Raw genomic sequence first — 71,670 nt, 5'->3', positions numbered from 1 at the left:
CCCTTCTGGCAGTTGCGAGGTTGCGACTCGGCGGTGGAGCCCGGGCGGGGCCGCGAGGGGAGAGTGTGTGAGGAAGAGAGGAAGGACAAACGAAGCTCAGCCGCCGAGGTGAGTGTCTCGGCGCTGTGCGCGTCGCTTGTTGGATGTACAACGTTTCGACAAGAGACTCCGACTCTTCGGTAAGGACTCTAAAAAAAAAAAAAAAAAAAAAACGCACAGCTTGATGATTTTTGTGTTCTTTTAGTCTTTCTTCACCTTTTTTTTTTGTTCGTTCGCGGAGTGTAGAAGCAGTTGTACTTACTCTAGCTGTCGGAAGACATTGCTTTTGATTTGTGGCCGCTGATATGGCGATTCTGGTACGGAAGCGCGGCGTAGGAGGTCAAGCTTGGCGTGAAAGTGAGTTTAGTGGGGGAAAAGTAAACAGCAGACTCCAACGCAATTTTCGCACAATAGTGCATGTACTGCGCATTCGTTATGTTCTGTTGTTACTAGGAGAACGCTGTTTTATGTGTAATTTTCGGAGCCTGTATGTCCTATGCTTGACCCCTCTAGAAGTTAAAGAGTAGCCGGTGACTTAAAAGCCGACTGTGGATGATAGGCTCGACCTGTAGCTTTGAGCTTTTTGCGTGAAAAGGCTGAAAGCGACGCATGATGTTATCTTGAAGGTGAAATGTTGATGAGGAGGTGTGCGGACAGAAAAATACGGCACATACTGGTTGCGAGAGGCCTTTGCGAACACTGTGACGGCTTGGAAACTTAAGAGAGATACTTTGAACTGAGTGTCTACGGTCTGAAACTTTTGGGCCCGCTGCCAATAGGAGCCTGGCAGAAGTGCGCTTTAAAAGCTTTGAATTTTTTTCTCGCAGACAACGACATTATTGACCGTAACGCATTTAATATTTGTGTTGTTTTAACGTCATAGTGTATATATATGCGCGAATGTTGTCTATGTTGTCTTGACATTTATGTTATGTCTGTGCGCATGATGTATGTGCCAACTACATGATGTATGTACCAACAGTTTAGGGAGTGGCAAGCTGGGCTAGTTGGTATTTATTCATAATAATAAACAGCGCGGAAACTTGTTTTTCGCGCTGTTTATTATTATGACCTTTAAGGCTTCTCACTCATCGTGGCGTCCTCTTGCTGGAGTTAAGTCAACTGTCTGTATTGGCATCTGACTTCAGGCAGTGCTTGCCTACGTCCATTTAGTGTGATGATGGCTATAGACTGCCGTTGCATGAAATAGGAAATATTCTTATTGTATCTGGAAATAAATTCATGGTAGTTACGTTCGTCCATGTAACAAGGCAATAATTTTCTTATATATAAAAAAAGAGAGCAGCCTTAAAAACAACAAGTGAACAAAAAGACATTTTCACGAAATATGAATCGTGTCGTGCTTCATATAGTAAAACGAGGGGAGACCTTGTGTTTCGCAAATGATGAATGAATTTTTTTAATAATGTCGGTTCTGTGAATTTTATAAAATCAGATGACGAAGTACGACTCCACAGGAACACGTCACGAAAACAGGTTTTCTGAGAAGTTAAATTTTATCTAGGAGTGCGAGCTGGGCCTTAAAGGTGGTACTTTGCGATTGTATCATGATACGATAAAAGGTACACGGGTAACGAGTATTTGAAATGCACATACAAGCTACTACTGGCACAATGTATCCAATACGATGCATTCCATTTGTAGGCTAAGAAACTTCAGTGCATTCGCAAATTTCTCATTTTAGGCATATATAATGTAACAGTGAACGCGTACGCATCAAAATTCACACTTGTAAATTTTTAACTTCGGCCAACCTTGTTCGATTCGAGCAAAATTTTAGTTAGTACCCCAAGTGTTTGTATTTCTTGTGGAAAGTACAATATGTTCACTCTGAAACAATTCATTACGGTTGCTGCATCTGCCCAGCAGAGAAGCTTTTTATACGCTGCGCTGTCAGCAGTTTTTACTAGTTACCGTTCTAACTGATGTGCATTCCTGCTCTGCTTACCGACCAGCATGCGGGTCGGCAAGCAGAGACTGCGCGATGGAGAAAATACCTCTGAAAACAAATTACCGTTTTCGCAATATCACATCTTTCGACAGGCGTACAGCAGCAACAACACTGGTAGCAACATTCTTTGTGATGCATCGTGCACGCAGAGAATACATAAAGTTGCAGCAACCTTTCATATTCTACTTATTCGCTCGCCTAAAGCGTTCATCAGCAAAGTATTCAATGACGTTCAGTCCTTTAGCGATATTTTTTTCTTTTTGCGAGAAAACATGTAGAGTCTAAAAACATTATATACTACAAAGTGTCGCAGTACACCGCCCTATTCGCACGCGCCAATAGAGGACTCCGGTTTTCTGTTTTTTTTTTGTGACGGCGCAAAATTTATGGGTAAGAACGAAAGAAAAATGGAAAGACGGTTCCGTATCACACAATCACTGTAAAGACGTAGAAAGATAGCACAGACGGCACCACTAAAAGTTGGACATTTAAGCATGAAGTATTGTCAACTTGTCAAATTCAGGCAATTTAAAATTCAGTGCCTGTGGTAAGTAACTCAATACGTCTCGTATGGACGCTCATGACAAAGAGTGAGTATTTCGCATAATAATATTTCTCGCATCCCCTTCTTAACATTAATATGTTTCCTTATATGTTGTAATACAATATCAATTTTGCTATTTCACTAAGTCGTGAGTAGAAATTTTTCTGCTGTACGTTCCTGTACGCTCAGGCTATTTTGTATTTTTGCACAACACCATTATGACTTAGCTCAAGTGGAATGTATATAAATATGTAAACAGTAGGCATGACGGTAACAGTTTACAAAAGCAAGAATAAAGAAAAAGAATTATTTTGGCAGCTCGTTAAGAATGAAATATTGCAGTGAGCATACGGGAAAACGATGCAGATGCCTAGTTAATATATGGGATACAAAAAATACAGCTAATAGAGCAGTTGTGTTAGCAAATAAATTATGCTTTTATAAATATTGAATAAATATTGCAGCAAGAGAGATTCAGTAGGCCAAGTTATACTTTGTTAGGTAAATGCATTTTTTACTATATTTAGCGCGAGTACCGGTGATGCGGTATACTTGTTAAGATCACGTTTGAGCGATTTTAGAAGCAACAGCTCCTCGAACCGACGAAAGGTTTTGAAAACGCGAGCCCAGAATCCAACACGCAAAGCCGCCAGCTGCGTCAAGATTCTATGGATATGCAATACTCTAAGCCAGGGGTCTCAAACGTACCTAAGCTAGCGGGCCGCAATCACGAAATTTGATCCCACGATGGGCCGGAATAGGGAAGAAGGTAGGAGCGGGAGGGGGGGGGGGGGGAAGAGTTTGAATAAAATGTCGCCTGACGTTGCCATTTGAAGGAAGGCCTGTCCCATCGCTCATACATGGGTCATTTCTAAAGGAAATTTGATGTCAGCTTCTGAGAAATAGATCGACACTGATCAACAGAATGACTGAAACCTGGACGCCGATTCTAAAGTATACAGCTTTTGCTCCACGCGTATGCTTTTATACATCGTAACCGGCATGGGGTGCCTCATGAAAAAAAAAATGCTTGAGCCAGTCCCGCTTGGGCAGCTCATGAACATACTCCTTAAAAAATATATAGAAAACTATGGGACGAAGACAGTCATGTGCGAGCTAGCGAAAAGTTCGCGGACCGAATGCGGCCCGTGGGCCGCGAATTCGAGACTCGTGTTCTAACTTAAAGTTCTGTGTATACAGTTTTGCAAGTCATTCCTTTACACTAAGGTATGAGTGCTATGACGCTTGCAAGGCAACTTAAAAATAAGCTCCTCTTTTTCTTTGCTCTTATCCCTCTGAATGCTTCTTTCATTTTTGAGTTTTTGCGTTGCAAGGATCACGTTTCTAAAGCAATATCAGGGAAACAGCACTCTTCCTTGCCTTTCGTCACCGCAATAGCCGACATTCCGTCACAATATAATGTAGTGAACGTATGGCGCGGATGTTGTGGACAAGGATGGGCGTTGACGGCGCGCTTGTCCCGGACTAACTATACGATAAACAAGTAAAATGGCACCTACTCGTACATTGGGCCACGAGCGCCAGTGCATGCGTATGACCGACACGATAACACTGCAATCGGTTGACTACTTTTGCAACCGTCCCTCGTATTTTCACGGCGCACATTTGCACCCATATCTCTGCAGAGTCTGCAAAGAGGCGGGATATACAGCTTCTCCCGCGGGTTACAAGACTGCTGCAAGTGACTACGCACCTGACGAGCATGGAGTCAAGGTGCACGTTTGCTTTGAAAGAAACGGCGGTGATCACCGTGGCGGGCATTCTGATCGTCTCCTTGTCGACGGCTACAGGGCAATGTGAGTGATACGAATACAAGGCAAATTTGAACATGTAATGATATTTAATTTCAGGTTATTGGAAGTAGACTGCATAGAGGCATGGGCGTCGGCAGGATTTCGTCTTGGAGGTTGCGAAACCGCGTTGCATCGCCCTTGGGGGAGAAGGGTGAGCTGGTGTGGCTTGGGTGGGGTCAAGTACTAGCCTGACGCTGGGGTGAGGAGGGGGTGGTGGGGCAGGTGGCCTTCTTGCAACTACCTGCTGACGCCCATGCAAACAGATCCCCAACATGAACAAGTGTTGCGTTGAAGTTCCTGTCCGCCGAAAATGCGTACAGCTTAATTTGCACATAATACATACATACATACATACATACATACATACATACATACATACATACATACATACATACATACATACATACATACATACATACATACATACATTAATGCACTTATTTTACACACGTATATACGATTACACTAACCTACACACTCTAATATGCAAGCTGATCGCAGTATCCGTAGGCACCAGGCCCTTTTATTTCAAGGCGTTGCTGAAGCACAAATGTGCTTGAGCAATCAGATATTCTGGTTTGACTGCATAGTAGATATCCAGAAACAGGAGCCTCTATTTCTCGTTATTCTTTTTTCTTCTTTTTCAGCTGTTGACAGATGTGACCCGAACTCGGTAAAAGTGTGCTACGCAATGTATATGACCGTGTTATGGCGGGAGGAGTTTAAGCCTAGCCCAGAGGGCGAGTACGACGAAGAGGAGCTCAAGAGAGGTTGCAGGTATTGTGCGGCTGTTTTATATAGCCATTTCTTTCAGCATACGGCGGCAAGTCATCTTTTCGTCCACTTTAATTTTTTCACATATATGTCACAATTACTAAAAATAACATTCCCTATACTTTCCTCGGTTGATTGTCTGTCAGTTCTCGTTAATTTTGTGTCTAACAAATAATAGTGCATAAATATCCACTTGCAGGCCTAACAACGATCTTCCTTACGTCATGTGCGGTGACGTTTAATGCTGTAACTGACCAAAGTTCGCGTATCATATTTTCAATCAATCAATAAGTCGATCGCTTATATGAATTTGATGAGAGTAGGGCGAAAAATTTGAAACTTCACATAACGACAATGACCACCTTGCGAAAGCTCTGCAGGATGTTTATCTGTCGCTTTGCAATCAATTTTTACATTGCAGCATCATCAAAGCAAAGTCGCCATGTCACCAACGTCTGGCCAATTGCTCTGAAGCGGTGACTGGGGACCTCAGGATCCAGGAGAGAGGATACGAGGCGATGCGCAACATTATCTGCGATGTCAACTCACTGAAAGGTGGGTGCATACATATGCAGGGGAAGGAAAAAAAAAAGAAAACCCAGAAGATACGGTTGCGAACTTCACTTAAGTGAAGTGTTTTATCAACATAATCATACGCCTGATTACGCCCACTGCTGGGCGAAGGTCCCTGCCATGTTTTCTCAATTAACCCGGTGTTGTGCTTGCTGCGGCCGCGTTGTCACTGCAAAACTTCTCAGGCCCGTATTCTGAAACGCTGCTTACCTCAGACCATTTCCTTACCTTACGTGAGGAGTCCTTAATGCCTCCTTGTTTTAAGGAGCTGCTTGAGGGAGCCAGCGTATTCTAAAAGCTTCCTTCCACTTTCCATAGCTAGGGGCCGGCTCAGTAAGGCAAGGCGCGTGTTTCAAAAGTCTGGGTTCCAGAGTACCCCTGATATACTAATTAAACATTCGCTTTCAAGTAGGAAAAAGGAATATTTTTTTAGCATAATGATGAATAATAACGTGTACACTGCTTTTTCGCGTTATGGGTGCACAGCTTTTTCCGTTTCCTTAACTTTCGCCTGTTGCAGCAGACAATGACAGGATGGTCGAGCAACCGTGGAGCTCATTGCGTTCATTGATGCGTTTCAACGGCCTGTTATGTGGGAGCGAGTAATAAAGATCGTTTAAAAGATTTAGGATATGGGTGAAAACGATTTTCAAAACCAAACAGTGTTAAGCTTGTGAAATTTCTTCAATTTGGTGTAATTTTATCTCGAACGTACTTATGTACAGGTAAATTATTATGTTTACATTCAAAACAAGGGTGTGTCTTGGGACGTGCATCGCGCCTTTGTGGGCCGACCTGTTGCAAGCAAAACGAGACAGTCTTACAGCAGCGTTTACCAGGAACCCAAGTCCTGATAGTCTTCAGATATGTGTACGATTTCTTAGTAGCCTTACAGTGTAGGGCATCGGGGTTGTATTCTGAGTTGTCACAAATGGTCAGAATATTTGAAGAATATCTATCGTCCCTGGCCATAACACGTATTCCACACTATGATTACATCCGGTTCCACACTATGATTACGTGCGGTTTCTCGATTTCACCAGTGATCATGTTTGCTGGACATATGAAGCACGCTCGTACAAACAATCTTACAGTTCTAACTTGCCCACAGTAAACTTGGCAAAAGGATTATTGTTCAGGGTTGCTTCTCCGAAACATTAAAATAGTCCTGCTTCCACGGAGTAGGCGCCAGCCTTCAGGCGCGGGCCATTCACCTGTGAACTGACGAATTGCTAATCCCAGTGGCTGAGATAATCCACAGAAAAGGAAAGGAGGGATTCCTGGGTATACACTGTAGCGCATGCGGCTGCACCGCTGGGTTGCTAAGACCAAGGCGATTTTCTCCTACCCGGACGACCACACCTCCATCATTGTGGAATAAGCTCGCATGGCACGTGAAGAATATTCATGCATAAGAAGCGATCGTTAGCCTAATCCAATCAAGATCTGTCATTCCTGGAAGACTCCGGAACGAACGGTGGGCGATGAGGGGGCCTTTCTCTATGTACTGTTTCGCATTCCTTGTGTCCATAGGTTGACAAACTCACTTATGAGTCGACTCATTCAGACTCACTCAGACTCAGATCGAGCCGTGAGTCTGAGTGAGTCCGAGTGAGTAATACTTTGGTGACTACGAGTCCGAGTGACTCCGGTTGAGAAAAATTTTAGTGAGACTGAGTCCGAATGAGTCCGGTTGAGGAAAATTTTGGTAAGTCTGAGTCAGTGTGCCCTAAGCGTCAGGGCGGGCGTTGTAGCGGTGCAAGATGTCGTTGTGAAGGACGAACATCTGTATGGAGCGGTCAGGCTGTGGAGATTGCAGACCATCTATAATAGGCCGCAAAGACAAGTCGCGGCGTTGCTCAGCAGCCATGTTGACGAAGTCTGCAATGGAGAGAACGAGTGCTTCATGGTCATCTTCCGTCGTTTCAGGGGGATCGACTGGGTGCCGAGACAAGCAGTCGGCATCCTTGTGAAGTTGTCCAGATTTATAGGATACAGAAAATGTGTACTCCTGTAAGCACAGCGCGGAGGCGTCCCGTGGGGTCCTTGAGCGAGGAGAGCCAACAAAGCGCATGATGGTCTGTAATAACCGTGAAGTGTCTGCCATACAGGTACGGTTGGAATTTCGTGATAGCCCAGACGAAAGCTGCACTCTCGTTCGGTGATCGAATAATTTTGTTCCGATGGCGACAAAAGGCGGCTTGCGTACGCGGCGACGCGGTGCATGCCCTGTAGATGTTGTGCAAGCACTGCGCCTATACCGTGGCCACTGGCATCCGTACGAAGGTCCGTAGTGGCAGAAGGGTCGAAGTGTGCCAGAACTGGCGGGTTGGTGAGGATGGAAACGAAGGATGAGAAAGCGTGCGCTTGTTGTTGGCCCCAAGTGAATGCGACGTCCTTTTTCAGTAGGCAGGTCAGAGGATGAGCTACGTCGGCGAAGTTCTGGACAAAACGACGGAAGTAGGAGCACAGTCCAAGAAAACTGCGGACGTCCTTGGCCGAGCGGAGAGTGGGGAAATCTTGAACTGCTCGGACTTTCCCGTGGTCTGGTTTCACGCCCGCAGCGTCAACAAGATGGCCGAGTACGCAGATTTGGCGTTGTCCAAAGGGACATTTCGACGAGTTAATTTGAAGGTTAGCACATCGGAAAACATCAAGCAGTCTGGACAGGCGAGTAAGATGGTTTTCGGAGGTGGTGGAAAAAACAATAACATCGTCCAGATAACAAAGACAGATGGACCACTTCATGCCTCGAAGGAGAGAGTCCATCATGCGCTCGAAAGTCGCGGGAGCATTACACAAGCCAAAAGGCATCACCTTAAACCGATAAAGTCTATCAGGGGTCACGAAGGCAGTCTCCTCTCTGTCTTGATCTGCCAGTACCCTGAGCGCAGGTCGATTGACGAGAAATATCTGGCGCCGCGCAAGCAATCGAGTGCGTCGTCGATACGCGGGAGAGGATACACATCTTTCTTGGTAATATGGTTGAGATGGCCGTAGCCAACACAGAATTTCCAGCTATTGTCCTTCTTTTTAACAAGGACAACAGGGGAGGACCAGGGACTGGAAGAGGGCTCTATTATGCCCTTATGAAGCATTTTATCCACCTCCCGTTGTATAATAACACGCTCCGGTGTTGACACACGGTATGGCCGTCTGTGAATGGGTCGAGCATCAACGGTATCAATGCGATGGGTGACCACGGATGTCTGGCCCAAATTACGGTCGTCGAAGTCAAAGATGTCCTGGTAGGAAACGAGGAGGCGGCGGAGAGCAGAGACTTGCTCTGAAGTGAGCTCTTCGGATATCATTGGCGTGAAGCGGTCGCAAGAGGAACGTGAAGCGAATGACGGCATTGAAAAATCTGGTGGCGCATCTGTGGTCAAAGCGGAAACTGTATGGTCGGCCAGTGGTGTCAGATGTGCAAGTGACATGCCGCGAGAAAGCACTTGCGTCGAGAAGCCAAAAGTGAGGACGGGAAAAGAAGTTCGATTGGCGGTAACTGTCACCAACGTGTTGGGGAGCGTGACATTGCGCGTCATGGCGACGTCGGGAACCGGGACAGCAACATAATGACCATGGGGTACTGGTGGGAATGGCGAGAGATGGACTTGGACTGCGGCTTGCAGGGGAAGTCGAAGGACCTCGATGGATCGTAGACGAGGCGGGCCGGCAGGAGCGGTATCTGAGAAGGAAGGGAGTTCTAGCCGAAGAAGTCCTGCAGAGCAGTCGATAAGCGCAGCGTGTGTGGTCAGAAGGTCAATGCCAAGGATGAGGTCATGAGGGCAATTTTCTAGTACAGCAAACAGAACTGACGTGTGATTATCATAAATTGTGATTCGCGCAGTGCACATTCCTAGCACAGCAGGAGTACTCCCATCGGCTATACGGACGGTGGGAGCAATCGCGGGCGTCAGAACTTTTTGGAGGCGGCGGCGGAGGTTTGAGCTCATGACAGATATTTGTTCACCATTATCAATGAGAGCAGTGACAGGTATACCATTAACGAGAACGTCAAGAAGATTGCATCGCTTGTCAGGACTAACGAGAGGACTTTCAGTCCAAATCGTGTATGCAGCGTCACCTCCGGGGGCTGCACCAGCTAGTTTCCCGAGTGGCGGTCAATCGAGACCGAGAATGGCGAGGTTGGGGCGAGCGGGACTGACGGCGCTGGGGCGATGCGAGCGGGACCTTAGGTGAGCGGCTGGCCCGATGTTCCGACAAACGCTCCGCACTTGTCTCAGCGCGGAAGGACGGAGCATATGGCGCACGTGCGGAGCGGGAACCCCAATTGTTGAAGCTTGGCCGAGGTGATGAGGTCCAACGGCTGCGGCAATGGCGGGCTATGTGTCCTATCCGATGGCACGTGAAACATATGGGCCGATCATCAGGTGTACGCCATTCGGCTGGGTTTCTTCGCGGCGTGGAGGGAAGGGTCGGAGTAGCAGCAGCAACGACTAGAGCAGCCGTGTATCATTATCAGCAACATCATTTCGCATCATTATCATCATCATCATTTCCAGCATCATCATTGTCATTTTGTTTCATCTACAGTTCTTTATTCACTCCCCCTCTGGTCACGTGACCTGCGTGATACTACTACTACTACTACTGCTGCTGCTACTACTACTACAGCGGCACAGGGTCGACTAAAAGAGCTCCGCTGTAAAAGAAGTTATGTATCATGTTGCGGCGCTTAGGAAGTACATTGTTGTCACCCTTGTTCTTGTCGCAGTTGCTGGTGCTGTTATCATTGTTGTCACCATCTCCGTGAAACCACGCGTAATTTTTTTTAAGTTCGTCTCTTCGCAATACAATCACTCGCAGAATCTCATAACGCCATCAAGTGCTTAAACTTGGAGAAGATGGAAGAGTGCGCAAGAACGCTGATGCCAACGTCCAATCCACAAGATGCCGGGAAGCCACCTCTCCCGACGCTTCGCTGCAAGTGAGTTTCGGCCCATCACAATCAATCTTTCACAGCCCCGGAATTGAACGCCATTTGAATATACATTCACTTTGAGCTAAGAAACACTTACATGGGTCGGAGAGAGAGAGAAGCGAAAGAAAAAAATAAAGGTAGTGAGGTTTCGTGGAAGTGGACTATTGGACAGATTGTAGTACTCCCGCTTCTCACCTTTCCTTTTTTTGTTTCCTTTCTGTTTGTTTTTGCGCACCTGCTCTTCTTTCCGCTCCTCTTTCCATCTTTATTTCCCCTGCTCCCTAGTGTAGGGTAGCAGAGCAAATGTTTCAATTCTGGTTTACCTCCCCGCCTTTCCCTAATTTCTCTCTCTCTCTCTGGTTCGCTGTTGTATTATACTGGGTCAAGAGCCAGCTAGAAAGGCAAGATGAAAATGAAATATAGCTGTACAAAGGGAACACGCATACGATAGTACGCGTTGCCACTCAGTGGGCATTGTAGGCAGCCCTCAACAGAGGTCCACATCGAAGCAAGCTTGAACAGAGAAAGCCGGCCCTGTTGGACACATCTTGGCAGGGATAATGTAAAAACGGGGAAAGAAGAGAACGTTTCATGACCAACTATCGGTGTATTTATTTGCACTTGTCCCTTCGAAAATGGCACCGTAAGCTCAGAAGCCCTATCAACTTCTATATAAACACAACAGGAATAAGCCCAGCGACTTGTTCGTATTGCGGTGGGACAGCGAGGAACCTCATCACTAGAGACCGGATTTTAGGCAAATGCCTACTTTGTTCCTTACGTTCGTAATAATAATATCTGGGGTTTAACATCCCAAAACCACAATATGATTATGAGGGACGCCGTAGTGGAGGGCTCCGGAAATTTCGACCACCTGGGGTTCTTTAGCGTGCACATAAATCTAAGTACATGGGCCTCAAACATTTTCGCCTCCATCGAAAATCTTTACGTTCCTATCGCCCCATTTTGATATATGAGCATGAATTAGAGGTTAACTATTCAACCTCAAATTTCGCTTTCGAGTGCGGTTTGAGACCGTTATTCATGTTACCAGGCAACGCTGACTGTTCGGAACTCTACGGGGTTCAGCCTAGTCCTCTAGTTCCACCAACTTCTGGAAAACAAGCGCTAGCAGCAGTGAAATGGGACGCGCCGGCCACCATAAGCCGCCGCGCTGACATGGCGCGGGAATTGGACGAATGCGAAATTGCGGAGCCGTCAGAGGAGAGGAGAGTGAAGAACAAAAGAAAGAAAAATGTGTTGTACACGCGGCTTTTGTGTTGTTTGTAATTTACGTCTTAAAGGGGTGGTGCCACCAAATTTGTGGCTTGCGCATTCTTTGCTGTAAGCGTTTCCTATAGCTCCAGGAAGCATGATGCACGCACCAAGATTCATGTATTCTCGCTAAATAACTTAATATCGCTTTTGATTTGGACAACTTTCGGTTTCGGTTTCTGAGCGCCGAGGTTGGGCAGTGACGTAGAAGTGTAGGAGGCGTGGTCACGTGACCACACAAGGCTGTGACGCACATAGCCAGGAAGCGATCGAAACTCGGGGAGTGATGTAGCAACCGATGCTTTGCCGGTACTACAGTGAACTAGAATGTATTCTAGTTCATTACAGCCGGTACGTACGTTGCGGAAGTGGCAAAGGTCCGGAGGTCACTCACGTTACTACAGCAGATTTGGTGTGACGTCACTACAACTTTCGTTGCCCATCCTACAGATCTACGTCACTGTTGGCGCGCTAGCGATGGGTTTCGATCGGGAGAATGAGCATTTAGGTACACTTTGGAAGTGAATTAAAATATATTCTAAGCGTTTGCTGTGTCCAACCCTTCGTGTGGAATGTCCTTGCATACAGAGGAAACCCACAACAGGCTTGTTATAGCCTCGAAATTTGATGGCACCACCCCTTTAAGGTGTTCACCGATATGGGAGAAATTGACCCTACGTGATTAGATCCGGCCAATACGAGGCATTCCTCCCTTCTGGTCTTTTAGCGGTCTGGCTACCTGCTCCCGTGCTGCCCTTCTTAGCCATGCCGAAAAGAAAGAGGCCCAGGAGTGTTTTGATTCGACAGTGGACAGTTGACTCACCATCCTACTGAATAAAAGGAGTGACCGAATTCTGCGAGCCGCGCGGAAAAAGGACAATTCCACGGCCATGTTCAACTGCTGGCGCCTTTGGGCCATGATAACGAATAATATTTTTTGCTTTCCTGTCGTAGATAGAGGTCGCGCACGTCTTTGTTTTGAAATTATTTGAATTGATGTGAAAATTTACTGTGCCTACATTAACGACGTTGGAGGCCTAAAACTTGGGTTGCCTGCCTATTTTCGGCGTCTAAAACGTTGTACTGCCTGCCTATTTTTGGTGCCTAAAACGGACTTTCTTAATGATTAAAAATTCGGCCTCTACTCATCACAGAACATGAAAAGCTTATTGACGAATTCGAGGAGCGAATTTAGCAAGTTTCTGCGAACTCCGAAGAATGTCTGCAGAAGTGTGTGGCAAACACCTCTAATCTTTTACAAAAAGATTAGTGAACAGCGGTGGTGCTTACGCGAAATTTTTGCTATACATAACAATTTTCCGACTGTAAGAAACAAAATGCTTTTTGTTTCATTAAAATTCGTTAAGTATAACAAGCGATATGAACAATGAATAGGGAGTTACTTTCCGCTGAGCCTCCCTCTATTAAATGCCTTACACATTGCGATAGTCCGCAAGAAGGAACCTCGCTACAAACTTTTCTCCGATGTTTGTTTCAGTGAAAATCCCGCGGAGATTGCCTGCTTCGACAAGGCGTTCAACTCGTCCTGCCCCCTGTCTATGGAGACGGCCAAGGCAGCGGTGACCAGAGTAGTGAATGCCGCAGCCCTACTCAAAGGCTGCGAGTCATCTTCAAACGCAGTCGTGGTTTCCGGAGGTTTTCTCGTTCTGCTGGTTGTTCCCGTTATTCTGAGTTGGTTGAGAACGTGACCAGCGGACTGAAAGGCAGAAGCTGGGCTAAATTCAGCGTTTGCCTTACCTATGCTTATGCCTATACTTATGGGCCTTGTCGTGCCGGTGTATTTCGATCCATCCCGTCTCGGCAACCATGCTGTTGCTACGATAGGGCAGCGTCGTACCCGGACTCCGTTTGGTAGCGTAGTCGAGTCTCCGGGTTGAGGAACTGATGCTAGCAAGATGGGAAAACAATAACAAGTTTACTGGCACTTTTGAACACTCAATTACATAGTGACAAGGTAAGAGTTCAGCGACGAGCGCATTGGATGAGCCTGTTACCGAGGGCTCAGAGCCCCATTTCTCACTCAGCACCGTCGTTTTAACCCCTCAGTTTGGCTCCTCCTTCTTGATGACCACCAATCACACACACGACACCTCCCACCATGGCACAGTCCATTTCACTGTCGCTGAGGGGTCGTTGCACACTTGAAGCAGCAAGGGTCCGGCGGTTGACGGCACGCAGGTGGGGGAAGCAGGACAACAGGTTCCTCGGGCTTTCTCCTGCAGTTCTTTCCCCGAAGGCAAAACGTGCTTGCTCCTGCAGTTCTTCCCCGAAGGCAGCAAAAGGTTTGCGGAGACTCCCGTCCAAACATACCCGTCAGGTGGCGTCGGCAGCGTGGTAGTGGTGCTGCTAGAGGACGGACGTGTTTTTCGTGGGCTCCGGAATGACAGCGTCAGATAAGTGCTTTTTTTTTTGCATGATTCGAGCTTGTTTCTTTAGTTAAGCCACTAGATTGCAGCTTAATAGAGCTTACAACTTTGTGCTGTTGGTACAAAGTGGTGTGACAGTCGCTTCGGGTGTTTTTTTTTTAATATTTGTTTTTTTTTTTGCCACCACGTGGCTGAAAGGTGCACAGGTGCTTTGAAGTGTAACATACTTGCGGAGTTTTGTGATATCATTTGGCTTTAAGTGTATCTAATCTGCCGCGTGAAGGCTCTATAGCCATGGTCAAAAAGACCGTAAAGTGTTCAGGATGCGGAATGGGGCGGAAAATAGAGGTTTGTGAGGATGAGACGACAGAGAGAGCTGACGCCAAGTGTAAGCAATGCGAGTTAGAGGCGAAGATGGAAATAATGATGGCCGCCCAGAATGAGCTCAAGGTGAGAATCTCCGAGCTGGAGAAAGCGGTAGCGACAGAGCGGGAAAAAACGATGGCTATGGCGGAAAGGCTTAAGTCAGCCGAGGAGGGATTGGCAAAGGTAGCCATGCCAGCAAATGTAGCCACGGGGAACAGGGAAGCAGGCGACAGCGGGAAAAATGGGGCATCGACCCCCACAGTGGTAGGCGCGAAGGGGGAAACAGGTTTGGAAAAGACAGGTGCAAGGGACACAGGACCCACCTTCCGCGAAGTAGTCTTGGGAACGGGAGGGGACAAAACAACAGCAGTAGCACGCGCTAGTAACAGGTGCAGTGGCCAGGTGCGGGAGAGTCCACCAGAAAAGTCGGATCACGTGATAATCGCCGGGGACTCGAATTTAGCTACATGCGCAGAAGCAGTCAAGGAAAGGGTGAGAGGCGACAAACGAGTTTTAATAGGAAAGTTCCCGGGCCATAGGCTGGGATCAGTGATGAGACAAGCTAACGCAAAAACTCGCAGCTAAGTCTAATGGACGTAACCTCGTGATAATCGCGGGAGGTCTAAACGACGTCTTGAGTAACGAATCAGCCGAACTAGCGACCACATTGGCGAAAGGGGTCGATGACATGCGCGCCATTTCCCCTCAGGTGCAGATAGTGGTATGCACAATACCGGAGGTACCGGTGCGTGACGGCAACCTGCAAAGAGCGGTTGTCGACGCAAACAAACAGATATGGCAGATGAGTAGAGAGAAAGGCATCGAGGTAGTGGAAATAAACAGAGAGGTGCACAGGTGGGGTGGTTTTCGAAGAGACGGAATACACTTCGATAGGAGGCTTGGCCATGAGGTGGGTTGGCGTCTTGCAGGACGCGCAGTAGCTTTTTTGGGGGGCACGCGGGCCCTTCGGTGCCCATGGTAGCTTGTAATGAGGAAAACAACCAGGGGGACTCTTTGACAGGTAGTATAGCGAAAAAACAGAGAAAAGGTAAAAGAAGGGAGAAGGCGCGTGTTGCAATTAGTTACATTAACATGCAGGGTGGCAGAAAAAAGGCAAAATGGTTAGAGATTGAGGGACAGTTAAACAAGGAACAGATAGGTGTTTATGCGGTTACAGAAACACACCTTAGAGACTTGGAAGAGCCACCACATATTGAAAATTATGTTTGGGAAGGATGTAACAGGATCACATCAGAAAGGAGCGGTGGGGGGGTTGGAATGCTAATTCATAGCAGAACAAAATGGGAGAGAGTGAAACAAACGTGTTCAGAGCACATGTGGGTTTCGGGCACAGTAGGTGGAAAGAAAACGTGGCTAGGTGTAGCTTACTTGTGGACAGGCAATAACTGCAGAGAAAAGAATCTGGAGATAGTGAAATGCATAAGCACCGATATTAAAGAATTTGGTCATGATGCCGAGATAATCCTTCTAGGGGACATGAACGCTCACATTCATGACCTTGACGGATTTTCAGACACCAATGGCAAGTTATTGCTAGATCTCTGCGAGCAACATAGTCTTGAGATAGTTAACGTGGGGCCTAAGTGTGAGGGGCAGATCACGTGGGAAGTCAGAAATAGGCAATCGAGCATTGATTACTGTCTCATGACAGAAGGAATATATGACAAACTTAGAGAGATGAGAATAGACGAAGAAGGCATTAACAGCTTAGGTAGTGATCATAAACGCATAATATTACAAATGGGATATAAAACTGAAAATAAGAACATAGAATCAAAGTTTGGCAGCTCGTATCTAAATGACAAACAAATAACAAATATAGCCGCAAGAGTCGAGGAAAAGTAGACGAACTACCAGGCAAAGACTGGAAGTATAGTGAGCTGCTACATGTAATCACGAAAGAAATGGAAATAGAGAAGAAAACTATTGTTGGAAAGGAAAGAAAAGCCAAAAAGTTGGTGGAACAAAGAAATCCGGGAAGCGATCGAGATGCGACGTCAGGCATCACGGGAGCACAGAAAGGCAAAAAAAGAGAAGCGGCCACAGGACGAAGTCAACCAAATATGGGAAATATATTTAGAGCAAAAATCCATTGTGCAGAAATTAGTCGAGGCAAAAATTAAAGGTGAAAGTGAACGCTGGATGACAGAGATTCGCGAAAAGAAGAAGGCCGCGCCTAGGATATTTTGGAGCCACCTAAAAGCGCTGGGTAGGAAGTCTGTCACAATGCAACAACATATAGTAGATGAAGGAGGAAATAAATTGGAAGGATATGAAGCGCTAGGTTACATCCGAAAGATAACAGCCGATTCGTTTAAAAAGGTCCCCCAGGGGATTCCCCCGGTGAGTAAAAGTACGCAAAGGAGTGCAACCGACGAAGATGTAGTACTAGAGAATTTCAATTGGAAGAAGGCCGAAGGAAAAATTCCTAAGCGCACTACTCCGGGCTTAGATGGGGTTCCCGTCAGCCTCATTAACGAACTCGGACATAACACTAAAGAAGCACTGCTGAAAGCCGTAGAAAAGTGCTTACAGGAGAGGGAAATACCAGACAGTTGGAGAAAAAGTAGAATGAACTTAATCTATAAAGGCAAGGGAGAAAAGGATAACATTCGCTCGTATAGACCGCTAACAATTACATCGGTGCTATACAGGTTGGCGATGCAGGCAGTAAAATTAAAAATAGAAGCGTGGGTAGAACAAAATGATATTTTGGGAGAACTTCAGAATGGATTTCGAATCGACAGGCGGTTAGACGATAATCTGTTTGTTCTTACCCAGTGTATAGAAATATCTAAAATAGAAAACAGGCCCTTATACGTAGCTTATCTAGATATCACCGGGGCGTATGACAACGTTAATCAGGAAATTTTGTGGGATATATTGAAGGAAGTGGGCATAGGTGACGACTGTGTACAGCTTTTGAGGGAAATATACCGAGGAAATACAGTTTGTATAGAATGGGAAGGAATAAGTAGCAAGGACAGCGTTGAAATTAGCAAGGGGCTGAGACAGGGATGCCCTTTGTCCCCGCTGTTATTCATGCTGTACATGGCGAGGATGGAAAAAGCGCTAGAAGGTAGCAACATTGGATTTAATTTGTCACACAAACAGGTCGGAGCGATGGTTGAGCAGAAGCTTCCAGGTCTATTTTATGCTGATGATATTGTCTTATTTGCGGACAGTCAAGATGATATACAGCGACTGGCAGATATATGCGGAAGGGAGTGTGAGGCTCTAGGACTAGGATTTAGTGCAACAAAATGTGGATTGATGGTATTCAATGATCACGGAGACCATACGGTATTAATACAGGGCCAAAAAATACCGAGGGTAAGCGAGTACAAGTACCTCGGAGTATGGGTAAATGAGGGGGATAGATATATGGAGGTACAAGAGAAAGCATCGGTAGCAAAGGGAAAGAGGAATGCTGCAATTATGAAGCACAGAGCTTTATGGGGATACAATAGGTACGAGGTGCTTCGAGGGCTGTGGAAGGGTGTGATGGTTCCGGGGCTTACATTTGGGAACTCAGTGGTGTGCATGAAGTCAGAGGTGCAATCAGGAATGGATGTAAATCAAAGGACGGTGGGCCGCCTCGCGTTGGGCGCTCACGGGAAGACGACAAATGAGGCGGTAAAGGGTGATATGGGATGGACAGGCTTTGAAGTGAGGGAAGCGCAGAGCAAAATGAGATTCGAAGAGAGGCTGAGGAAATGAAGGAGAGTAGATGGGCAGAGAAGGTTTTCAGGTATTTGTATAGAAAAAGCGTTGACACGCAGTGGAGAAAAAGAACTAGGAGGCTCACCAGTAAATATACGGCTGGCAGTGCGGGCGATATGGCAACAAGGAGCATTAAGCGGAAGGTCAGAGAGGCGGAGAGGACTTATTGGATGACAGCGATGGAAAAGAAGCCGGCTCTGAGTAACTACCGAAAAGGAAAAAACGAAATAAGGAGGGAAAGGTTTTATGATAATTCAAGGGGAAGCGCTTTACTGTTTGAAGCAAGGTCGGGCTGCCTTAGAACGCGTAGTTATAAAGCGAGATTTAGTAACGAAGAAGAACAATGTACATGCTGCGGGGGAACTAAGGAAACGATGGAACATGTACTGATTGAATGTGGCGATATTCACCCAGGTATACGTGTGGGCACGAGTCTACATGAAGCCTTGGGTTTTAGGGACAACAATGGAAAGCTGAACACGTCCGCGATAGAAATAAGTAAGAGACGGTTAGAGTATTGGTGGCAGAAAAGTAGAGATAAAGAACAAAAATAAATAATGGGGGAAAAATAAGGTCATTCTGCCTTAAGAGGCAGAGAGATGGACCGTGAATTTATATTTTTGGTATAATAACATAGATTTAATCAATGTAGATAAGGTATTAGGCCAACATGAAACAAGGAAGCTTTTTTTTTTTTTTTTTTTTTTTTTTTTTTTTTTTTCGAGCCTGGTGGCAGACATGTCACCGCCCCGTTTTAAAGGGGACGCTCATAGCATCCATCCATCCATCCAGCCAAGCCCAGGTGGCCCATTGTCTCCGGCTTTGCCGTCCCAGACTTTGAGGCCGAGATTCTGCCCATTGTCGGTCACTCGTCGTCCCAGAAATTCCGTTTCGTGGAAGGATGCAGGTGTTCTAGCAGTGTGAGAACGCCTCGCCCGCAGATTCTCATGGTCAGCGCCTCGCCACCGACTGCCAGTCATAACAGCCTCCTCCCTCGCCAGTGGAGAAACGGAGGGTAGCAGCCAACGCTGCTGCTCGAAGGGTCGACGTAATTCGCCACCGTTGAATGCCCAAAGCTCGTCTTCGCTTGAAGCATAGTCTGGTCAGTTGCAACCCAAATTCTTCGGCCTCTCTGAAACTCAACCACATGCAGAGCAAGCACTCGGCCGCCTCCGAGTACACCAGGCTAAAAGAGGGTTGGCAAACAAACTTTCATTATTAGCTTTATACGAAAAGCTTACACTCAAAACTCTCAGGATTTACTTATGCTGAGGAACCGAACGTGCTACTTTACTCAATCACACAAATAGTTGCACGAAAACGAAAAAAAAACTGAAATATCAATTTCGAGACATTATGAAGAGCGCCCCAGACTTGCTTAGAAAGAGCGACTAAGCGCGTCAGCGTTTCCATTCAAATTTTGCCCTTCTTATCCTTAATGTCGAAAAGATATTGCCTAAAAATTCAACTCCACCTCCGAAGGCGACTGTTCTTTGATGTCGCGGTTTGCAGCCAGGCAAGGGGATAACGATCCGTATCTACGCTGAATTTGACGCTCCCGAGATTACACTGCAACTAATGAATGGCCCACACAATGCAAGCGCACTCCTCTTCTGAAGCGCAGTACGCCATCTCGCGAGAACTCAATTTTCGGCTCAAGTAGAGCACGGGATGTTCATTACCTTCGTCATCCTTGTGACATTGAACGGCACCTAGGCCTCGATCACTCACATAACTCTGGACCGTCAACTCTCGGTCGAAATCCTGAGCTCGCAAAACCGGACGGTTAATCAGTACCGCCTTCACGCTTAAGAAGGCAGCTTCCTTCTTTTCATCTTAAACTACTTTCGCCTGTTCCCCGCGAACAACATCGGTCAAGGGGTGACGAACGATGAATAACTTCCGATGCAAAGACTGCATTCCAGCGAGCCCCAAAACGCCCCTTCGTCCGTCTTTGTTTTGGGCCGCGGATAGTCTACTACTGCCGAGCTCTCAAGCTCACTAGGTTTCCTGAAACCTAGGCCTACGCCGTGATTTAAATAGTCTATATGATTGCACTTGCAAAACAACATTCTCATCCTTTACAGTCAGAACCCCAACGAAAGGTTCGACCACGTCTCATACCTCTGAACGATCGCTCACACATCCATGTTAGGAAAAGCTTAATGACCCGCTCAATGATCACCTGATAACTAATTCTTGAAAGAAAAAGAACAAAACATAAGTAGATAAACCCTGTTTTCCAACAGGTTCATTCGGTTAAAGTTACCTGTTCATGCCAACGCTTCAGATAAAAACCACTGTGCTCTCCTGAGCGCTTCAATTCCTCATTCCTATAGCGTTGCAAAAGACAAAGTACAACTAACCACTCACCTAATCCCTCTAAGTTCTTCTAAAAGCTGATCCTTACGTTACGTTACAACGCACATTGTACAACAAAAAAAAAAAAAAATAACCCCAGGTGCAATACACTTCAAAAGCACCTCAAAACATTTGCATTGGTTTTATGCTAAAACCTTGCACCAAATGCCTGTCAATTCCAATAGCGCGTAACGAAAACTGCACCACTCAGTGCCAAACTCATTTCGGAAACTGATGCTGATATCTCTCCTCAAATGCTTATTCACCCCAAATCGACATGGAAGTGAACGCATACGATATCGCACTAAACTTTTCAAAACTAGAAAAAATACAGTTTTCGCGCTAAAAACACCTTCATCAGAAGTTCATCCTAATGAATAAAGAACTTCGATGCTCTCTTCAGCCCTTTACTACTGCGTGGTTTTTCTTAAAACTTTGCACCACGTCTCGTAATACACAAAATTAAACTGGCTGAATTCTACATTCCAAAAAAAAAAAAACAATGAGTAATCCTAGTTTGCACGCACGTGCAAGCCTACTCGAACTGACCGTTCCCCTTTTCTCAATTAGATTCGCTTGAATCGTACCCGATGGGGCCGCGGTCCAGCCGGCTTTCTAGCCCGCCAGAGGCTACAACATGCACGAGCTATCAGCGGCATTCTACAGTCACGCTTCATTCGGCACTTCGGCCGGCTCCCTTCAGGAAGGCGAATGGAATGCCAGAAACGGGGGGGAAACCCTGTCCATTCTCCCTTTGTGCTCGCCTCCGAGCGGTGCTTTGTTACCCGCCGTACACTGGCCTTTCGACTTTGACGACTAGGACACAGCTGCTCTCCCGAAGCTGTCCTCAACCTCGCCTTCCGTCGTGGGAGCGCACCTTGCTTTCTCCCTCTGCGCCCCTCTCGCTGCTTGCGGCTGAATGAACGCCTCAATTTACGTTTCCGCAAACTGTCCGTTGGCCTACGCTTGCGTCTTTCTCGCGCCGGGGTGGGACCTTTCTTAAGCTTACGCTGAGCCGAATGCTTCCACCGCTTTCTTTTTCTACGATGTCGGCGGACCTCCTTTCTCTCGATGCCTCGATCATCGCTTCGGGTCGCGACATGCGGAGTGGTGCAGCTCGTTGGTGCTTGTACTACACCTTCCTTCTCGCGCAAGCTTTTCGATTCCTCCGCCACGTCGGACTGTCGGGCCAAAGCATCTGTCTCAACACTGACAAAATCTGAAACTGGGCCCTCTCCGATGGTATCGCTGCACCCCTGGAGCGTCGCGTCTTTACTATGGTCGGCCGTCCCGCTAACCGGGTCTACCTTTGACGGTTCCGAAACGTCTGCCGAACGCTTTCGCCTCTTTCTTTTTCTGCGCTTTCGGCAAACATTCTTTTCTACGACGCCTCCATCATCGCTTCCGGTCGCGACATGCGGAGCCGTGCAGCTCGTTGGTGTTTCCGTTACACCTTCTATCTCGCTCACACCTCTTGAATTCTCCGCCGCGTCGGACTGTCGGGCCAAATTATCTGCGTCAGCGCTGATACAATCTGAACCTGGGCCCTCACCGACGGTATCGCCTAACCCTTGAAGCGTCGCGTCCTTGCTATGGTTAGCCAGCCCGCTAACCGTGTTTACTTCTGACGATTCCGAAACGTCCTTTCGAGGCACGAGGAAGGTTTCCGGCTTCTCCTTGAGCCCATTAGGGCGGCTGGTACCAACCTCGTCCACGAAAGGAACGTCTTCTGGAATTGTCCCTAACTCTAGACCGGCCAAGGCCTCATTCTCAACCTGCTTTGCTTTCATGCTCTCATGAAACGGCGGGCCTTTCTCTGACGCGATCTCGCCAACGGCGACCTGTCGCTCGTTGTTCTCAGGAGAAGGATCCCTTTGCATACCATTCTTGCTTTCCTCTCTCCTACCAGATATTCCGAAACTCTGGAATAAAGATGCCTTAATTACATCATAGTTGTCCGCGTCCTTCTCACTGAGTCGCGCAACAACCTCAACTGCCTCACTGGGCAGAACTGAAAGCAACCCCTGAGACCAAATGCCTCGCTCAAAAGACAGTTCCTCACACATTTGTTCAAATTCTGCAAGATATAGGCCGATATCCCCTGATACCACATATGGCTGCATATACCTTGACATCTTGAACTCTGCCTTCTTGTTGAGTAGATGTACCACTCGCTGGGGACTACTGCCCGACCTCTTACTCAACTCCAGGAGTTCTACCTTGACTTCCAGTTTGCGGAGCTCAATCTCTTGCTCACGCCACCTTTCCTCTCTTTCTCGCTCACGTTCTGCGCGGCGTTCCTCTCTTTCACGCTCGCAGCGTTCCTCTCTCTCCCAGTGTCTGAGCCGCTCTTCCTTATTTTGGTTGGCGTATTCCCATTCTTCACAGAGCTCCTCATCATCGACCCCCAAATCAAAGATCGCCTGTATGAGTAAGGTTTTACCTGCCAAACCCTTTGTATCGATTCCCAATTCCTTACACAACAGCTACAAGTCCGGCTCCTGCAGCTTCTGCAAATCCATGATCGTCCCGAGTGCCCGCTACTTCCAAAATAACTATCCGAAAGTACGTAATCTTGAGTCTTTCGGCAAAGTTATCTGCCAGATCTAAAACCCTCGTTTAGAACCTGGTCCACATCAAAGGAAAAGCCAAGCACTCACCCACACGTGATCGATGTCTCGAGACAGCTGCATTCCCTTAGGCCGACTGTTGTTGTCGCTTGTAGCTTCAGATCCCAGCGCTGATCACCAGTTGTCGTGCCGGTGTATTTCGATCCATCCCGTCTCGGCAACCATGCTGTTGCTACGATAGGGCAGCGTCGTACCCGGACTCCGTTTGGTAGCGTAGTCGAGTCTCCGGGTTGAGGAACTGATGCTAGCAAGATGGGAAAACAATAACAAGTTTACTGGTGTCGTAGCGTAAGCTTAGCGTGACGTCTTTTGTCATAACCTGTGACGTCACAGCATTCTTTTGTATAAGAACAAGTCGTTCTCGGCAATAAAGCAGTTGCCTTTCTGCTCCTGGATCGTTGTCGTTCGCATGCGTTATCTCAACTGGCGACGAAGATGGGATTGCCGTAACCTGGCCTACTGGACACCATCAACGAGGATGTCGCGGTTCGACGAGGCCACGCTACTACCGGGGGCGCCGCTACCATAAGGCCAACAACGGATCCGAAAGCCAATCAAGTAACATTTACTTCTTCTACCAAGCCATGTCCCGCCTCGGCAAACTAGACGAGTACGACCCTAAAGGTCAAAACTTCGAATCCTATGTCGAACGATTTGAGCATTACGTCAGGGCAAACGAGATAGCTGACGAGAAGAAATTGTCCGTTTTCTTGACAGTAATTGGTGCAGAAGCGTATGAAGTTCTCAAGAACTTAGTTGTTCCATTACTGCCCGGAGACAAGACCTTCGCGGAAGTAAAAGAGCTCTTGCAAAGCCACTACAGCCCGAAGACGTCTGTAATTGCAGAAAGATGCAAATTCAACCGCCGAGTGCAACTTGACCACGAAAGTGTCGAAGATTTCGTGGTAGAGTTGAAGCATCTAGCCAGAAAATGTGACTTCGGGGAATTTCTCCGGGACGCCCTACGCGACAGATTGGTAGCCGGGATTCGAAGTGAAGAGACTCAGAGGGCGTTGTTCACGGCGGACGCACTCACCTTCGAAAGGGCATGCAAAATAGCTCTTGACAGTGAACTGGCTGCGAAACAAACAGCCACAATACAAGCAGGAAGTCGGGCAGAGAACATAAACGCAGTGAAAATGAAAGCTAACGAGCACCAGCGCAGCGACCGGGACCAAGCGAAGGCTAAAAGTGCGACGCGAAACAAGGCTAAGAAACAAAAATGTTACCGCTGTGGCAAGATGCATGCGCCAGAAAGTTGCTGGTATATAAACTACTCGTGCAAGCTATGTTCAGAAGTTGGACACCTTCAAAACATGTGTCGGGCGAGCAGAAGCGAGCTGAAGGCACATGCAGTAATGGAATCGTCAGAAGAAGAGGAGCACACTCTGTACAACTGCGCTGAGCAACTCGGTACAGTCGACACATCTGTGAAGAACGGTTACGTGGTGACTGTAAATGTGGAGGGACAGAAAGTGTCAATGCAGGTGGACACGGGGGCCGCAGTGACAGTTGTACCCGAAAGTGTGTACAAAGAAAGGTTTTCGCATGTGAATTGTGAACCAAGTCAGATTGTTCTAAAGACGTACACAGGCGAGAAAATGGATGTCGTAGGGCAATGTAATGTAACCGCGATCTATGAAGGGCAGAGGGCGGTTTTACCAATCGTTATCGTGAAAGAACATGAGCGCTAGTTACCTGTATTGCTAGGACGAACCTGGCTTAATAAGCTTCGGCTGAATTGGAAATCGCTTTGCAGTGTACGCACCGAAAACAGAGTAGATAAGATTCGCGCGAAGTTTCCAAACGTGTTTTCACAATCGCTTGGTGCCATCAGGAACTCCGAGGCGCAAGTTGTCTTGCAACGTGGTTGTACGCCGGTGTTTTGTAAAGCACGCTCACTTCCTTTTTCTTTGCGCGAACAAGCGGGAAAACGCCTTGCTGAGCTTGAAAGCCAAGGCGTTATCACGCCTGTGAGTAAAAGCGATTGGGCAACTCCACTGGTTGTGGTCCCAAAGAAGCAAGGTGACCAAATACGCCTCTGTGGTGATTACAAAATCACTGTAAATCCTGTACTTAAAGTGGACCACTACCCACTACCACAGCCAGAGGAATTGTTCACAGCAATTTGTGGAGGCAAGGTATTTTGTGTCTTAGATTTGTCATCGGCATACCAACAAATGGTGCTGAGCGAAGAATCAAGACATATTCTGACAGTTAACACACATAAGGGACTCTGTCGGTATAACAGACTTCCTTATGGAATAGCCAGTGCCCCTGCTTTGTTTCAGAGCATGATGGATAAGGTATTGCTTGGTATTCCAAATGTGGGTTGTTATATTGATGATGTCATAGTTGCAGGCCAGAACGTGGACGATTGCCAAAAAACTCTCGAGCGGGTGCTGGGCAAGCTTTCGGAGTATAACATTACGTTAAGCTGGAAAAATGCAAGTTTTTCCAAGATTCTGTCTCATACCTTGGACACAAGGTAAGCGCCGATGGCATCTACCCGACAGAAGAGAAAGTGAAGGCAATCCTGCACGCTCCTGAACCAACAAATGTAACAGAATTAAGAGCATACTTAGGGCTGCTCAATTTTTACAGCAAATTTATGAAGAATGTGTCATCTGTGGCAGAACCAATGTACCGGTTGTTGCGGAAGGGAGAGCGATGGCTGTGGACGAAGCAGTGCAGTAAGGCTTTCAAAGAGACTAAGCATCTGCTTGCAAATAGCCATGCTCTTACCTACTACGACGCACACAAGCCGCTCGGGTTGCAATGTGATGCGTCTGCGTACGGCGTTGGAGCGGTTATTTTTCACGTGCTGCCGGAAGGAGAAGAGCGTCCGATAGCTTTTGCTTCGCGAACCCTGACGTCAGCCGAGAAAAATTACGCGCAATGTGAAAGAGAGGCCCTAGCGCTTATTTTTGGACTTAAAAAGTTCCACAAGTTTCTTTTTGGTAGAAAGTTTATTTTGTACACGGACCATCAGCCACTCGTAAGCATCTTGGGACAGAACAAAGCAACCCCGTCGCAAGCAGCTTCCAAACTACAAAGATGGTCCTTAATAATGTCAGCGTACCAGTATACGCTTAAGTATCGCAAAGGGACTGAAATCGAAGTGGCTAATGCTCTGTCTCGTCTACCTGTACCATCTTGTCCCAAGTCTGAGGGTGCGGAATGCCTTTCTGTGTTTGAAAGCACTCCGTTGAACTCTTCTGACGTAGCTAAAGCCACTGCACGTGATGGAAAACTGTGCAGAGTGGTCGAGTACACGCGGTATGGCTGGCCTTCAGAAGTGCCTAACGAACTCGAGCCGTACTATGTTACACGTTTAGAACTACCACTCGAGCAAGGTTGCGTCACGTGGGGCACAAGGGTGATCGTGCCCGAGGCATTGCAATCAGCTGTGTTGTCTTTGCTGCATGAGGACCATCCAGGCACCTCAAGGATGAAAATGCTGGCGAGAGGCTTCATTTGGTGGCCAGGCCTAGATAAAGCAGTAGAGGACTACGTACGAACCTGTCGGGTTTGTCAAGTCGTGCAACCAGCCATGCAGCCTGTACCACTACACCCTTGGCCTTATCCGTCCAAGGTTTGGCAAAGGCTGCATGTTGACTTTGCCATGAAAGGACAGTTTAACTTCCTAGTCTTAGTTGATGCCTATTCTAAGTGGGTTGAAGTATGGCTTATGAACTCGACCACCACAAGTCAAATGGTTTCCAAACTTCGAAATGTCTTCGCGGCGTACGGATTTCCCGACGAAATCGTGAGTGATAATGGGCCGCAATTTGTATCACAAGAGTTCGAGCACTTCTTAGCTAAAAATAACATAAAACATACAAGAACGCCGCCCTATCACCCAATTTCGAATGGGGCAGCCGAACGTCTGGTGCAGACAACAAAGCGCGCATTGCTGAAGCAGTTGTTATCAGATGTCGCACAAAACAGAGAATCGGTGCAAACCGGGTTAGACAGCTTCTTGATGAGCTATCGAAACACACCACATAGTGTGACAGGAAGCACTCCTGCACAGCTCTTCTTAAAACGGCAACCTAAGACCAAGTTGTCATTCCTGAAACCCGATTTTCAGCAAGATATGTTCAACAAACAGCTGAACAACATGTGGCAGAAAGATAAGCACCGGGGTACTGAACGTGGATTCCTCGTGGGGGACAAAGTGTTTGTCAAATGCGTTCGTGGTGAAAATGTGGCTTGGACAGACGGCGTAGTTGCGCAGATTGTGAGCCCAGTGACATATCTGGTGAATGTGGCGGGCGAAGTGCGCTTTGTGCATGCTGACCACTTGCGCCACTCCTTTGCGAGACCTGTCTCAGCTGAATCATTGCAGCTACTTCCCGACAGGATGCGCCTGGCCGAGCCGCAGCAACCGCCAGATACAGATCCCGTCGTCACCCCTATAGGACTCCCGACGACCACCGCACAACCCATGGAATCCGCATTGCGGAACACTATGCAGAGTCCAACTTCCAGGGCATCAACCGACTCGCCGACTACAGCACCAACTACGACTTCCCACCAGGACACATCCCCAGCAGAGCAGAGCACAGAAGTTCCAAGCAAGCCCGAAGCCATGCTTCGACGAAGCGGCCGTGCGCGACGTCCGCCGGATCGGTTTGGATATGAGGACCTTAGGAAGTGAAGTGCGGGCTTAAACTAAGTGGGAAGGAATGTCGTAGCGTAAGCTTAGCGTGACGTCTTTTGTGATAACCTGTGACGTCACAGCATTCTTTTGTATAAGAACAAGTCGTTCTCGGCAATAAAGCAGTTGCCTTTCTGCTCCTGGATCGTTGTCGTTCGCATGCGTTATCTCAACTGGGCCTTGTCGTGCCGGTGTATTTCGATCCATCCCGTCTCGGCAACCATGCTGTTGCTACGATAGGGCAGCGTCGTACCCGGACTCCGTTTGGTAGCGTAGTCGAGTCTCCGGGTTGAGGAACTGATGCTAGCAAGATGGGAAAACAATAACAAGTTTACTGGCACTTTTGAACACTCAATTACATAGTGACAAGGTAAGAGTTCAGCGACGAGCGCATTGGATGAGCCTGTTACCGAGGGCTCAGAGCCCCATTTCTCACTCAGCACCGTCGTTTTAACCCCTCAGTTTGGCTCCTCCTTCTTGATGACCACCAATCACACACACGACACTTCCCACCATGGCACAGTCCATTTCACTGTCGCTGAGGGGTCGTTGCACACTTGAAGCAGCAAGGGTCCGGCGGTTGACGGCACGCAGGTGGGGGAAGCAGGACAACAGGTTCCTCGGGCTTTCTCCTGCAGTTCTTTCCCCGAAGGCAAAACGTGCTTGCTCCTGCAGTTCTTCCCCGAAGGCAGCAAAAGGTTTGCGGAGACTCCCGTCCAAACATACCCGTCAGGTGGCTTCGGCAGCGTACCAAGCCAAGCCCAGGTGGCCCATTGTCTCCGGCTTTGCCGTCCCAGACTTTGAGGCCGAGATTCTGCCCATTGTCGGTCACTCGTCGTCCCAGAAATTCCGTTTCGTGGAAGGATGCAGGTGTTCTAGCAGTGTGAGAACGCCTCGCCCGCAGATTCTCATGGTCAGCGCCTCGCCACCGACTGCCAGTCATAACAGCCTCTATTGCTCAAGGCGCTCCAGAATGGCGGACTGCCATTGCGATCCCGATGCCCAGCCTGCACGTATGTGCTTTCGCCAGTCTATGGCGCGGTATATTGAGCAACTTAAAGGGGTACTGACGTCATTTTTCGAAGGCGAGTTTGCTCTGACATACAAATCTCCTGTATACAGAGACGGCTCTGAGCAAGTGTGAAGCTGTGTAAACGCTGACAAGATATCTTATTTTTGTATTAAAGTCACTTTTCTCATGACGCACCTACCGACATCGACACTAGCTTGACGTCAGGCTGCAGTACTGATTCTGGCGACTTCACGCAGCAGTCTGGCTAGTTGTGATGACGTCAGGAACCAAAACATTCAAAATGGCCGCTCGTGCGTCACCAACCGAGCCACAGTGCGGAGCGGCCGTGGAAACGTAGCGATATATTGCGCGAGCATATGACGAGGAGCTCATACCGCGTTTTGACGTCAGGGTGCAGTAGCAACCGAAACTAACTTTTAAAAACATATTGTAATTACTTTTTCTGGGAGCACTCACGCTTAGCAGTACATTTTATAGACACTTCAGGGCTTGGTCTTTTATTTGACGCAAGGAAACGACAAACGAAAATTTTCGTGTTGCCACCCCTTTAAAGCATTGTGTTCCTGAATGGCGTCACGATGCCGAACTTCTGGCTGTGTTAAAGCTTTTATTTACTGAACCGTCAGGCCAGCGTGACGGATGCACTTTCTGTACGGCGTAATGGCGACAACATAATGCCAGGCCTTTTTTTGTGCGTGTGCTTTGTGGAGTCTTTGTAGGTGTACATAATATGTCAGAGTGGCAATAAAGAAAAAATATGGTTTGGATTCTACTTCCCGCGACCTTTCGGTGCGGAAACAGAATATCTGGCTCGTTGGGCCGGTGATTTCGGCTCAGCTGATCAGTGTAAACCGGAACACTGATGCAAAGATGATGAGGTTAATAATATCTGGGGTTTAACGTCCCATAACCACGATATGGTTAAGAGAGACGACGTAGTGGAGGGCTCCGGAAATTTTGACCACTTAGGGTTCCTTAACCTGCACCTAAATCTAGGTACATGGGCCTTTCTTTCGCCTCCATTGGAAATGCAGCCGCCGCGGCCGGGATTCGATCCCGCGACCTTCGGGTCAGCAGTCGAGCGACATAACCACTAGACCACCGTGGCGTGGCAAGGATGATCAAGTTGTCATGCCATGTAATAGTTGAGAAGCTGTCTGTGTGTCGTTCAGTGACTACCTTTTAATAATGTTTGCGTTAGACCCCGGACAACCAATGGGCGTTGTGGGAGCAGAACACTAAACTACCTCTCGTAGAAGTGTTCGTTAACAAAATAAAATACAGTATTCGACAGCTCCTAGGGATGAAGCACAGAAGTATTTCAGAAGTACGGGAATGCTCTTACGAGAAAAAAAATTGACTTCGATGGAGAGGATTAACCCGTCCCGTCCCACTCCCCGTCAATGATGATGGCGTCAGGTGACGGCTTGAAGCCCTTGGACTCGGGCTGCATCCTCGGCTTGCCGGACGGCCCGGACGGCTCCCCGCCTCGCCCGGACTTTTAATAAAGTTTATTGACTCACTCACTCGATGGAGAGATCATCTGCTGTACACAGAGAAACAATTAGAAAAGCGAGAGGGCTTTTTTTTACTTGTCTAAACTGAATTTTTACTTGTCTATACGGAAAATGTCCGCCCTGGTATATTATTTAAAAAAAACAATTAAAAGGACAGTTGGGAAAGGTTGATCGAGACCAATATTTACTTTTTTGTTTATTCAGTACTGTGGGCCTTTTCAGGCCCATACAGGAACGGGCGTACAAAATAAAGAGGAGTTGACATTAGGAGAAAAAGGAAAATCCGAAGTAAACAGTAACCATATCAGCGACAACAAAAAGTAAGCAATACATTGTGCAATTAAATTTTTCATGTGGGTGTAAAACAAACTAGCATACATGTTCAAGACAAATCAGAATGCAGCAATGAAGGGTTATGCCCTATGAACACGACAACATGAAAGAGACATGGAAGAAAACAGTTGAACACGTCTAACAATGTGCAACTACATGCGCGATACATTCCTTTTGCTTTTATTTGCTCACCAATAACAGTGAACCTAATTCAGTGCCTCTAAATAAGATATTGCCACGTCCGCTTCTTGTTTTTTTTTTATAATAATAATAATATCTCGGGTTTAACGTCCCAAAACCACGATATGATTGAGAGACGCCGTAGTGGAGGGCTCCGGAAATTTCGACCACCTGGGGTTCTTTAACGTGCACCTAAATCTAAGTACACGGGCCTCAAACAATTTCGCCTCCACCGAAAATGCAGCCGCCGCGGCCGGGATTCGATCCCGCGACCGTCGGGTCAGCGTCGAGCGCCATAACCACTAGACCACCGTGGCGGGGCTTTTGACCCACCGTGGCGGGGATTTGACCCGCAAGGACGGTTAGCCACGCTCGACGCTGACCGCGCCGCGGTGTTCGAGAAACTTCGCGATTGTAGTAGATCATTTTGTTCACATTGCGCGCAGGACGCGAATAGTCTAGATTATTCCAGAGCTTGCGCGACCACCAGTGATTAGACTGGAGAGTTCGATACGTGATGTATAAAAGACGGCGCGTCCCAGCCATGAGCAGTTTATCGACGGCCGACGCTTTGTTCGCCGCTGTCAGGATACAGTGTGTATTGCTGTAGTTTGACTTTTCGTTTCCCGGACACAAGTTCGGCCAAATAACAATTTTCATCTTTGACACGCCGACTGCTACCTTCGTCGACGTCAGGACCCCGTGACAATATTAGAGCATTTTAGTTTGACGTTTTTACGGTCCGCTCCGCTCCGAGTTGGCCCGCTTAGCTGCGGAGCGGCGGTCAACTTTTTTGGCTTTAGTTATCCGTTCTCCGCTGCCGAGCGGATCTTTCGCAGTTGCAACGCCCTCTGGCCAAATTCAGCCTAGTTAAAAATGAAACACAGTTTTGTCACTTTTACAAAGTAACACAAATATGTATTACTCACTTGTTCACGCAGTATTCACACGTGCGCATGCGTTACCGGCCCATTTCAGGAAAAAAACCCGCATTTCCCCGAAGGGGAGTATGAGGAAGTGCGAAGCACGGGGTGATGCTATGAGGGGGCGCGCGCGACTAAACTGCAGAGCCGAGCGAAGGAGACGGCAGCGAGAGAGCACGCGCCAGCCGACCCACGGAGGTCTGGCCGTTTTTAAGTGCAAAGCACTTTTACTGATGATGATGATCTGTCTTCCGAACTCGTTCCAAAGAACCCGCAACGCGTTCAACTTGTTGGCGGCGTTGCGCACGCCCGAGATGGGGCTCAGGTTGTTGTCGAACCACAGTCGATCGCACACCGCGCAGCTATATCCGAAGCTGCGGTCCAGGAAGTCTCGCTTGAAGCGCGCGTCCGGCCGATCGAACTCGAGGGCCCGCGCTCGCTCACGCATCGCGCGTCCCCGCGCCAGATCGGCTTCGGGGTGCTCGGCTCGCTTCGCACGCTTTCGTTCGGCGTCTCGCCGCCGGCCTTCATCACCACAGGCAATGCATGGGGCGCGCGCAGCCACGGTAGCCACGGAGCGGAGGGCGGAGCGCGCGCAGTCACGTGGGGCGTGACGTCGCTGCGCCGTTGCTACAGACGCTCCTCTCCGCTCCTCGCGCCGTTGCTATGGGACGGCGGATTCAGGGTCGCTTATAAAGTGCATTCGCACTTAAAAAAAATAAAGCGTCGACTTCAAGATAGTCACGTACAGTCAGTGCTGTAGCATTCCAGATCCACTGCAATCCGTTTGGACGCCAACACGGCAGCGATGTTTTCGTCATCTGTGCCGTCTTGTCTAGTTCGCGTCACTTTCCTTAATTCGGCGACTCGATGTAAGCACAAATGTTCGTCTAATCTCAAGCGCTTTCGCGGCTTCCGCTGCGCAGACGAACGTGAAGCGGCCGTGCACGTGGGAAGCACGTTGAGCACTGGAGGCAGCCATCTTAGAATATGCGGGAAGTCGACGCACGCGTCAGGGAGGGCGCGCACATTGACGCCCCTCGCTAGCGGGAACGGCAGCGACGGTCCGCGCTCCGCTTAGGCTCCCTATAAGCGGAGCGTAAAAACGTCAAACTAAAATGCTCTATTAACGTGAATCGACCGTTTTACTTCTTAACCCGAAGCTGCTCCGCTTACGGACATAGCTGCAGACACAGTCACTCACACTGTTGTTGAAGTCTGGGTCAGTCGAAATGGCGTGCCGTCTAATATAACAGCCGAGCGCGGTCACAAGTTATAGTCTACGCTTTCCGCAGCATCTTGAAAATACTTCGCATCACGCACATCAAGACAATTGCCTACCACCCAGCGTCTAGCAGAATCGTATCGTTTTGATAGGAGGTTAAAGAATGGCTCTAATTGCTCCGAAAACAGCACAGTATGAACGGACCATCTTCTAGTCCTCCTCGGCCTCCGGACTGCAGTGAAGAGCGGTATGCAGTGCTTTTATGGCAGAAATTGCTTTTGGCACAACACTCCGCGGGCCCGGAGGCTTTGAAATCACCAACTACGCAAGTGGACTTCGAGCAGTGATGGACGCCATGTTCACCTCGCTCGTCAGAACACGTTTTGTCGCCGCGACGCAGTCCGTGCTCCACTGTAACCCGCCATACGACGGGCCCTTGAGTGCACTCAATCGTAAAACCTAGTATTCTACAGTGATGATCGACGGTCGAGAAGACACCGCGTCCTTCCTCGTACTAAACCGGCTCCTTTAGACTATGAATTGATAGGAACAGCACCGCCGCAAACGCCTTCGAGCCTGCGTATTGCCGTCAGTGCGTTTCGCCACAGATACGACATTAAAGGGACTGCCTACCGCTCGGAAAATATTTCTGATTGGGGTGAAAATGAGAAGATCGTTCGTCACATCGGCGGTAACGAGCATGCTTTTACCTTATAAAAAATGAATTATATTTTAAATTCGATGTTGAAAATTGTGAAAGAATGACAGCTAGCGTCACCCAACAGCGATGTGGTCAGTCTACTGGTAGGACAAGAAATCCTCGCAGGTAGACTCATTTGCCTAAAAACAAACACGTACAACTTGAAATTGTATTTTACGCACTTGAGGCAGCTTTCGGTTGCGTCAGAGAGTAGTTTTTTGCTTTTTTTTCTCACGCATCCAAAAAGGCGCCCGGTGGCGCTGCCTGCGGCGCCGCCGGCGCCGTCTTCGATTTCGGCTGCTTCAACTCATGCGCTATGCTATATTCTAGGCACTATAGCTATGCCATGCTAGGGTGGCTAGAAGGGGAGGTGTGATGACCGGGCGGCAAAAGTTGGCCGCCATTCGCGTGAATGCCGTGGGGCGGCGCTGTCGTTGGGGGCGCCGTCAGCGAACGTGGCCGTTATCCGTCCTCGGCAGGGAGAACGCTTCAGTAGAAATGCGTTACCAAATTATATAAAACTTTAGCTGATAATGCAGTTCCTTAGCGCACAGCTTGTATTGCGGTACTGTTATCATGCGGTTTTGATATACGGGGTACAGAGCCGAGTTTTGTTCAGACGGAAAGCAAGTGGTGGTCGCTGTGAAGGCGTGCAAGTATTTTAGTGTCACCCGAAAAGTCTTTAGAAGAATCTTCATTACCCGATGACTATATGACTTGCTAACTTAGTGCCTGTTCACAAGAGTGGACCGCGAAGTAGTGTTTTAAACTATAGGCCCATTTCCTTTACAAGTGTTGCATGCAAAATACTTGAATATGTTCTATTTACCAATGTTATGACTCGTATGAACACGCATTCCTTACTTAATCCTCAGCAGCACGGCTTTCGAAGTCGTTTTTCCTGTACAACACAATTACTTGAATTGACACACGACTTATCCTGTGCTTTAGACAAGCGTTTCTCTGTTGACTGCTTCTTCCTAGATTAAAAAAAAAAAGCCTTTGGTGTTGCACCCCACTCTTTATTAATTGAAAAACTAAAAATGTATAATGTGAACGATACAGGTAATTGTGAACTGGATAAACGAGTATTTAAATTTGTGAAGGCAGAAGGTCGTTATCAATAGTAAGACGCATCCCGGGAAGTTGATCTGTCCTCTGGCGTGCACCAAGGGTCAGTCTTGGGTCCGCTATTGTTCCTCATCTACATAAATGACATTTGGTCCGGTATTTCATCACATATCAAATTATTTGCCGATGACTGCGTTTTGTACAGAATTATACATAGCTCCAATGATTGCGCTACTCTCCAAAATGACATCGACATGGTCTTATAATGGTGTGATAGGTGGCGCATGTTATTAATGAAAAAGAAACAGTGCATATGTGTTTCACTAGGGAAAAGGCCGCCCATGACTCTTTTTATGTTATAAATTCAACCAGGCTGCTATCAGTTCGCGAACACAAGCATCTTCGTGTATATTTCACACCGGACCTTTCCTGGAGCCGTCACGTCAATCGCGCCACAATTAAAGCCGGGCGTGTGCTAGGTTTCCTGCGCATAAATGCAAAAAAGTTACCATTTGAGGCCAAGACTCAACTGTACATGTCTAACGTTCGATCTATCTTAGATTACGCTTGTGCTGTGTGGGATCCGTGGAAGGCAAGTGACGTGTCCAATTTAGAAAGAATTCAGAACATGGCTGTTTGGTTTGTCTGCTCTGACTATATACCAGGAATTTCAGTGTTTCAAAAGCAAAATAAAGGCTTGGTTGGGAACTTCTACACAAACGAAGGGAATATCTGAGGTTGAAACTATTTCATAACGTATTTCATGACCGAACGGGTCTGGACCCCTCGCAATACTTTCACAAACCGGATTACGTTTCGCAGCGATTACATCATGCCAATAAGATAAAGGAAATAAGCTGCCCGACTGACGCATTTAAAATGTCATTTTTTCCGAGGACGATAAGCAAGTGGAATAGGTCGTCTCCTGAAGTAGCAGAAACTACTTCACATGAAGATATATTTTCAAGTTCACTGCTGGGTCTCCAGTAGTGTACTGGCGCGGTTGTGTAAGGACAAAACAGTACTATGAACCCGATTTATATTGTGTATATCCCATATATCACTACGTAAGTTGACAGTGAATTGTGTTTATTGTAATGTTAAAGTGTCGGAATTTGTATTCTGTATCGAAATATTGTATTCTTCCCCCCTACTGTAATATGCCCTTGGGCGCAGTGGGTACTATGATAGATAAATAAATAAATAAAGCATGAAAAAAAATCGGGGATGTCAGAACCCCCTCAACCCCCCCTCCCTTTACTTACGGCCCTGGGGGCTTAATTATGCTCCAATGCGCTCTGATCATTTTATTCGTGCGCCTCATTACGTGCGAAAGCAGATAACTTGATTTACGCCAACCACATCAGGATTAAACCATGGCATACATGGTTCGGCATACAACGTTCGGTAGTCTTTTCAGGCTCAATTCATAAACCAAATAAATAAATGCAACATGTTAATAGGTAAATAAACTTTATTGTGTACAACAGAATGCACTTGATCGTTTCCGCGGCATGTCTCACATTACACAAGGTTTCTTCTTTTGACTTTTTTGTCATTAATTTTTTTTTACTTTTTGTCATTCACTCCTCTGTTTGCGCAAATGCCTTGCGCAAACATCGGAATTCTCTTGAAGCGGTTTGTCAGCCCTCGGAATGGCGCATGCCCACTTCAAGAACAGTTCTTGGCAAGTCGGTGCAGGGAAAAGGGACACTTTTCCGAACAGGATCTGTAGCCGGAATCACACCCTGGCACGAAGCACCAATAACGCTGAGTTTTTTTCTTTGAGATAGACGGCATCTTTGCCAGCACACAGCACTCATGAATCAACAGAACACGCCAACACTTTGCAGCAAACTACACAACTACAAACCGCCGGCCAGGCGTTGACAGCCGGATTAGTGCCGCGGAAACGCTGACGGCGCCCCAGATGGCAGCGCTATGTTGTGCCCTAGCGGCGATGACGCGAAAGAGGACCACCCTTTCCTATGGCTGGCTGCCGCGCTCAGCACACCTCCCCTTCTAGCCACCCTAGCCTTGCGGCGGTAACGAGCATGTTTTTACCTAAAAAAAATGAATTATATTTTTATTTGATGTTGAAAATTGTGAAAGAATGACAGCTCAGCTAGCGTCACCCAACAGCGATGTGGTCAATCTACTGGTAGGACAAGAAATCCTCGCAGGTAGACTCATTTGCCTAAAAACAAACATGTACAACTTGAAATTGTATTTTACGCACTTGAGGCAGCTTTCGGTTGCGTCAGAGAGTAGTTTTTTGCTTTTTTTTTTTCTCACGCATCCAAAAAGGCGCCCGGTGGCGCTGCCTGCGGCGCCGTCTTCGATTTCGTCTGCTTCAACTCATGTGCTATGCCATGCGGCTCTCCGCGCACTTATCGCCTCTTTTTGATGAATAGACTTGGCTTGGATTGCAGCAGCAGTGCTAACATAAATGCATAGACTGCGATTACAGCGAAACAAGTGTTCTGTAATCGTATATTAAGGCTATTAAGGCTTCATTTAACCGCTAGCGCGCTGAAAACGGCTGCTACATTCATTACAATAGTGTTCAGCGAAAATAAAGTAATCCTACAGAAGTCACATGTGCTTTCGGTTTTAATTTTTACCGGAACTACAATCATCATCGCGTCCACCAACCAGTGTTGTGGGCATGTTTCACGCCAATGGAAGAAGACCGAACGCAGATCGAAAAATTCTGTTTTAAAATTTTCTACTCACTTTCCAGAGAAACCGCTGCAAGGTTGGACACTTCAGACGGTACGCTTTCTATTGCGGTACAAAACAGAACAGCGATGAAGTACGGTAGACAGTCCCTTTAATTTCTTCGTTTAGCCCCGCTCAGCAGCCTGAAGGCTTCATCACCAGGGGAGCCGGGCAGGCAGATCCCGTATCTGCACTGTTTATTCTCTATTGAAAAACATGTACCAACTAGTCCGCCTTTCACCGCTTGTTCAGGCAGATGTGGTCGAGTGTCGTTTTGTGCTCCGTATGACATGGCAAAAAAAATCTTTTTTTACCATAGGGGAGGGGCGGGCCCGGTGTGCCACCCTCTGGCTACGTCACTGCTGTAGTGGCTGTAGCGTGTACTTCTTTCACTACGTCGGACCGAGGGACGAAGAGGGCGAAGTCGGGAGCGCACGAAGTGTGCCGTTCTCGCCGAAAGCCATGTTTCCGCCAGTGTGAATGTTGAAAAAGCAGTGACGCACCCAGCGTGTCGGTGCATCGAGACAACCTAAGCTACTCGCAAGAAAACCGCCTGCTCTTTTAATGAGCTCATTCAAATAATTTTCTTTAATTATTCTCCCAGTTAATTGTCCCTCATCTTAAGTAAACTTATGCTCCGGTATCATATGTATTCAATTTAATTGTTGTCTTGATCCAGAAGAGTCGATTTCATATCATTTGTTTTTTACAAAACTTTTTCTTATATTCGGGAAACCGGAAATGCTCGACCAGAAGAGCTCGGAAGAGAAACAACACTGAGATTGAGCGAAAACGCCCCCCCTCCCTATATTTGTCCCACGAAAACAATCATCATCTGGCTTGCTTGCGTCTCCTTTCTTGAAAACTCGGCGCTCGCCGCTTTCTTATCAAGAATGGTGACCAGGAAATGCCGGGCGCGGCGATAATGCAACGAAAGGAACGCGATAGATATGACGATTATCGTTGTGGCATAAAAAGACACCCTGTTTGCTCGCTCTTTTCTTTAAGTAAAGTGTCAATCTTGGCTCGTGACAAGATTGTCTCCTCCAATTTCCGTGATGAGGCACCAACCGGAGGGTGCCTCCCCCACGACCTCGAAGTAAAGCTCTTCTTCCTTCGAAGGTAGAGAGGCTTTGTCTCACAGTATAGTTACTGCAGATGCTACCTAAAGGTATCATATACGGTAACTCTACCTCATAGCAGACGCGAGTGCTATCTGACGGCGAAGCGTAAAGAACGATAGGACAGGGCGGTGAATGGTTGGATCGGCCGAATCCGGCTGGCACTGGAAAAAAAAAATGGAAGAGGCGCCGACTGAGTCAATACGGCGCGATCGAAATGCCAGAGGTTGATAGTCGTGTCGAGGAGCGCTATAGGATTAATCGCCGTCCGGTACATGTTATCACATCGAGTACCGTCTGAAGGGGCTAATGGAAAAGTCGGCTCGCTCCCTATTCACATGACTGCTCATCGCACAATAGCTTTTCGCAATGATACAGCGTCAAAACGAGCGTGATGAATAAGGGGTAAAATGCGAAAGAGGGATCGAACTTTAAGGGCGATATCGAAACTGATAGCGCTTGGTTTTGAGAACATAAGCTCAGCAGTCAATACGCAAAGACGGCAGCTGCGCATCACGATTCAGTAGCTATAAAACGTTCCAAACCATGACTCAGTGTATTCTGATTCATGAGTTTACACTAGTGTAAGGAAGCTGTGCCAAAGCAACGCCGTGGTAACGTGCCGTGGTAAGAGAGCCGCTCCTCGCCTTACGTCACCGCCTTTTGCAAACGAAACGTCACGATATGGTATCGTGGGCGGAAGCGGATGACGTCTACGTGGTAAGCGAGGAAGGGTGTGGACAATGTACTTGTTCCGTAACGCTCAATAAAAAAAAAGAAGCATTGCGTCACACATCCTGGCACCAACGTCAGTCGATGCGCAGGAGCAACGCGATAAGGCTGCGTGCTATCAGCTCGCGACCTTATGAAAACGCCTCTCACGCCCCGCTACTCATAACTCCATCCATATCTATATAGAACGGTGACATATAAAGTAGTTCCCGAGTTCCATAGCTGCTGCAGGCAACTACGCATCTGGCGACCAGAGAGCATGGAGTCAAGACGCACCTATGCACGGAAAGAAACGGCAGTTGTCGTCACTGTGGCGTTCACGCTCATCGCCTCCTTGTCTGCGGCTTCAGGGCAAGGTGAGTACTCGAAGCTTCGGCTAACTCGAGAAGACAACGAAAATTTCACATAACTGAAGACCGAAAATGAGATCCCCAAACACGAACAAGGCTACCCGTGGAGTAAGTTATCGTCGCCAAAAAACTTGTATAGCATAACCAGGGCCGTAGCAAAGGGGGGCGGGGGGGGGGGGGGGAGTCATACCCCCAAAATTTTTCGATGTTGCATGTGTATTATATACACGCACACATACAAACGCACGCAGGAACCTACGGAAAGTATGGTTGACACCCCCCCCCCCCCCTCCGAAAGAAATGTCTGGCTATGCTACTGTTGAGCATGTATACATACATACATACATACATACATACATACATACATACATACATACATACATACATACATACATACACACACACACACCAGAGGCGTAGCCAAAGATTTTTTTCGGGGGAGGGGGGGGGTTCAACCATGCTTTATGTATGTTCGTGCGTGCGTCTGTATGTGTGCGTGTATACATACGCAAGCAAAATTGAAAAATTTCCGGGGGGGTGGGTTGAACCCCCCCCCAGCCCCCTCCCCTTGGCTACGCCCCTGATACACACATACACACACACACACGCACAAACACACACACACACACACACACACACACACACACACCAATGTACGCACCTATGTGCAATCATGCTAAATTAGAGATTTTGAGACCTAGCCAATCAGACAAGGCGAGGCTCAGAGCCATCACTGCCCACGTTCAAGCACGAATGTCGTGGTTGATGATGGCTGTACAGTAAAGCGGAAGCGATGAAGTGCGTTAACAATGCCTACAATATATTCTAGCCCGCGTACATCCGTAGGGAGGAAGTCTCCACGACAACTTACTCCGTGGGGAATTCGAATTTCTCACCTGACAATTCATGGCCCTTTAAATGCGCAGGTTAGAAAACTACACGTTGAAGCTTCTAATATTTGGCTGTGTTCGCAGGCACAACGGATATTCAGATTTTTCGTAAATCTCGCGTATTGAGTGGTTTTGTGAGATGTGGGACACACGTTAGTCTTGGCGAATTTCCTGATTTGCAAAAAAAAAATGTGCTTACTCGGACTGGTCGCTAGTTTTAGGGCGCGTTCTTATGGTTAAATTTAATCAAAGAAGTAGTTAAATGTTATCTGCTCACCAAAAATCCTAAAGCGAACCCCCACTTCTCAGATGTGCACATTAAAGTGTTCTACGAAATGTATTTGCGATAAAGTTCAAATTTTTTTTTCCGACATCATACATCTAACATCCAAATACTATGAAGCAAGAACACTCGGACATTCTTCACGGAATCTGGGTACGCGGGTATTTCAAAGTGACGCTATGTCTTTGGAAGAACTGTGTTCCCCGATTGTATAACTTGACGAATTATCAAGTGTGAAGCTCGCTTTCGCCTCCAAGTGTTACAGAGGATGTAGCATGCTGCAGAAATATTTTGTGATAAGTGTATCGAGGCGTCCACGCTCAACTTCTCCGTCACGCAAGCTGCTGATAGCCTGCCTTGAAGACATGTAGTAGATAACATTGCCCGAGGGAGAAAAGTAAGGTTAGGAGAGGCCCCAGCCAACCAATGTCCCAGGCCACCACCAAACGAGCCAACCACGTCACTTCCGAGGCTGCGTTGGAAGTGACGTGGTATTTTCGCGTAGGATTACTGAGGCTGACGGGTGGGCAATTCGCAAACGTTCCGACAGTAGATAAGCCCGAGGAGCTCTGATTGACCAGGGTTTTCGTAAAGTGAGAAAATGGGTTACTGTCTCGGGCTCTTGTCGCATCACGTTTTTGCTCGTGAAACAAGCTTTGTTTGGAGCGTGGCATGCCAGCTTGATAATTGTGTTTTTGTGCTGCGCGTGTGAGCGTCAGCGAGCCAGCGAGCGACGGAAAGGCGCAGGGGCTCGTAATCTTCTGTAAAAAAAAAAGTTGAAGTATATAATGTAAGTCTCGTTCTGATGCGCATCAGGAGTACTCACTGTGAGCTGAGCTAATTGTCACAGTGAACGTTTAAAATGGTCGAGGCTTGAGCTAGTTGGTTCATGGTTAAACAGGGGAGAAAACAGCGCAAAATTGAGACAGGACACGAGACGAAGAAGGCACGACAACAGCGTTGACTCACAACTGATTTTGTTTTGACATGTGGGCACATATATATACCTTCACAGTCAAATATAAAGAAAACAAACATGGTTCACTGGAGCCCCTATCTCATCGACGTGTTCTTAAAAATTTTTAAAAAATGTACCTCGAGTAGACATTTATGACGTCGGAAGATAAGCCCTACATCAAAACTAACGGCATATGCATTGGATCGTGTGTAGCTTTAATCTTAAGTGACCTCTTCTTAGCGCAGCTTGATAGGCGTGTGCATGAACAACAGCAAGTGTCAAGGTTAGCCAAAATATTCCGTTACGTTGACGACATTTTCAATCATCTTTGATACGGACGAAATGGGCTTAGAACCATTAACGCTTCAGGTTCTTGACAAACTTCGTGATTGTTTTAAACCACTAGTGCTAACCTTTGAAATTCCGGTGGACGGAGCTATCAAGTTTTTAGATATCAAACTTCGTTTTTCTATAACGGTCACATTTGCTGGGCGTATGAGCCACGTTCTTGTAAGCCACTTCTTCCAGTTGACTGAGCCCATTCAAAGCTCGTAAAAAGGTCCATTGCTTTGACGCGCTTCACGAACGTATTAGACAAGTCATGTTTGCATTTGATGACAGATAGTTTAAAAAAAGACAGGTAGACCGTCTTGAAGCAGCAGGTTCCCCGAAGCATGCATTAATTTCCGTAGCGGAATCAGTTCTAAAAAAGATAAAGGAAAACAGAAAGGATGGCCAAGAAGAAACTACATAAAGAAGGGGAAAAACGACTGTCATACCTTATATTCACCGGCTAGCCATTAACTTGAGAAAGATAGGAAAACACGCCGATGTGGAAGTTGTATTTTCTGCGCCTAAAAAATTGTCCCCAATGTGTTCAAAAGTGAACGAAACAGAAAGACAGCCACTGTCTTGTTCCATAATGCATGTAAATCAGTTTGCAAACTGTATTGAGGGCGTTGTCTATTCAATCCTACTGTCCTGTGGAAGTAAATATATAGGGCAAACAGGAAGATGCCTGAATGAGCGATTGAAGGAGCATAACTACAATGTAAATAGAGTAATTAGTGGCCACCTAGGCCTCCATTGCAGAGATTGTGGCGGCTAGACCAATCTTTTCCGAAACAAAAGTTGTAGCACGAAACAAAGAATATAGAACTAGGGAAATTATCGAAGCTGCGGAGATAGAACGTGTCAAGACTAGCTGTGTAAGCCACGCCATCTCTGACCGTGTCAAAGAAGGAAATATATTTTTGAACCGTAGGTGATATGTACAGCACGTGCTTGTGACGCTCAGTGATGAAGCACGTCGATGAGATAGGGGCTCCAGTGAACCATGCCTTGTTTTCTTTCTATTTGACTGTGAAGGTATATATATGTGCCCACATGTCAAAATAACATGAGTTGTAAGTCAGCACTGTTGTCGTGACTTCTTCGCCTTGTGTCCTGTCTAAATATTGCGCTGTTTTCTGCCCTGTTGAACGTTTAAAACTCGCGTCCAGCCGCTGCAGGCGAGTTGACTGGAGAGGCAAAGATGTCCCGCCAAGATAGCTGCACTTCCAGCTTCAGAAAAAAAAATAATAAACGTGCCGTCAGGGTCTCTTTTATTTTGTTTCTGTATGTATACACTAAGTGTTTTGCCTCCAGGCACTTTAACTCATGGCATTTTTTTCTCTTCAGAGATCGATGGATGCGATCCGAGCTCGGCAAAGAAGTGCTATTTGAAGTATCGATTTGCGATATGGTGGGGCACCCGGGACGGTGTGTATGATGAAGAGGAGTTCAAAAGAGGCTGCAGGTATTATATGGCTGCTTTCATGTTTATCGTGCGCGCACGTTTTTGTATATGTCATATTAAGTATACATCATGTGGTCTACACCGTTCATGTCATTTATATAGATGATATGCATAATATGACATTCAGATTATGACTTGTTTATATATGTAACACACGTACGTCATGCACTCTACATTCTGGTATATATTAAGGTAATGAAACGGCCGCCTTCGCATCACAACAGCATATTGGATATATCACGCTGTACATGACATGTACATACATGCAACCATTTATGTCATGACTTCTCATCCATATTCTCTTAGAACTTGATTGCTGTGGATAAATCTAGGTATATAACTACCTTGGCTATATAACTTCTCTATGTTGGGAATACAGCATGTCGTTTAGGCCAGTGATGTCATTATACAGGATGACATGGACGGCATCACATTCATGTTCGTGTTATGACCTGTCGTTTATAGATGCAATATACACACGCCATGCAAACCGCATCCTGGTAAAATCCAAGATAATGAAACGTCCACATGGACATCACAATAGAACACATATCATGATATGCGTGTCATGACTTCGTACACTCATGTCATATCGAGCAATTTCTCATATTTGCAGGGTTTACTGAGGAACCACGATAGATAGATAGATAGATAGATAGATAGATAGATAGATAGATAGATAGATAGATAGATAGATAGACAGACAGACAGACAGACAGACAGACAGACAGACAGACAGACAGACAGACAGACAGACAGACAGACAGACAGACAGATAGATAGATAGATAGATAGATAGATAGATAGATAGATAGATAGTAGATGATAGATAGATAATAGATAGATAGATAGATAGATAGATAGATAGATAGATAGATAGATAGATAGATAGATAGATAGATAGATAGATAGATAGATAGATAGATAGATAGATAGATCATAATTTTCGACCACCTAAATATAGCAAATATGCCTATGCTGGACCTTCGTGTCCAGAATAGTTGCCGCAGATTAGGAGACAGAGACCTTTGTCAGGGCTAATGTAATGCATTTAGTATATATGCGCCATCTCACTGTCCGGAGATGATACATTTCAATTTCAATTTCAGCGAGTTGTCAAATGATGGGGTTGGTACAGTTTGCACTCCCGTCATAAACCACTCTCTCATTTGATTTTTTCTTTCAATCAATGATTTAAAAGATTTAATGAGAATGATACGGGAATTTTTTAACGTCGCACCGCTAAACAGGCTGCGTTGTGGAAGCCCTGCAGGAAGGCTGTATGTCATTTTGGAATTTTCACGTTGCAGCCGCATCAAAGCAAAGATCCCATGCCACGAATACCTGGCCGATTGCCCTGAACCGGTGAACGGCGACTACCAAATCCAGGAGAGAGGTTACGAGGCAATAAGCAACATTGTTTGCGACAGTAAGATTCTCAAAGGTGGGTACATGTGAGCTTGTCACGAAAAAAAAAATTGTATCAAAATGTTCCGACGAACTCCACTTAGGTGAAGGGTCGCCTATACCGAAACAAAAAAAAAAGAGTATGTGTTGCTCTTTTTGGGGAGTCCTGACTTGTCACGCATATGACTCCCTTTAAGGAGACATGTGAACTCTCTTTGGGTCCCGTGACTCTTCGACGAGAGCATAATGATCCCCAGAGAGAGTTCACGTGCCTCCCTAAAGAGAGTCATATACGTGACAAGCCCGAACTCTCCAAACAGAGTCAAATTACTCTCTTTTTTTCTTTCAGTGTACTACCATTTATTCGAAGAATTTGTTGCACTAAGCAGGCACTGAGTTAATTGAAAGTTAATTATATGAGACTTCTTGCTGAAATCATATTCAATTTTTTATTTCTTTTAAATTTCTTTCAAATTGATATGACCATACTGAATGGCTCCATAGAACCTTGCAATACTGCCTATGTTTTCGGCATGATTCATAGAGAAATCTCTATATATAGATTCATATATTTCCATGAGAATCGCACGAAGGAGGAGGAGCACTAAACTTCATTTCACGAGGAGATGAAGATGGTCGTCCGTAGGTAGGCGACGTCCCCAGCCGAAGACGCTGGGGTATCTTGACGTTGGTCACGCCCTTAATTAAATTTCCATCACTCCAAGCTGGACACCATATGGAAAACTTAACATTTGAATTGTATACTGAACCTTTCAGTAGGGTTATGTTATTTTAAATGAAATTTGAGTAATATCAATGGAAACTGATTAGAATTGGTAACGCGACACTCTGTCGTCAGAACACCTCTGGTAAATGCACCCGGACACCATTTGCTTTACGCTATGACGATGAATACCGATGCACCCGAAAGTTACACGAAAATTCTAATTTTCAACACCAGATGTACACTTCAAGTTTAACGTCAGCACAATGTACAATGCCGAAAGTGACGCTTGCAAAGCAAACATTTCCAGGAAACACGACGAATCGAAGTGTGTCACATTTAAATCATCTGGCTTGTTCGAAGGAAAAGCTTGGCAAAGCCATCAGCATTTTCGAAAACGCGCTTGCTTGCACGCAGGTCATTTTTAAACGTGTTTCATGTCTTCTGATCAGGCGTAAGCCTATGGTGTAGTGGTTAGCAAATCGGACATGAGCACGAGAGGCCCAGAATTCAAGCACAGCCGTAAGAGCATTCTGAACATGTTTGTATTTATCCTGTGTATAGTTGCGCCGCGTTACTGGGGCACGCACTTTTGTGAAACTGTGTTTGCACAGTGGTCTATGACGAAGTCGCACAACCACGCCGAAGTTTCAGGCACACTGAAAAGGTATCTCACATCGCCAAAAGCGTTTTTTTGTGTATGTTTGCAAATATAAACTGTACTGTCAGATTACACCAATGACATCGTGGACCACTCCGTCCCATAATCTAGCTAACGGGCGCACAGTTGATGACTGTTCGCCCAAATGCGGTCGATCAGAACTGCAGTTCCAAAAGGGATTCAGTTGCAATAACATGACATCTTTTAAGAGCGTAAGGCCTTGACTTTCGAGCCTCGGCGCTGTAATGTGCTGTATATAACCGTAGTTCCCGTCGTTCTAATCGACGTCGTTATTGCTGTCGTCCTTTATAATACGCAGTAATCATATCGCTATGCCACGCTTCAACTTTGTGCTTTCTCTCCTCGCAATACCAACCACTCGCAGACTTTCTCGTCGGATTCCAGTGCCGGGACGACAACAAGTTGGACGAATGCGCAAAAGCGATGTCGCCGGCAGCGGATCCACAGAATCCTCGCGTGATAGTTGACGATGAAGACTACTGTCGGTGAGCTTCACCTCAGCGCACGCATTTTCTAACGGCTCCGAAATTGGTGATAATTTCAGTGCGCCATCCCTTCAGACTATGAAAGTAGCTACGGTGTTCGGACAAAGAGACGAAATAAGTGAGAAGAGGTTGAGAAGTTGGCTCATAGACTCGTGGTAATGAGCCATTTATTGAAGCAGCAACAACTACAATGACAAGGAAAGTGGTTTACTGCCATGCTACACTGAAATAGGCTGCCATACTACACTGGGCTATGCCTCCAAAGCAGAAGTTCAGATGAAGATGGAGGCTTGAACAGCTGAATATTCTTGAACACGGGGTGTCGCTGTAGCCAACGTATAGACCACTGGTCTTGTCTTCTTGAAGGCTTCAAGCCTTGAAGAAGACAAGACCGCTGGTCTAAACGTTGGCTCCAGCGACACCGCGCGTTCAGCAATGTTTATATCTGGGCTAGGTTGCCATACTGTACTATAGGCTATGCTACCATACTTCACAAACTACACTACTACACTGTACTAAGCTGCCATACTACAGTCGGCTAGGCTGCCGCACTACACTGGGCTATTTTGTAAGAGTGAAGACGAGACACATCTTAACAATATATAATTCTTGAAATGTAGTTACATAGTTTGCTTTAATGTTAGCGTACTTATTTCCCAAGCTATCAGAAGTGTCTAATGTTAACTGACTTCTGAAGAACCCCAGGTGGCCAAAATATACACAGCTCTCCACTGCGGCGTCTCTCAATCATATCGTGGTTTTGCTTTGGACGTTAACCCCGAACAATTAAAATTTTAGGTGTTACCTGACTGTTGGTTATGGCTAATCTCCACTATTGTTGGTTATCCACCCTTACAACAGCGTAATAAAATAGCACATGTATGTGCTGCTGTGCCTTTTCCTCCTTACGTCAAGTGCTTCGCAAATTGGGACAGTTGTCCTTAGAATATTTCGGAACCAATTATTTCTCTTGCATTTCTTTTTTTTCAGTCAACGCAACATCGAGATTACCTGCTTCGAGCAGGCGTTCAACTTGTCCTGCCCGCTGCCGTTGAAGACGGCCAAGACAGCGCTGACCAGAGTTTTGGATGCCATATCACAACTCGCAGGCTGCCCGTCATCTGCACACGCTGCCATGGCTTCTAAGGGATTTATTGTTCTCCTCGTTACTCCCGTTATTTTGAGTTGGTTGAGAACGTGACCAGCCAACTGAAGAACAGAAAAATGAGCTAAATTCAGCATTTGCCATGCCGCAGGTTTTCAATGGCTCCCTGAGTTTTACCATCTTTCCAGGAAGCCTGAAACCGTAGGCCGTGCTGTTGGAAAGATTCGGGGTAAGACGCATAGGTTTGAAGCAGTTCCAACACTTCGATCTGTCAGATTCGTTCGCGTGAACAAGGCAACGAGGCTGTCATTCATCATTCGTATCACAGATTAAAAATGCTATCAAATCACCGCCATACAAAGGACTAGCATGATGTGGACTCGAATATACACGTTCGATGTGGGATCCATGGTCGGCTGAAGCTGTGCAGTGGCTTATATCACAACCATTACGTTATCATTTGCACATACCACGATCATATATTTTCTTTTTTCTTTCACCTTTCCTGCCCTCCTCCTCCTAGGGCCTTTCAGTGCTTAATCATCTTTCCTTATACAGAGTAGCACGTAGACGCCTTCATGCGCCGACAGAATTCTCTGTTCTTCAATAAAGAGCTTACTCTCTCTCTCTCTCTCTCCGTGACGAACATGTTTGATTCAGTTGAGAACCGTGTCAGCAGTTACATTCTCTTCTATTATTATCGAGAGTCCAGCGTCTGAGCCATGAAATCAACCTTCGGTTTCTCTGAGCTTGCTTTGCGACGCAAGTGTGCCCTTCTTTGATAACATTTATTCCACTAACTACATATTTAAGGAACAACTTGTGATTCGTCCGTTACGCATACCTCGTCACGCGCGGACCATCAGTTGAAGTTCACAAGTGCTGCTAAGTCGTTAGAGTGCCTAACTCAATTTTTACATCCTGCGCGCCAGACTGAATGGACTGCCTCTAGCACTGCTATCATTAGCAATGACATCTGCACAAGAGTGTCCTGCAATCATAATATGTCCTTCTGCTACTGTCTGTGATTCTGTGTAATGTGAGAGCATTGGCAATAAAAAGAAAGGATGATGACGATGTGATGTATTCATCGGCAGTTTGTGACTGTACGTATTACTTTTGTGTGTTATGTGATCATTGTAAGAGTATATGACACAGTCCTCCCCCGACACCTCGAGTAGCAAGCCAGGCGATATCCGGGAATACCATTAAGATATATTATCTCTCTCTTCCTCTCTCTCGAGGACTACGTATGACCGAAGAGATGGCGCGTTAGTGAATACTGCATGATAACAAAAAACGAATAGCAAGTTGTACATGTAGTATAGCGCTAAAAGGGTCTAAATATAATCGCCATAAATCACATAAGTTATACAAGTACTAAAATAATGGCAGGTGAGCCGAGGTACACCGTTTTCTTGGAGCAATGTGCGCCGCAGTGTTTAGTACAGGCGGGTCTAAAAGCTTCGGGTTGAGAGAAGATTGCATAAACAATTGAGCATGTTGCCACGGATTGTTAGTTACGCCTAGGCTCATAAAGTACTAGAATAGCAAGGGTAGGTGCTCCTTGGGTGTACATCGCTCAATTTTGCAGCGCTCTACTAAGACGCACACAAAAATGACGCAAGAAGAAGCAGAAGTGAACAGTACAAGCGCAAACTAACGACGGTTTATTCGACGATGTCATAAAAGATATGTACACAAAAAAGGGAGGAAAAGGAAATGTCACACATGCACGAGTTGCTCTCCAGAGAGAAGACAGTCGGCATCTTAAAGGGACACTAAAGGCAAATATTAAGTCGACGTTGATTGTTGACAAGGAAGTGCTTATTTTGAAATAACATCACGTTTTAGTGGTCCGCATCGCGTTAGCGCACTTCAGATCACCCGCCTGAAATGAGCTTTCATACGTCACTGCTGCCGTGCCCAACGTTGCCCGCCTTTACTGCGCGGCCGCCGACACTAGTAGCAGCAGAGCGAAAGTAGCGGGACCCACAGCGGCAACAACGGCCATCGAAGCTCTGACTTTCTGTCAGAGCGACTTTCACGAGCGCGCAAAACACACGCGGCAGTACGCGATCCCGAAACTACCACTGAGACGCGACCGCGTGAGCGAAGCAGGGCGCCGGGCGAAGCGCAGTTCCGCGAAAACGGAACCTTTGAACCATGCGCGCCGTTCCCCATGGAAACGCCACAGAGGTTCTTTTGTCCCTGAATCAAACGGAAACGAACAAACATCATTTTATTACGTCTTTTGATGTACGGAAGGTTCTTTTTTTATTGTTGCTAGTTTGATTACTGGTGATTCATTGTAGGCAGACTCTCATACGTCATCGGGATCACTTCGAAAATGTCCCGCTCGTGGCGCTCATCATGTGATACATTTAGCTTAATTTCTCGGTAAGTAGGGCACTGCTGTCGACAATATTGCCGTTTTAGAAGTTGTCATACATTGAGCTTTCACTCTGACATAAATTGTTATTTGCCTTTAGTGTCCCTTTAACACTCATATATCCCGAGGTCTCTTATATAAATGCCTTCAGATGAATCACACATCCTTATATGTTGTTGACACTTCCTCCAACAAAATGCTGGCGTAAGGAAACGTGGCTGTTGCAGGAAGCAAAACTGCCTTCGTGCTGTCTATGGCTTCTACGAAAACTTTGCGATGAAAACAACACGTACAAATATATGAGCCAATAGCTGATCCCCTGGAAAGATAAGGCGCGCGCGACCGCGGGCTACCAAGCCGACTGGCCAAAGTAGGCATTTTCTGATGGATCCACGAAACTCCTCCAAGTTAACGCACTGCAAATCATCGTGGCCAAAGCGACGGCAGACTCCACCTCATCGAACACTGCGCTCACACCGAATGTGTCCTACGTGATGGTATCGGAGGCTGAGTAGGCGCTTTGGAAGGAACGAACGCGAACGCCATACCCTCAGTAACACTAAGGATGTGTAGCAGGTCGTTCACTGCAACGGCCACGTTTCATTTCCGCATCCCTGAGGGAGTGGTTGATCCGTTGTCGGTGTTTCCCGTGACCTTCCACTTATCTCTACTGATTTCCGTAACATTTTCAAGCGGCGCCAAATCCGCTCGCACGTCTTTGTACGGCACGCCATGAAACAGTGGGCGGCCGTGCAGCGATGGTCTTTAACGTTGAACGCAACCACTCCTTATATCTCCTTGCCTTCTTCCTGCCTAAACGTCACTACCCAGGTGATTCATTTCGTATACCCCGAGAGCAACCAATTTCGACAGCAGCGAAAGACGTGCAACACTGTCTCGGACATGCTCCACAGGGTACGGCATGGGTTTTTTTACAGCCACGCAAAACTCATGTTAAACAGAATTAGCTGAAGGCAGATGGGCCGGAACAACCTGGTAATCTTCAGCCAGCTTTTCAGTACATCTGCTACCGCGACCCACACAGGCCGCTGAAACCGCCTTACAAGGGAGCACATGATTAATCGTCCGTTCATTATGCTGTCCGGAAATCCATTACACAATAAGACACATATTTCCGACGCCGGGAAGAAGGATTTGAAACTGATTCCCTTTTGTTGTTGCCATGCCTCGAAAGTGAAGCAACAGGTAAGTTTCAGGAAGCGACCACGGTAGGAGAAATAGAATGGGCGTTCATGATGGTACTGAATGCACTCACGAGACAAGGGATGAGAGAACAAAAACGCAGCGCTTGGGCTTGGGCGGTCCACTGCTCAAATACGGAAAGACTACACGAACAGACGGTCCTTGCTCCCGTCTACTACAAAGCTTTAAGCGTCATATATCCATTGCCCTATATCGAGAAGCCACGAAAGCGTACGAGTTCATGCTATAACCCCCCTATTATCGTCAGTCACACAGCCTTGATACCGAAAAGTGAATGCCTTTATGCCCTCTTGTCGGTAAGGGCGCGCCTGATAAGTGTCACGAACACCGGTTACAAGATAATGCACCAAGGTACTTGCACGCAGATTGCAAAGGCTGATAGAGCAATTGGTAGGGCCACACCACACGTCTCGCAAAAGAGAAAGATCTATCTTCAAGAATGGAGTCACTATTGACGGATTGAAATGAGACAGCAGGAACGCATGGCCGTTAGTATGATGCAGTGCGGCCTGTGGGCGCCGTTGGAAGCACCTATTGCACTACGGCTGCGGCATAGCGCGAGGGCGAGAGCATTCCTGAAGAGTTATTGCTGCTACCGGTTGCCAACGGGCCACACCTCAGATCACCGGAGCGCCAGCGGGGTGCTGCAATCCTGATACGCTTTTGCATGCTGACCGAAGTGACTGGACTGTGCACACCGTTAATGCACAGTCATTTGGAGCGATTGCCTTTTTCAATGTAGGCTTTTCGCGCTTAACCAGGGGTTAGAGCGACGGTCCGTCCGCGTTATCGACAGGATCAGTCGGCCGCGAGTAGTGGATGATAAGAACAGCATAAATAAGGCATACGGTATCGCTCCGCGATAGCACTCCTGAACGTTCTCGTCATCGCGCTATACCGGTGCTGCCTGTGTAAGAAGCCACGCGCTCTCAACTCAATGCGTGGTACTTCAATACGTAGTACTTTATACGTGAAATAATACTGCGGGTATACCGCGTAATATTTACCACGTGGTATACCACGTAATATAAATACCACGTATACGTGGTATAAATACGTGGGTACTTCAATACGTGCGCAGCGTGGCCTGGACTGCTTTGACTGATGGCAGCCGCGAAGCGCTGGGCGCTGTTGCCGAGATAATGCCTCTGTATGCTTGGATAGTATGTCGGCATACATTGGTAACATCTCGGCAAGAGAACCCAAAGCTACGCGGCGCTTGGCGTCAGTAAAACCGTTTCGGGACACGCTGCGGAGCGTTCGAGTTAAGCTCGCTCACGATTGTACATACATACGGCGAGTACATCATGGAAAGTGTAATTATTTCTCGGGAGAGGCGTCATTGTTTCCACTCAGACCTTGAGACGCTTTTCACAATGCGGCGTATGGAATTCTCTTTGTCAATTTACAGCACGCAGATATAGGCTCAGTTGCTTTGCAATGCGTCAAAAATGTGTTATATTGATGCATGTACCTGCGTGGGCCTCTCAGCAGGGAGGTCTGACGCCCACGCAGGTACAAGAGCTTGTGTGGTACATCGGAGCCCTTCTTGCTTCCGAAGCATTTGTCCGAGAGCGTCTTCGGGAAAGTGCGGTAGGGGGTGCGGTGTAACTTGTGGGTGCGTTGCCAAATCAGCTTTTTCTGAGTGCAGAGTGCCATTCTTCGCTCGTGACACTAAAATTTCCTCCTCCGATTTCTGTGGTAAGGCACTAACCGGGCGGTACCTCCCCCCGACCTCCAAGTAAAGCCCCTCTACCTTCGAAGGCAGAGAGGCTTTACCTCAAAGCAGGCGCGAACGCTATCTGACGGCGGAGAGTTAGGAGAGAAGGATAGGAGAGGGTGGCAAACGGCTGGATCGGCCGCGCCTGGCTGACCTCGCAAAAGTGATTGAGCCGCTGACGTAGTCAATACGGCAGGATTGAAATGTCAGAGGGCGATAGTCGTGTCGAGGAACGCTGTAGCATTAATCGCGGTTTCGTATCAAGGGGCAAACACGAAAGTCAGTTCGGTCCCTACTCATGTGACTGCTTATCGTACAATGGCTTTTCGCAATTTTACACTGTCAAAACGAGCGGTGACGAAGAAGGGGGAAAAACGCGAAAGAGGGATTACTTGTTACGATTGCAATTTGAGCAAGTTTGCAATACAGACCGTCTTCAACTGCTCTGCTTTTGACAGGAACGAGCAATAAAAAAGAAAGAAACACGACTATTCGCTCGCATCTCCTGCGGTAATCTTGCTCCAAGGTCGTGCTCCATATGCCGGGTGCGCTCGTGTAATGCGAATGTAGTGTGACCTACGTAACGTTTTACGGATGAGTCATTGGGTACTGAGGCACAGATCTTGATATGCGGGTCTTCACGATTCCCGTACACTAGAAAAGCTACTGTTCATGCCGTAGCTGAAGTTCTGGATATTAATTTTAAAATGGAGATGATGCCCATTTCCAAACACGCTTCATTGAAGATTTCTGGCCTTCGTGTGTCGCAAGTGTGATCTTTAATCATGGCAATCGTGAAGTTTTGCCGGAATAGTTGCAACATAGAGGGTGTTTTTTTTTTACAATACATGTTTTTTTTTTTTGTGAAAATCTTGACAGTTAGGCCACTGTCGTTTCTACGCACGAACTCTACGTCGAGGTGGAAATACTTCGCCGCAGCCTAAATGACACTGCTTTGAATATTAACAAAAAATTGTTAATTAAGTTTTTCATGATTGACTTGAAGGCAGTCGTTTATATTAGAAAGTTGTATGTGCATGACAATTTATGGCATACCCGTTTTTATAAATCCCTAAAGTTGCACGTAATTGTAAATATTAATCATCGAATTTTAAGGGCGATATCGAAAGTGATCGCGGCCGGTTTTGAGCACATAAGCGCAGCAGTCAAACGCAAAGATGGCAGCTGCGTCAAGACTTCAGTAGCTATAAAACGTTCCAAGCTATGACTCAGCGTACTCCGAGTCATGAGTTTACACTAGTGTACATGTGTAAGGAAGCTGTGCCAAAGCAACACTGCGGCTAGCGCCCGTGGTAAGAGCGCTATTTCTTGTCTTATCGTCACCACCTTTGCCGACATAACGTCACGATACGATACCGTGGGTGGAAGCGGATGACGTCGACGTGATAAGCGAGGAACGGTGGTGGACGATGTGCTTGTTCCATAATACTCAATAAAACAAACATGCATTGCTTCACACATTCTGTCACCAACGTCAGCGACGCGATAAGGCTGCATGCTATCAGCTCGCGACCTTACGAAAACGCTGCGCACGTCCCGCTACTCATAACTCGATCCATATCTGTAAGAGCGATGATATATGAAGTGATTCCCGAGTTCCAAAGCAGCTGCAGGCGACTACGCACCTGGCGACCAGAGAGCATGGAGTCAAGACACACCTATGCAAAGAAAGAAACGGCGGCGGTCATCACTGTGGCGTGCATACTCATCGCCTCCTTGTCGGCGGCTTCAGGGCAAGGTGAGCGCTTGAAGCTTCGGCTAAACTGAGAATACAACGATAATTTCACATAATTGAAGACGGAAAACGAGATCCCCAAACATAAACAAGACTACCCGTGAAGTAACTCATCGTCGCCCAAAAACTTGGATAGCATAACTTACGTGATGGTTCTTGGATGTGGGCGCGAAAAAGACAAGGACGAAGGGAAGAAGGACACACACACTGGCGCTTCTGACAACAAAAAATGTTTGCGCCCACATGCCAAGAACCACAACAGGGGCGTAGAAGGGGGAGGGCAGGGGGTGGGGGAGAGTGGATTTGCAAGCCAGACGATGATTATATATCTGTGTGGCAGAAATACTCCTCAAATGCTCGATCTTTTCGTAAGAGTGTGGCCCCTGGCATAGGGGTCTCAATTTCGACACGAAGAAAAAAGACCAGCCCATTTCAAGAAAAGCGTAGCAAAGTATTGAGGCGGCCACGCTCAACTTCTCCGTCACGCAAGCTGCTGATAGCCTGCCTAGACGACATGTAGTAGATAATATTGCCCGAGGGAAGAAAGGAAGGTTAGGAGAAGCCCCAGCCAACCAAGGTCCCTGGCCACCGCAAACGAGCCAACCACGTCACTTCCGATGCTTCGGTGGAAGTGACGTGTTATTTTCGCGCAGGGTTACTGAGACTGACGGACGGGCCATTCGCACACGTTCCCACAGTAAACAAGCCCAAGGAACCCTTGACTGATCGGGGTTTCCTTACTTTTTTTTAATTATCTGGGGTTTAACGTCCCAAAACCATGATATTGTCGCGGTGCACCGTAAACGGACAACCAAGACGTTTTGTAGAAGAGCAAGCAGCCCGTTTTATGCAGCAGCATAGACAAGACCATAGACACAAAACACGTCTTCTTCTTCGGTCCGAGTCCCGTTCCGCGAGACTGTCCGAGCCCACATCATCTTCTTCGTTGTCTGCATTAGAGCGGGCGCGGCATTTGCCTCCCTCTAAAAGAGCATCGCCTCGATGCTATAGTCGGGTCAGTTGTACATAAAGGCGCTTTGTACAAGTGACAGTCGCTCGCAATGTCACTCGCTTACGTACGGCTTCATGCGCACTACGTGCACAAGTTCAGGTCGGTGCTGGCGACGCCTTGTACAGTGGGGGATATCCGGGACGACCTCATAGGTGACGTCACTTAGTCGTCGCAGCACTCGATAAGGCCCGAAGTATCTTCTAAGCAGCTTTTCGGATAGTCCCCGTCTTCGTACAGGCGTCCACACCCATACCCTGTCGCCGGTTTCGTAGGTTACAGGCCTATGATGCAGATTATAGCGACCCGCGTCGTACTCTTGCTGTTGGTATATTCGCACACGTGCGAGCTGTCTGGCTTCCTCCGCGCGTTGAGTAAATACTTCGGCACTCGTTTCAACGTCGTCGCATTCGTGTGGCAGCATCGCATCCAACATTGTCCTTACTTCTCGTCCATGAACAAGACGGAATGGGGTCATCCGTGTCGTTTCTTGCTTAGCCGTGTTGTAAGCAAATGTTATATAAGGTAGAATCTCGTCCCAATTTTTGTGCTCGATGTCCACATACATTGAAAGCATGTCTTCCAGGGTTTTGTTCAGCCGCTCGGTCAGTCCGTTGGTTTGCTGGATGGTAGGCTGTCGACTTACGATGAATCGTACCACTGAGCACCAACACATGATCTAAAAGCGCTGCTGTGAATGCGGTTCCGCGATCTGTTATAACGATCGATGGTGCGCCGTGTCTCAACACAATATTCTCGATGAAAAAGCGGGCCACCTCCTCTGCTGTGCCTCTCTGGATGGCTTTTGTCTCGGCGTAGCGAGTAAGGTAGTCGGTCGCCACAATAACCCAGCGGTTACCAGCACTAGAAGTAGGAAGTGGACCCAAAGATCCATTCCGATCTGGCCAAACGGCGTTGGCGGGACCTGGACTGGTTGTAACAAACCGGCTGGTTTCGTCGGAGGTGACTTGCGCCGCTGGCAATCGAGGCAGGTCCGAACGTGATGTTTCACGGCAGCGGCGAGTCCTAGCCAGTAGTACTTCTCCCGCACTCTGCTTAGTGTGCGCGTGTAGCCTAAATGCCCAGAGGTGACCTCGTTGTGGCACGCTTGCAATACTTCACAACGAAGGGCGGTAGGACAACCAGCAGGTAAGTGGATCCGTCTGACGAGAAGTTCATTTTGTAAAGGACTTGGTTTCGTAGACAAAATGACGATAAGCCTCTTGCAAGACTTTGGGCGCTTCTGAGTTCGTCCTTCTAAATAATTATTAGACCAAGCAGCTCAGGATCGTCATGTTGTTGGTCTGCAATAGCCGACGTGTCGAGAATCCCGAGGAATGCTGTGTCTTCGTCGAGAGTAGCAGCTGACTCTATCGGTGACCGAGACAGGCAGTCAGCGTCTGTGTGTCGTTTCCCCGACTTGTGCACAATCGTCATATCGAACTCTTGTAGTCTAAGCTCCAGCGTGCCAATCGCCCGGAAGGATCTTTAAGATTTGTCAGCCAACATAGAGAATGGTGGTCACTGATCACTTGAAAGAGCGGCCGTACAAATATGGGCGAAATTTCATAACCGCCCATACCACGGCGAGGCATTCTTTTTCAGTGGTTGAGTAGTTTGCCTCTGTGCGTGAAAGAGTTCTGCTTGCGTAGGCGATCACTCTTTCCGTGTCTTCCTGGCACTGCACAAGCACGGCTCCAAGGCCAACATTGCTGGCGTCAGTATGCAGCATTGTAGGGGCTGTCTCGTCGAAGTGGGCAAGCACTGGAGGCGTGTGCAGACGTTGCCGCAAGTCATTGAAAGCAGTTTCCTGTTCGTCTCCCCAAACAAAGGCAACGTCATCCCTCGTGAGGCGAGTTAACGGCGACGCAATGCGTGCAAAATCTGGTATAAACCGCCGATAATATGCGCAGAGGCCCAGAAAACGCCTGACAGCCTTTTTATCTGATGGTATAGGGAACTGGGCGACGGCGGCAACTTTCTCAGGATCCGGACGAACTCCTGCGTAACTGACAACATGGCCAAGAAACTGTAGTTCTTCGAAGCAAAAGTGGCACTTCTCCGGCTTCAGCGTCAGGCCAGGCGGACCGTATGGCCTGCAGAACCACCTGCAGCCGTTGAAGGTGTTCGTCAAACGTTGCGGGAAAACACAGGACGTCGTCAAGGTAGACTAGGCAGGTCTTCCACTTCAGCCCTGACAGCACGGTATCCATGAGGCGCTGAAACGTTGCAGGCGCGGAGCATAAGCCGAATGGTAAGACCTTAAATTCGTACAGCCCGTCTGGCGTCACAAACGCTGTTTTTTCGCGATCTCTGGGGTCTACTTCAATTTGCCAATATCCACTTTTTAAGTCCATCGAAGAGAAGTAACGTGCGTTTCGAAGCCTGTCGAGCGAATCATCTATATGGGGAAGCGGATATACGTCTTTCTTTGTCACCTGATTTAGCTTTCGATAGTCCACACAGAAACGCAGGCTGCCGTCCTTCTTCTTGACTAGAACAACAGGTGACGCCCAGGGACTCTTTGACGGTTGAATCACATCGTCTTCAAGCATTTTGGCTACCTGTTGTTCTATCGCTTCTCGTTCTTTTGAAGCCACACGATACGGATTTTGATGGATTGGTCTCGCTGTGTCCTCTGTGATGATTCGATGCTTGGTCAGGGGTGTCCGGCCGACTTTTGAGGTCGACGCAAAGCAGTCGTGGAAACTCGGCTAGCAGCGCTAGAAGGCGTTCTCGCTCCTGCTGAGGTAAAATAGGACTGACGTCAAGGATGGGTGCTAGGTCTTGGAGATTTGGTGCAGTCGTTGCTTCGAGTGCTGAAAAACAGTCGCGGACATCTACTACCTCATCGAAATAGGCCAAAGCTGTGCCCTTTGGAAGGTGCCGGCGCTCTGTGCTGAAATTGGTCAACAGCAAGTCCGTGCGCCCTTCGTTGACATGGACTATTCCTCGTGCGACTGAAATGCCGTGAGTGAAAGCAGCGAGGTTATTCGGTCTGCCACTCCTTCACCGTCAAACGGTACGTCACAAACCACTGAAACAAGGACACACGATTCGAGGCGGGACAGCTATGTCGTCGTCATTGAGGCGAAAGGAGATGTGTTGCGGCAATAAAGAATCAGTCAGACCAGGACTCTTGCCGAACGAAACCAGGCGGTCCGGGAAGTTGATTACAGCGCCGTGCTCCTGAGAAAGTCCATTCCTATAATTAAATCTTTGCAGCACGCTGGGAGAACGATTAAAGTCGCGACGAAAGAAGTACCTCCTATGCCGATTCTTGCTGTGCATCGTCCAGTAGGCTGCAGTATTGACCGCCGCAGTTCTTATATGCTGTCCCGTCCACGGCGTTTTCACTTTCCTGAGGACGAGCGGCGAGGTCTTGACTTATTATGGAAAGTCGGCACCTGTATCAACTAAGGCCGTCATTTGCTGTCCATCAACAAACACATCAAGGTCGGCGCTCACATTTCGTCGCTGTTAAAGTTCGTCGGCGTCACGTCGTGCTGTAGCGGCAGTACTGGGGGCTTTTATCCTCGGTGTTGTCGGCCTGCGACCTTACCCCGTGAGGTCGCCGCCTCTAGTTTCCCCGGCGTGGGCTGGGCGACTCCTCCACGAAGGTCAGCAAAGGTACGCCGATTCGGTGATGCCGACTGTGCAGGGATGGAGAGCGTGACCGGGGCCGAAGTCGGGCTGGTGATGGGGCAGCGACTCGTTATAGGAAGACCGCGTCATTGGAGGGCCTTGGAAATTAGCGTCGTCACGGCGAGCCATGTAGTCGGCGTTGGCGCGGCGACCGTCATACCACGGCCGAGGAGGGCGAACCGCTGTGTCACGGTGCCAGCAATAGCGAGCTATATGAGCCTGCACCACCGCAGTTGAAGCAGAGGGGCCGGCGATCGACAGTGCGCCAAGCGTCCGTTTTCCGAAATTGCGGGCGTCCCATGGTGTCCTCTTGTGATGGTGACGAGGCGCGACAAATGATGGCTGGCGGCATGATGGCATCGGAGTCATGGGCAGACGTCTCAAGGCCTCTTGCTGAGGGTGTGACGAAGGTGCGGCTGTAGGCGGCTGGTAGTACGACGCGATAGATGTGACGGGTGCTGGACGTCGGACAGCATCGGCATAAGTCATCTGACACTGGTCGTAACCAGGATCAGCAGCGGAGAAAGCATGCCTAAGTTCGTCACGAACGACTTCGGCAACGGCCGCCACGGGTGTATCCGTTGTGGGAGTCCAAAGCTTCTGAAGTTCTTCTCGAACAATCTCCCTGATCAGGTCACGCAGGGAGCTCTGATTGTCTAGAGTCATGGAGGCGGCGTTGATTGGGGTGCTAGTGCACAGGCGATCGTACTGCCTGGATCTTTGGTGCAGAGCTCGCTCAATGGCAGTTGCTTCCCTTATAAAATCAGCCACAGTACTTGGGGCATTGCGCACAAGTCCGGCGAACAGTTGTTCTTTCACGCCGCGCATAAGGTAGCGTAACTTCTTATCCTCGGACATGTTGGGATCAGCCCTACGACACAGGCGTGTCATGTCCTCGGCAAACATTGCCACAGTTTCGTTAGGTTTCTGAATTCTTAAATCTAGTAACTGTTGAGCACGCTCTCGACGATCGACGCTAGCAAAGGTGTCAATGAGCTGCTGTCGAAAATCATTCCATGTCAAGATACGGCCTTCTCGATTCTCAAGCCACGTGTGAGCGCTGTCATCGAGAGTGAAATATGCGCGGGCAAGCTTTTGTTGAGCATTCCACTGATTGATGTCGGCAACGCGTTCATAGTGGTCAAGCCAATCTTCAACATCTTCATGTGGGGCACCACTGAAGCGATCAGGTACAAGTAGCTGAAGAAGAGTTACCTGTGGCGGATTGGGAGAAGAGGTGCCATGTGCAACCTGTGGCGGGCTGGTGTTGGCCATTGGCAGATGTACGAAAGGCCTGGTAGTCAATTCCTCGAAGGCGGTCAGCTCAGGAGAGAGGCCTAGCAACCGCCGACTGAAGCGGTGGACGGGAGTTGTAACAGGTGACGGCGCGTCAGGACTCGATGAACGGCTCCCAGATTGAGGGTTGGAGCATCAGGCAGAGTTGCGGTCCAGCACCTCCACCAGTGTCGCGGTGCACCGTAAACGGACAACCAAGACGTTTTGTAGAAGAGCAAGCAGCCCGTTTATGCAGCAGCATAGACAAGACCATAGACACAAAACACGTCTTCTTCTTCGGTCCGAGTCCCGTTCCGCGAGACTGTCCGAGCCCACATCATCTTCTTCGTTGTCTGCATTAGAGCGGGCGCGGCAATATGATTAGAGGGACGCCGTAGTGGAGGGCTCCGGAAATTTCGACACCCTGGGGTTCTTTAAAGGGCCCCTCACCAGGTGACCTAACGAATTTTAGTTACACATTGCAAGTTGTTGCGAGCCCAATAAAGAAGCATTATGCCACAAGAATTTTTCTAATCGGTCGGTTAGAAGCTGAGAAAAACAATAATTTGTAGCGGCGCGAAACCATGATGCGAGGAGGCGAGCTGCAAACCCTCGCCGCTCGCCCCGCGTAGCCTTCGCAAGCCAAATCCCTTCCCTGCCCTCTTCGCCACGCGAGCGGAAGGATCACATAACGCATACGCATGAACACGTCATGCGCACAAAATGTCACGAGCGCATGACGCGCCCGAACCAGCCCGAGCCCCCGAGACGCGAGCGGTGTTTGTGGCGGCGTTCTTTGCGCTTCATCTCTGCAAGTTATGCCGAATGCGCCCTCGCCGATCACTTGGCTTTCAACCTATGAGCACGAAAGCTGCAACATTTGTACGGACGCGAGACTAGCGGTGTGCCGCATGAACATCTAGTTAGACGCGGGAGGATCAATGAGCCTAATGAGCGCTGGAACGCAGTAGAAAATTAGTTTCGTTGTAAGGGTGGCGTCTGCACGATGCGCAAAGCGCGAGAACACGAAACGCGTGCGAAACGGAGGTAGATAGTCTCGAATCTCGCTGCGATTCGCAGTAAAAATTAAAAAAAGAAAACGCACACATTCCGTTTGTGTGTTTATTATTGCTCTCAAGTTTTATTCATCCACTCAAGCAACAAATTGCAAAAACTACGCGTCGTGTCAAATAATTATCGCAGTGTCACGTGCTACTGTTGGCGACGTCAGAGCACACTCGTCCTACGTAGAGGAGCGACGTCACGGCACTACTATCTACGTAGGGCCATTCTCTCATGCACGTCATCCCCTCATTCTCTGGGCGCGTTGAACGCGAGAAGAAGGGCAAGCAGCATTCAAGCTTGAAATTTGACCCATTTACGCGGCGCGGAAGCGTTTGCAAATTTTGGCAGACGTAATGGTTGAAACGCCTAGTGCATGGATTGCGCTCGTCAGCTCAAAATTGTCAAACCTGGTGAGGGGCCTTTAACGTGCACCTAAATCCTAAGCACACGGGCCTCAAACATTTTCGCCCCCCATCGAAAATGCAGCCGCCGCGGCTGGGATTTGATCCCGCGACCTTCGGGTCAGCAGCCGAGCGCCATAACCACTAGACCACCGTGGCGGGACAGATCGGGGTTTCCGTAAAGTGAGGAAAATGGGTACTGTCTCGGGATCTTCTAGCATCACGTTTTTTGTTCGGGAACAAGCTGTGTTTGGAGCGTGGCATGCGAGCCTTGATAATTGTGTTTTTGTGCTGCGAGTGTGAACGTCAGCGAGCGACGGAGAGACGCAGCGGCTCGTCTTCTTCTGTAAAAAAAGTTAAAGTACATAATATAAGTCTCGTTCTGATGCGCATCAGGAGTACTCACTGTGAGCAGAGCTAATTGTCACAGTGAACGTTTTAAAACTCGCGTCCGCCGCTGCAGGCGAGTGTGACTGGAGAGGCGAAGAGTCCCACCACGATGGCTGCACTTCCAGCTTCCAAAAAAAAAAAATATAATAAATGTGCCGTCAGGGTCTCTTTATTTTGTTTCTGTCTGTACTAAGTGTTTTGCCTCGAGGCACTATAACTCACGACATTTTTTTTTTTCTTCAGCTATCGATAGATGCCATCGAGCTCAGTGAAGAAGTGCTACTTGGAGTATCAAGAGGCACTATCGTGGGAACATTTAGGCCAATCCGGGACGGTGTCTATGATGAAGAGGAGTTGAAGAGAGGTTGCAGGTAGTGTATGGCTGTTTTCATGTTTGTCGTGCACTCACGTTTTTGTACATGTCATATTAAGTATACATCATGTAGTCTACGCCGTTCATCTCATTTATATAGATGATATGCATAACGTGACATTCAGGTATGACGTTGTTATATGTAATACACGCGTGTCATGCAACCTACATTGCATGACGGCCGCCTTCGCATCACAACAGCATATTGGGTATTTCACGCTGTACATGTCATCTACTACCTCCTACTATTTATGTCATGACTCTGACTTGTCATCCGTGTTCTGTTCTCTTACAACTTGATTGTTGTGGATAAGTCTAGGTATATATGTACTGTACCTTGGCTATTCAACTTCTTTATGTTGAGAATACAGCATGGCGTTTAGGCCACTGATGTCATTATATAAGATGACATAGATGCCATGACATTCGTGTTCGTGTTATGACCTGTCGTTTATAGATGCAATATACACACGCCCCGCAAACCGCATGCTGGTAAAAGCCAAGGTAATGAAAAGTTCACATAGGCATCACAATAAAACGCATATCATAATATTCATAACTGAAGGACCACAACAGATAGATAGATAGATAGATAGACAGACAGACAGACAGACAGACAGACAGACAGACAGACAGACAGACAGACAGACAGACAGACAGACAGACAGACAGACAGACAGACAGACAGACAGACAGACAGACAGACAGACAGACAGACAGACAGATAGATAGATCATAATTTTCGACCACCTAAATGTAGCAAGTTGCCTCTTCTGGACATGCGTGCCCAGAATAGTTGCCGCAAATTAGGAGACAGACACCTTTGTCAGGGCTAATGCCTTTAGTATATGCGCCATCTCACTGTCTGGAGATAATACATTTTAATTTCAATTTCAGCGAGCTGTAATATGACGTGTTTGGTACACTCGTCATAAACCAATCTCTGATTTCATTTTTTTGCAATGAATGATTTAAAGATTTAATAAGAATGATACGGGAATGATTTAACGTCACACTACTAAACAGGTACACAGGCGCTTGTGTACGTGTTCTCCCTTCTTGTCCCGTCTTCATAATTCTGCGCCAAACACTTCAGATATGTCGTACCAACAAGGCCAAAAGTCAGCCCTACTAAACAGGTTGCGCTGTGCAAAACCTGCAGGAAGGCTGTATGTCATTTTGCAATTTTCACGTTGCAGCCGCTTCAAAGCAAAGATCCCGTGCCATGAATATCTGGCCGATTGCCCTGAAGTGGTGAACGGCGACTACCGAATCCAGGAGAGAGGTTACGAGGCAATGAGCAACATTGTTTGCGATAGTAAGATTCTCAAAGGTGGGTACATGTGAGCTTGCCACGAAAAAAAATATATGCATCAAAATTTTGTGACCATCTCCACTTAGGTGAAAGGGTCGCGTACACTGAAAGAAAAAAAAGAGCATGTATTACTCTGACTTGCCATATATATGACTCCTTTTCAAGAGACATGTGAACTCCCTTTGGGTCCCGTGACTCTCAGAAGAGAGTAATGATCCCCAGAGAGAGTACTTGCGTCTCTTTAAAGATAGTCATACACGTGGCAAGTCATGACTCACAAACAAAAAAAGAGTAAAAGGGCTCTTTTTTTCTTTGAGTGTACTACCATTTATTCGAAGCATTTGTTACACTAAGCAGGCACTGAGTTAATTGAAAGTTAAATTATAGACTTCCTTCTGAAATTTTATTCAATTTTTATTTCTTTTAAGTTTCTTTTAAATTCAGGTGACCATACTGAATGGCTCCATAGCAGGGCTGGGCAAAGATACTTTGAAATTGTATCGCGATACGATACAAGATACCACAACACTGACTGTATCCGATACGATACATTCCAATTGTATCTTAAGATACTTCGATACATTCGCAAATTTGTTATTATATATCTCTATAATGTCGCACTAAACGCCTATGCACCAAAATTTTCTCTTCAAAGCTTAACTGCGACGAATTTTGTTTCGTTTGAGTGAAATGCCTGTTATGGTATCTCAAAAACTTTGTCTTTCTTGCTCAAGGTATATTAGTTTCATTCCGAAACAACTTATTGGCGTTGCTTTATAGCTGCTTAGCACGACAGCTATTTATACGCTTCACTGATTGCGGTTTTCGCTTGTCGCTTTTGTAATTGGTGGCGCTCGCTGCTCTGCTTGCCGATGAGCTTGCGGGTTACCATCTAATCACAAGAACTTCAATAAGAAGGCTCCGCAAGATGGTGCAAATAGCACTGGGGAGTTCTACCTTGCCTATCAACGTATCATGCTTTTCGCAATACTGGATCACGAGGCAGGTGTATAGCAGCAAGAACGCTGGCAGCGACATTCTTTGCTACGCATCGTGTTTACGAAGATGACCTAAAACTGCAATCGCTTTGCCATTCGTCTTATCTCCTGGCGTAAAGCGTTAGTTAACGACGTACTCAGTAATGCGCGATTTCTTTAACAATTTTTCTTCTACGAGAGAACAGATGCAGCCCAGAAACGTCTCAGACGTATTGTATAGTTGCACAAGGCGCCGCAGGACACCTCCGATATTGCCACTATATTGCCACTTTTATATCTCCAATTACCTGGTGATTAGTAGCTGTAAAAAGCATTTAGGACGCCTAAAAAAGGAAAACAAATATATCGAAGTAAAATAGATAAGCGGTTCCGTATAAAACACAGTGAATAAGTATAGAAACCGATACAGGAGGCACCCCCAAGAGCTAATAATAATTGTTGCGTTTTACGTCCCAAAACCACGATATATGATTATGAGAGATGTCGTAGCGGAGGGCTCCGAAAATTTCGAGAACCTGGGATTTTAAAACATAAATATAAGCGCACGGGCTTCTGGCATTTTACCCCCATAGAAATACGGCCGCCGCCACCTTCGGATCAGCAGTTAAGCACCATAACCACTAGACCACCGCGGCGGGTAGCCCCTAATAGCTGTGGCAATTAAGCATTTAAGATAAGACCGCAGAAAATTCAGTACCTATGGAAAATAGCACAAAACCACTCGTTGGGACGCTAAGAAGGAGAACGGAGCATTTGGTAGAACAATGTTTCTGCACTCCATTTGCCAATATCTGTGAGATGGCTCCTAATAATTTACGTTAATATAATGCCGACTCAATTTCGCTGTTTCACTATATAGTAAGCAGAATTTTTATTACTGCATACTCCAGACCCACGCAGATTACTATATATTTGTCCTCAACATCGCCTGGACAACAGTAAACTCATGTGGAATATATGTATGCAAACAGTAGCAAAATGACGCAAACAGTTAAGCGTAAGAACAAAGCAGAGAGCTTATCTTGTCAGCACATTAAAGGCATATTGCAGTAAGCAGACCGGAAAAAACAACACAGACACATAGTTAATGTATGGGATGGAAAAGGACAGCTTAGAAAGAGCTTGTGCTAACAATCAAATTATGATTTTAATAACTCATTGATTAGAAGAGAAAGAGAGGTACGCCAAGATAGCCTCTGTTAACTGAATGTTTGCTCTGTTAGATACAGCATCGGTACCGATGGTTCTATAGATGTTAGAATCTTATTTGCATATAAGTCAATCTGAGTACATATAAGTCAAACTTACATCCACGAGGTTCTTCAAGTCGCCGATCTGTGAAATCCGCGAGACGCAAACCGACCCCATTCTTGCATTCTTCAGACTTCGTAACGAAGCACAACGCAATAGAAACTTCGATAGTGACACAGAGGCATCATAATTTGTGCGAAAGAAACCGCACGCATTGGAGTGCGTCGCACAGGACAGTGACTAATAGGGTGCCTTGATGCGCGTTTTGTTGCGCGTTTTGTGCACCCATCGAGGCACACTAGTCACTAAGAGCCAAGTGTCATGGCTATGACGCCACTAAAAAAAAAAAAAAACGAGAAAACGAAAGGTTGGCTGGGCGCAGACGTTTGCGCGCTTGTCTGTCGAGACGCGAGCGCTGCCACGTGACTCTGCTCCATCAATGGGGACGCTCAGAGCTCATCGCCTGACCTCGCTCGAAAACTCTGGCGGAAAGATAAAACACTATCGCTCCCCTTAGTTTAATTCTGGTGGCTTAGTGGCAACAGTATCATATTGAGAAGCGGAGTTCAGTCAGCGTTTATTGTTTTGCACGGTAGTGTTACGATCGCAGTATCTTGTATCTTAAGATACACGATACATTCTTCAATGTATCGGAAATACAAATACTGAGACACGTTTTGCGAGACGTATCGCGATACAGATACAAGATACACAAAGAATTAATATCTAAGATAGTATCTAAGATACATGTATCTTCGATACTGCCCAGCACTGCTCCATAGGACCTTGCAATATTTGCCTATGTTTCCGTATGATTCATAGAGAAAACTCCATATATAGATTCATATACTTCCATGAGAATCGCACGAAAGAGTAGGAGCACTACACCTCATTTCACGATGAGATTAAGGTGATCGTCCCTAGGTAGGCGACGTCCTCAGCCGAGGACGCTCTGGTACTTTGCCGTTGGTCACGCCCTTAATTGAATTTCCATCACTCCAAGCTGGCATCATATGGAAAACTTTACATTTGAATTGCATACTGAACCTTTCAGTAGGGTTATATTATTTTAAATGAAATTTGAGTAATATAAATACAAACTGATTAAAACTGGTCACGCGACACTCTGTCGTCAGAACACCTCAGGTGAATGCACCCGGCCACAATTTGCTTTAGGCCATGACGATGAATACCGATGTACCCGAAATTTACATGAAAATTCAAATTTTCAACAACAGATGTACTCTTCAAGTTTAACGTCCGCACAATGTAGAATGCAAAAAGTGACGCTTGCAAAGCAAACCTTTCCAGGAAGCACCGCGAATCGAAGTGTGTCGCATTTAAATGATCTGTCTTGTTCGAAAGAAAATCTTGGCAAAGCCATCAAGATTTTCGAAAACGCACTTTCTTGCACGCAGGTCATTTTTAAACGTGTTTCATACCTCCTGGTGAGGCGTAAGCCTATGGTGTAGTGGCTACGATATCGGACATGAGCACGACAGGCCCGGAATTCAAGCACAGTCATAAGAGCATTCTGAACATGTATGTGTTTCTCATGGCTGTGCACCGTCGCTGGGGCACGCACTTTTCTGAAGCTGTGTTTGCACAATGGTTTGTGACGAAGTCGTAGAACGATGCGGAAGTTCGAGGCACGCTGAGAGGCTGTATCCCATCTGCAAAAACGTTTTTTAATGTGTGTGCGAATATAAAATACGCTATCAGATTACACCAATGTCATCGTGGACCACTCCGCCCCATAATCTGGCTACCGAGATCACAGTTCGTGAGCGGTCGTCCAAATGCGCTCGACAAGAACTGCAGTTCCAAATTTGGTTCAGTTGCAACAACAAGCCACCTTTTTAAGAGCGTAAGACCTTGAATTTCGAGCCTCGGCGCTGTAGCCGTTGTTCCCGTCGTTCTAATCGACGTCGTTATTGCTGTCGTTCTTTATAACATGCAGTAATCATATCGCTATACCATGCTCCAACTTTGTGCTTTCTCTCCTCGCAATACAAACCACTCGCAGACTTTCACGTCGGATACCATTGGCTGGATCAGAAGAAGATGGACGAATGCGCAAAAGCGATGTCGCCGGCAGCGGATCCACGGAATCCTCGCGTGATAGTTGACAATGAAGACTACTGCCGGTGAGCTTCGCCTTAGCGCACGCATTTTCTAACGGCTCCGAAATTGCTGATCATTTCAGTACGCCATCCGGCCAGACCATGAAGTAGTTACGGTGTTCGGACAGAGCGACAAAATAAGTGAAAATAGGTTGAGAAGTTGGCTCATAGCAACGTGGTGATGAGCCATTTGTTGAAGCAGCAACAAGTACAATGACAAAGAAAGTGGTGTACTGCCATGCTAAACTGAACTAGGCTGCCATACTACACTGGGCTATGCCTCCAAAGCAGAAGTTCAGATGAAAATGGAGGCTTGAACTGCTGAATATTCTTGAACACGGGGTGTCGCTGTAGCCAACGTTTAGATCAGTGTTATTGTGTTCTTGAAGGCTTCAAGCCTTGAAGAAGACAAGACCGCAGGTCTAAACGTTGGCACCAGCTACCACCATACTATACTAGGCTGTGCTGCCATACTTCACAAACTGTACTGGGCTAGACTTCAATACTACATTTCCCCACTACAAGCCGCCATACTACAGTCAGCTAGACTGCCGCACTACACTGGGCTATCTTAAAAGAGTGAAGGCGAGACACATCTTAACAATATATAATTCTTGAAATGTACATAGTTTGCGTTAATGTTAGCGTACTTATTTCCCAAGCTATCAGAAGTGTCTAATGTTAACTGACTTTTGAAGAATCCCAGTCGGCCAAATCCCAGGCGCGCTGTTAACCTTAAGTATGCACATCCAACTAGCCCAGTCAGCCACTTTATTAAGTCACTTTATTAAAATATACAGAGCTCTCCACTGCGGCGTCTCTGAATCATATAGTTGTTTTGGCCCGTTAACCCAGAACAATTAAAATTTTAGGTGTTGCCTGACTGTTGGCTTTGGCTAATGTCCACTATTGTTCGTTATCCACCGTTACAATAGCGTAATAAAATAGCACATGTATGTGCTGCTATGCCTTTTCCTTCTTACGTCAAATGCTTCGCAAATTGGAACAGTTGTCCTTAGAGAATTTCGGAGCCAACTATTTCTTTTTTTTTTCAGCCTACGCAACATCGAGATTGCCTGCTTCGAGCAAGCATTGAACTCGTCCTGCCCGCTACCGTTGAAGACGGCCAAGACAGCGCTGACCAGAGTTCTAGATGCCATATCACAACTCGCAGGCTGCCCGTCATCTGCACACGCTGCCATGGCTTCTAAGGGATTTATTGTTCTCCTGGTTACTCCCGTTATCCTGAGTTGGTTGAGAACGTGACCAGCCAACTGAAGAACAAAAAAAATGAGCTAAATTCAGCGTTGGCCACGCCGCAGGTTTTCAATGGCTCCCTGAGTTTCACCATCTTTCCAGGAAGCCTGAAACCCGTAGGCCGTGCTGTTGTAGAGATTCGGGGTAAGACGCATAGGTTTGAAGCAGTTTCAACACTTCGATCTGTCAGATTCGTTCGAGCGAACAAGGCAAGGAGGCTGTCATTCATCATTCGTATCACAGATTAAAAATACTATCAAATCACCGCCATACAAAGGACTAGCATGATATGGACTCGAATATGCACGTTCCATGTGGGATCCATGGCCGGCTGAAGCTGTGCAGTGGCTTATATCACAACCATTACGTTATCATTTGCACATAACACGATCATATATTTTCTTTTTTCTTTCTCCCTTGCTGCCCTCTTCCTCTTAGGGCCTTTCAGTCCTCAATCATCTTCCCTATACAGAGTAGCACGTAGACGCCTTCATGCGCCGGCAGAGTTCTCTGTTCTTCAATAAAGAGCTTTCTCTCTCTCTCTCTCTCCGTGACGAACATGTTCGATTCTGTTGAGAACCGTGTAAGCAGTTACATTCTCTTCTATCATTACCGCAAGTCCAGCGTCTCAGCCATGAAATCAACCTTCGGTTTATGTGGGCTTGCTTTGCGACGCAAGTGTGGTCTTCCATATCTCTTTGATAACATTTATTCCACTAACTACATATTTAAGGAAAAACTTGTGCTTCGTCCGTTACGCATACCTCGTCACGCACTGACCATCAGTTGAAGTTCACAAGTGCTGCTAAGTCGCTAGAGTGCCTAACTCAATTTTTACATCCTGCGCACCAGACTGAATGGACTGCCTCTAGCACTGCTATCATTAACATTGCCATCTTCAAAAAGTGTCGTGCAATCATATTATGTCATTCTGATACTGTCTGTGATTCTGTGTGATGTAAGAGCATTGTAAATTAAAAGAAAGAGTGCTGACGATGTGATGTATTCATCGGCAGTTTGTGACTGTACGTATTACTTTTGTGTGTTATGTGACCATTGTACGAGCATATGACATAGTCATCACCCGGCACATCGAGTAGCAAGGAAGGCAATAAACAAGGCTAACATCTCCGGAAATACCATGAAGATTTATT

At 47.1% G+C, this 71,670-nt stretch overlaps 2 protein-coding genes and 1 long non-coding RNA gene across 4 annotated transcripts in view; all 3 read left to right on the top strand.

Moving 5' to 3' along the window:
- The window catches only part of LOC125760020 (uncharacterized), a 155,008-nt gene extending 154,451 nt beyond the window's left edge, over positions 1 to 557 (top strand). Inside the window, exons 2-3 of the long non-coding RNA XR_007417683.1 lie at positions 20 to 108; positions 281 to 557. This is a non-coding gene — a long non-coding RNA (uncharacterized LOC125760020). The remainder of the gene's footprint in view (positions 1 to 19; positions 109 to 280) is intronic.
- A 3,307-nt stretch (positions 558 to 3,864) lies between these two features.
- LOC119372081 (uncharacterized) lies at positions 3,865 to 13,642 on the top strand. Its single transcript, XM_049420111.1, has 5 exons — positions 3,865 to 4,372; positions 5,017 to 5,146; positions 5,565 to 5,698; positions 9,795 to 9,912; positions 13,432 to 13,642. Exons 1-5 carry the CDS (start codon positions 4,279 to 4,281, stop codon positions 13,640 to 13,642), a joined length of 687 nt encoding a protein of 228 aa, XP_049276068.1. The 5' UTR covers positions 3,865 to 4,278.
- A 26,071-nt stretch (positions 13,643 to 39,713) lies between these two features.
- On the top strand, positions 39,714 to 71,421 carry LOC119372080 (uncharacterized). Of its 2 annotated transcripts, none has more exons than XM_049419597.1 (6): positions 39,714 to 39,996; positions 43,802 to 43,919; positions 45,230 to 45,315; positions 64,858 to 64,905; positions 69,163 to 69,283; positions 70,315 to 71,421. In XM_049419597.1, the coding sequence occupies exons 1-6, from the start codon at positions 39,900 to 39,902 to the stop codon at positions 70,523 to 70,525; spliced, it is 681 nt and encodes a 226-aa protein (XP_049275554.1). In that variant the 5' UTR covers positions 39,714 to 39,899; the 3' UTR covers positions 70,526 to 71,421. The 2 variants fall into 2 exon arrangements, with proteins under 2 accessions (XP_049275554.1, XP_037498460.1); XM_037642532.2 differs by lacking the exons at positions 64,858 to 64,905; positions 69,163 to 69,283 and adding exons at positions 47,097 to 47,217; positions 48,208 to 49,028 and having other exon boundaries at positions 45,230 to 45,363; positions 71,136 to 71,421.
- The last annotated feature ends 249 nt before the right edge of the window (positions 71,422 to 71,670 follow it).

This window comes from Rhipicephalus sanguineus, chromosome 10 (assembly GCF_013339695.2).
Source record: "Rhipicephalus sanguineus isolate Rsan-2018 chromosome 10, BIME_Rsan_1.4, whole genome shotgun sequence".
Lineage (NCBI taxonomy): Eukaryota > Metazoa > Arthropoda > Arachnida > Ixodida > Ixodidae > Rhipicephalus > Rhipicephalus sanguineus.
This window is presented reverse-complemented; position numbering and strand designations above follow the sequence as displayed.

What these genes read in the sequence shown, in the direction of transcription:
- LOC119372081 (XM_049420111.1), top strand. Translation starts at nt 4,279, where the DNA reads ATGGAGTCAAGGTGCACGTTTGCTTTGAAAGAAACGGCGGTGATCACC. An exon ending in CGATGTCAACTCACTGAAAG is followed by an intron (nt 5,699 to 9,794) that starts GTGGGTGCATAC and finishes TCGTGTATGCAG; the next exon opens with CGTCACCTCCGGGGGCTGCA. An exon ending in CGATGCGAGCGGGACCTTAG is followed by an intron (nt 9,913 to 13,431) that starts GTGAGCGGCTGG and finishes TGTTTGTTTCAG; the next exon opens with TGAAAATCCCGCGGAGATTG.
- LOC119372080 (XM_049419597.1), top strand. Translation starts at nt 39,900, where the DNA reads ATGGAGTCAAGACGCACCTATGCACGGAAAGAAACGGCAGTTGTCGTC. An exon ending in CTACCAAATCCAGGAGAGAG is followed by an intron (nt 45,316 to 64,857) that starts GTTACGAGGCAA and finishes TCCAGGAGAGAG; the next exon opens with GTTACGAGGCAATGAGCAAC. An exon ending in GACAATGAAGACTACTGCCG is followed by an intron (nt 69,284 to 70,314) that starts GTGAGCTTCGCC and finishes TTTTTTTTTCAG; the next exon opens with CCTACGCAACATCGAGATTG.